This window comes from Nerophis lumbriciformis, linkage group LG26 (assembly GCF_033978685.3).
Source record: "Nerophis lumbriciformis linkage group LG26, RoL_Nlum_v2.1, whole genome shotgun sequence".
NCBI classification, from domain to species: domain Eukaryota; kingdom Metazoa; phylum Chordata; class Actinopteri; order Syngnathiformes; family Syngnathidae; genus Nerophis; species Nerophis lumbriciformis.
Genome location: NC_084573.2, coordinates 39,404,387 through 39,476,475, shown reverse-complemented (window position 1 = coordinate 39,476,475; position 72,089 = coordinate 39,404,387). Strand labels below are relative to the sequence as shown.

Genomic DNA, 72,089 nt, shown 5'->3' with positions numbered 1-72,089 from the left:
TGAGGTATCAATTATCTAAACACAGTTTGTTTGCATATTTTCAGGATGTAGATGTCTATCTATCTATATATATACATATATATATACAGGTAAAAGCCAGTAAATTAGAATATTTTGAAAAACTTGATTTAATTCAGTAATTGCATTCAAAAGGTGTAACTTGTACATTATATTTATTCATTGCACACAGACTGATGCATTCAAATGTTTATTTCATTTAATTTTGATGATTTGAAGTGGCAACAAATGAAAATCCAAAATTCCGTGTGTCACAAAATTAGAATATTACTTAAGGCTAATACAAAAAAGGGATTTTTAGAAATGTTGGCCAGTATGAAAATGAAAAATATGAGCATGTACAATACTCAATACTTGGTTGGAGCTCCTTTTGCCTCAATTACTGCGTTAATGCGGCGTGGCATGGAGTCGATGAGTTTCTGGTACTGCTCAGGTGTTATGAGAGCCCAGGTTGCTCTGATAGTGGCCTTCAACTCTTCTGCGTTTTTGGGTCTGACATTCTGCATCTTCCTTTTCACAATACCCCACAGATTTTCTATGGGGCTAAGGTCAGGGGAGTTGGCGGGCCAATTTAGAACAGAAATACCATGGTCCGTAAACCAGGCACGGGTAGATTTTGCGCTGTGTGCAGGCGCCAAGTCCTGTTGGAACTTGAAATCTCCATCTCCATAGAGCAGGTCAGCAGCAGGAAGCATGAAGTGCTCTAAAACTTGCTGGTAGACGGCTGCGTTGACCCTGGATCTCAGGAAACAGAGTGGACCGACACCAGCAGATGACATGGCACCCCAAACCATCACCCAACCATACAAATTTTGCATTTCCTTTGGAAATCGAGGTCCCAGAGTCTAGAGGAAGACAGGAGAGGCACAGGATCCACGTTGCCTGAAGTCTAGTGTAAAGTTTCCACCATCAGTGATGGTTTGGGGTGCCATGTCATCTGCTGGTGTCGGTCCACAAAATCTACCCGTGCCTGGTTTACGGACCATGGTATTTCTGTTCTAAATTGGCCCGCCAACTCCCCTGACCTTAGCCCCATAGAAAATCTGTGGGGTATTGTGAAAAGGAAGATGCAGAATGCCAGACCCAAAAACGCAGAAGAGTTGAAGGCCACTATCAGAGCAACCTGGGCTCTCATAACACCTGAGCAGTGCCAGAAACTCATGGACTCCATGCCACGCCGCATTAACGCAGTAATTGAGGCAAAAGGAGCTCCAACCAAGTATTGAGTATTGTACATGCTCATATTTTTCATTTTCATACTTTTCAGTTGGCCAACATTTCTAAAAATCCCTTTTTTGTATTAGCCTTAAGTAATATTCTAATTTTGTGACACACGGAATTTTGGATTTTCATTTGTTGCCACTTCAAATCATCAAAATTAAATGAAATAAACATTTGAATGCATCAGTCTGTGTGCAATGAATAAATATAATGTACAAGTTACACCTTTTGAATGCAATTACTGAAATAAATCAAGTTTTTCAAAATATTCTAATTTACTGGCTTTTACCTGTATATATATATATATATATATATATATATATATATATATATATATATATACATCACATGGACAAAGATAAGACCTTCTGGAGGAAAGTTCTGTGGTCAGATGAAACAAAAATGGAGCTGTTTGGCCACAATACCCAGCAATATGTTTGGAGGAGAAAAGGTGAGGCCTTTAATCCCAGGAACACCATGCCTACCGTCAAGCATGGTGGTGGTAGTATTATGCTCTGGGCCTGTTTTGCTGCCAATGGAACTGCTGCTTTAAATGGGACAATGAAAAAGGAGGATGACCTCCAAATTCTTCAGGACAAGCTAAAATCATCAGCCCGGCGCAGTTGGGTGTTCCAACAGGACAATGACCCCAAACACACCTCAAAAGTGGTAAAGGAATGGCTAAATCAGGCTAGAATGAAGGTTTTAGAATGGCCTTCCCAAAGTCCTGACTTAAAGGTGTGGACAATGCTGAAGAAACAAGTCCATGTCAACACATTTAGCTGAACTGCAGCAATTTAGTGGTCAAGTGGTCAAGCAGAAGCTTGTGGATGGCTACCAAAAGCGCCTTATTGCAGGTAAACTTGCCAAGGGACATGTAAGCAAATATTAACATTGCTGTATGTATACTTTTGACCGTCACATTTTCAGTAGAGCCATAATAAATTCATAAAAGAAGCAAACTTCATGAATGTTTTTTGTGAGCAACAAGTATGTGCTCCAATCACTACATCACAAAAAAATAAGAGTTGTAGAAATGATTGACAGCCATGACATGATGTTCTTTACAAGTGTACGTACACTTTTGACCACCACTGTCTGTAGGTGGTTTCTGTCTGGCTCTCAACAAAGGCGGATGCTTCCCCTCCCTATTCCTTTTCCATCCTGCTTTTGCTTCATTTTCTCGTCTTGTCTAAACTTTCTTTTTGCAGCGCCCTCCAAAATCTAAGCAATGGAATTGAGCAACTGGCCTCTCAACAAAAATGGCAAGATCTTCTGGACGAGAGGCTCAAGTTTGGGGGGAACCCGGCTGTCCTGCAGGACGTTTTGTTGCTGGACACACAATGGACTCTCGGGAGGAGCGCAGGGTCCTGTGCCAGGCCATTCTTTCAGTCGAGGACGTTGAAAATATCTTCCTATCGGGAATAATAATAACAGCAGGACATCTGCTGACGAGAGTAAGTAAGTGTTGTCCTGGTGCTTCCACACATTTGGAAAATGCTGTCAACCGTTCATGGTACAACAAAAAGGTGCCACCAAAGTTTGAAGGGTGGGCAGAGCTACACTCGTAGACTTTTGTGGTTTCTGAACTGAATCACAAACTGGACAACATCTTGAAGAAGCTGTCTGCTCTGCAAGGCGATCAATCTAAGGACCAGAAATGGACAATTTGGAGTAAAATGTTTAAATGTGTTTTTACTCGCTAAAACACAAAGATTGTAATCTGGATTTTATTACCCCGCTGGTACGGCTTGGCGGGGTCGTTGTTAAGACACTTGAATTCGAAGTCTAGAGGAATTCAATTTGATAGTAGTACGTGAATCAATCGATGAAGTATCTGCGTCGTGTGCAGATTTTTAAGCATCACAAAATGATTTTCTTTTTGAGGAAGTTAGTTTTTGTGCTCTGTTGTTTGTTTTCATTGCTGCTATTTTAACTGTTTTAAAATACATAAACAAGGTTCATTGTTTGTTTGTTTTAGCACTTTGCCTTTCCTTTTTTTAAAGGGGAACATTATCACAATTTCAGAAGGGTTAAAACCATTAAAAATCAGTTCCCAGTGGCTTATTTTATTTTTCGAAGTTTTTTTTCAAAATTTTACCCATCACGCAATATCCCTAAAAAAAGCTTCAAAGTGCCTGATTTTAACCATCGTTATATACACCCGTCCATTTTCCTGTGATGTCACATAGTGATGCCAACACAAACAAACATGGCGCATAGAACAGCAAGCTATAGCGACATTAGCTCGGATTCAGACTCGGATTTCAGCGGCTTAAGCGATTCAACAGATTACGCATGTATTGAAACGGATGGTTGTAGTGTGGAGGCAGGTAGCGAAAACCAAATTGAAGAAGAAACTGAAGCTATTGAGCCATATCGGTTTGAACCGTATGCAAGCGAAACCGACGAAAACGACACGGGAGAAAGCGAGGACCAATTCGGCGATCGCCTTCTAACCAACGATTGGTATGTGTTTGTTTGGCATTAAAGGAAACTAACAACTATGAACTAGGTTTACAGCATATGAAATACATTTGGCAACAACATGCACTTTGAGAGTGCAGACAGCCCATTTCAGGCACGCTAAGAACATATATTTTTCCAGGATTTCAGCACTCAGGTTAGCCATACCTAAATAGACACAAAATACTGCATTACACAAGACTACCCGAATGTACTCCAATGATTGAAAAAAAGAAATGTTTTTAAGCTAAATTATTGGTAAACACAGTTTATGTATAATAATTTACGTAAAACCGCGAGTAATGAATGACGTTTTCATCAATTTGTCATGTCTGTGTAATCATGTTTTGTTTTAGTCATGTTTTGTTTAGTTATTGGACTCTTTAGTTTCTGGCTTTTCACTCCCTTGTCTTGTTTCCATGGTTACCCCATTAGTTTCACCTGTTCCACGTTTGGACTCATTGTGCACTCTTGTTTGTCACCATAGCAACCCATTAGTTTTCACCTGTCACGTCACGCACCTGTTTCACGTTTTGAGTCACGCACCTGTTTTCGTTAATCATGTCTGTAGTATTTAAGTTCATTGTTTTCAGTTTGTCTGTCTGGTGACATCCCACAATTATGCTCTGCACATTTCTGACACTTGATTTCATGTCCATCGTTCATGCTGCTCCTTTTAGTCCACGCCAAGTAAGTTTTGTTTATTAATGCTATAGTCTTTTGGTTTCATAGTTTGTTCTCCGCCACTGTGCGCGCTTTTCGTGTGTACTTTATTTTGATGTATTAAATAAATCATGTATTTACATTCCCGTCTCGCCCGAGCCAACTTTCCGTTGCATTCCGGAAAAGCAAACACCCAGGACCAAGTCATGACACAATTAATATATTCTGTAGACATACCCTCATCCGCTCTCTTTTCCTGAAAGCTGATCTGTCCAGTTTTGGAGTTGATGTCAGCAGGCCAGGGAAGCTAGGGTCGATAGGGGGTTTAGCTCGCTCGTCTGCGGGAACAAACTGCCGCCATTGCTTGCCGTGCTAGCGAGGTCCTTTGTCCCTGAATTGCTCACACACTCCGGCAGATTCAATGGGGGTCTGGCGGCAGATTTCTTTGACTTTATGGTTGGAAATGCATCTGCTTTGAGTGTCGCAGGATATCCACACATTCTTGCCATCTCTGTCGTAGCATAGCTTTGGTCGGTAAAGTGTGCGGAACAAACGACTGACCATTTTCGTCGGCTTTCCCCACACCCTCGTATTTTGAACAAATTTCGTCCAATTTCTTGCCACTTTGGCATCTTTGGGCCACTGGTGCAACTTGAATCCGTCCCTGTTGGTGTTGTTACACCCTCCGACAACACACCGACGAAAGTGAGAAAATGGCGGATTGCTTCCCGATGTGACGTCATCGCTCCGAGAGCGAATAATAGAAAGGCGTTTAATTCGCCGAAATTCACCCATTTAGAGTTCGGAAATCGGTTAAAGAAATATATGGTCTTTTTTCTGCAACATCAAGGTATATATTGACGCTTAAATAGGTCTGGTGATAATGTTCCCCTTTAATAATCATTTTAATTTCGCAACATCTGAATGAGCAGCACAGTGACAGTATAAATAAACAATCATGAATTAATTAGTCATCTTTGTTGTTATAAGCACGTGGCTAAAATAACTTAAGCTGCATTTAAACAATTAGAGCCATTAAATTTGTGTAGGCGTTATTATCCAACTAAACGTTCAGATAATGACTTAGGGACTATCAACATAATCGTTAGTTGTAGCCCTAGTCCTCAAACGCAATGTTGAAACAACATGCTCTTTGAAGACGTTTAATCAATGTCGGGTTGAAATTTGGTCATTTCCCAACCAACAACATGGATCCAACGTTAGACATCAACGTCGTCTCAATTTCCAAATGCAACTATTTTTACAACGTTGTTTAGAAGTCAGTTGAAAAATGTATAATCCAAGGTTGTATCAATGTCTGGTGCTGCCAGAACTACCCCCCCCAACCGAGACCACAGAGACAGGACACCCCAAAGAACAAACAAAAAAAAATACAAAACTAAAAACAACACACAGGGAAATAGACTCAGACCCTTATCTTATCTTAATGGAACAAAAATTTAAAAAAAAAACGTTAAAGTACCACTGATAGTCACACACACACTAGGTGTAGGGATGATGTTTGTTAAGAAATGATCGATTTCGATGCCAATATCGAATCCTCTTATCGAACCAATTCCTTATCGATTCTCTTATTGAATCCAGATAAGTTGTTGTATATGGAAACAACACACAGTACATGTTTAACAAAAGCTCACTTTTATTTTTTAAGAAAATAAATTGCTCTATGTATACTTTTGTCTGTCTCCGCTCGGGTCGGTCCCCTGCTGGCCCCACTATGGACTGGACTCTCACTATTATGTTGGATCCACTATGGACTGGACTCTCACTATTATGTTAGATCCACTATGGACTGGACTTTCACTATTATGTTAGATCCACTATGGACTGGACTTTCACTATTATGTTAGATCCACTATGGACTGGACTCTCACTATTATGTTAGATCCACTATGGACTGGACTCTCTCACTATTATGTTAGATCCACTATGGACTGGACTTTCAATATTATGTTAGATCCACTATGGACTGGACTCTCACTATTATGTTAGATCCACTATGGACTGGACTTTCACTATTATGTTAGATCCACTATGGACTGGACTCTCACTATTATGTTAGATCCACTATGGACTGGACTCTCACACTATTATGTTAGATCCACCATGGACTGGACTCACACTATTATGTTAGATCCACTATGGACTGGACTTTCACTATTATGTTGGATCCACTATGGACTGGACTTTCACAATTTTATGTTAGATCCACTATAGACTGGACTCTCACACTATTATATTAGATCCACTATGGACTGGACTCTCACTATTATGTTAAATTCACTATGGACTGGACTCTCACTATTATGTTAGATCCACTATGGACTGGACTTTCACTATTATGTTAGATCCACTATGGACTGGACACTCACTATTATGTTAGATCCAGTATGGACTGGACTCTCACTATTATGTTAGATCCACTATGGACTGGACTCTCACACTATTATGTTAGATCCACTATGGACTGGACTCTCACTATTATGTTAGATCCACTATGGACTGGACTCTCACACTATTATGTTAGATCCACTATGGACTAGACTCTCACTATTATGTTAGATCCACTATGGACTGGACTCTCACACTATTATGTTAGATCCACTATGGACTAGACTCTCACTATTATGTTAGATCCACTATGGACTGGACTCTCACTATTATGTTAGATCCACTATGGACTGGACTCTCACTATTATGTTAGATCCACTATGGACTGGACTCTCACTATTATGTTAGATCCACTATGGACTGGACTCTCACTATTATGCTAGATCCACTCAAAGGTCCATTGCACCGGTCGCCCACACACATACAATAAATTCGAGTAAAGAACCAAATATTTTTCTTTACTATAGTGGCTTCGATAACGGGAACCGTTTCTCAGAAAGGGATTTCAATCCACGGAATCGGTTCTTTTCTTATCGAACAATCGGGAGAACCGGTTTGCGAACATCATCCCTAACTAGGTGTGGCAAAATTATTCTCTGCATTTGACCCATCACCCTTGATCACCCCCCTGGGAGGTGAGGGGTGCCCAGGAATCATTTTTGGTGATTTAACCCCCAATTCCAACCCTTGATGCTGAGTACCAAGCAGGGAGGTAATGGTTCCCATTTTTATAGTCTTTGGCATGACTCGGCCGGGGTTTGAACTCACAACCTACCCATCTCAGGGCGGACACTCTAACCACTAGGCCACTGAGCAGGTAAGATGATATTTTGTTTATCCTGAAATCAATGACTTATGTTGTGATTGGACAACATGATAACAACAATGCTAAAGTAGTTGACTATTGTGTTATGTTATCATCATTGTTTGCCTCTATCACCCTGGTCCTAACAGCTGATACATAACGCAGTTCCTTTGGGGAAATAGTCCTCCAACAGGTGGCAGCCTTTATTCACTCAAGTCACTTCCTGCTACTTCCCACAGCCTTTGATTGGAAGACATTATTAGCATGTGGCAACAGTCCCAGTGGGTAATGTTGATGACTTACCATCGCAATAATCTCTTCACTAAATCCACTCATTAAACAATGTGGCTCAGACCCTGGACTGACCTTCATATTCCATGCCAATCGCAAGATGGTACTTCCTGCGTGTCATCAGGGAATGTTGCACAGAGCCAAGGTCTGGTCAACTTAAGTCCGGTACGCCGTGTGCAATAGGCCAAGTACCCCTGAAACCACAGAAGCATTTTTGGTTGGAAACAAAAAAAATGAGGATTTGATTCATTACTTTCAAAAGAGAGCTGTTTGAAACATGTGGAAATAAAAATACAGTACAAATAAAATCATTTGATTTAAATACAAATAAAGCTTAGTGCACGTAAAATAACACCTGCTCAGTGGCCGTCATTGCAACAAAGATGCCTTCTTACAGTTAGCCATACTTGCCAACCCTCCCGGATTTTCCGGGAGACTCCCGAAATTCAGCGCCTCTCCCGAAAACCTCCCGGGACAAATTTTCTCCCGAAAATCTCCCGAAATTCAGGCGGAGCTGGAGGCCACGCCCCCTCCAGCTCCATGCGGACCTGAATGATGGAGGGCGAGTTCTTGGTTTCTTATGTGGGTTTATTGTTAGGCAGTTTCATTAACGTCCTCCCAGCGCGGTAACAACACACAACAACGGCAGTATTATGTTAGAGCCACTATGGACTGGACTCTCACTATTATGTTAGATCCACTATGGACTGGACTTTCACAATATTATGTTAGATCCACTATAGACTGGACTCTTACACTATTATGGTAGATCCACTATGGACTGGACCCTCACTATTATGTTAGATCCACTATGGACTGGACTTTCACTATTATGTTAGATCCACTATGGACTGGACTCTCACACTATTATGTTAGATCCACTATGGACTGGACTCTCACTATTATGTTAGATCCACTATGGACTGGACTTTCACAATATTATGTTAGATCCACTATAGACTGGACTCTTACACTATTATGGTAGATCCACTATGGACTGGACTTTCACAATATTATGTTAGATCCACTATAGACTGGACTCTTACATTATTATGGTAGATCCACTATGGACTGGACCCTCACTATTATGTTAGATCCACTATGGACTGGACTTTCACTATTATGTTAGATCCACTATGGACTGGACTCTCACACTATTATGTTAGATCCACTATGGACTGGACTCTCACACTATTATGTTAGATCCACTATGGACTGGACTCTCACACTATTATGTTAGATCCACTATGGACTGGACTATCACTATTATGTTAGATCCACTATGGACTAGACTCTCACTATTATGTTAGATCCACTATGGACTGGACTCTCACTATTATGTTAGATCCACTATGGACTGGACTCTCACACTATTATGTTAGATCCACTATGGACTGGACTATCACTATTATGTTAGATCCACTATGGACTAGACTCTCACTATTATGTTAGATCCACTATGGACTGGACTCTCACTATTATGTTAGATCCACTATGGACTGGACTCTCACTATTAGATCCACTATGGACTGGACTCTCACTATTATGTTAGATCCACTATGGACTGGACTCACACTTTTATGTTAGATCCACTATGGACTGGACTCTCACTATTATGTTAGATCCACTATGGACTGGACTTTCACAATATTATGTTAGATCCACTATAGACTGGACTCTTACACTATTATGGTAGATCCACTATGGACTGGACTTTCACAATATTATGTTAGATCCAGGATTGGTACTTCCTGCGTGTCATCAGGGAATGTTGCACAGAGCCGAGGTCTGGTCAACTTAAGTCCGGTACGCCGTGTGCAATAGGCCGAGTACCCCTGAAACCACAGAAGCATTTTTGGTTGGAAACAAAAAAAAATGAGGATTTGATTCATTACTTTTAAAAGAGAGCTGTTTGAAACATGTGCAAATAAAAATACAGTACAAATAAAATCATTTGATTTAAATACAAATAAAGCTTATTAGTGCACGTAAAATACCACCTGCTCAGTGGCCGTCATTGCAACAAAGATGCCTTCTTACAGTAGCCAATCTCACAAATGTGTTATTTAGTACATGTTGTCTCTCACAGTGACAATACATCAGTGACGTGCGGTGAGGTTGATGGCTGGTGAGGCACTGACTTCATCACAGTCAGATTTACAAACATATGAACCCTAAAGAGTATCTTATTCACCATTTGATTGGCAGCAGTTAACGGGTTATGTTTAAAAGCTCATACCAGCATTCTTCCCTGCTTGGCACTCAGCATCAAGGCTTGGAATTTGGGGTTAAATCACCAAAAATGATTCCCGGGCGCGGCGCCGCTGCCGCCCACTGCTCCCCTCACCTCCCAGGGGGTGATCAAGGGGATGGGTCAAATGCAGAGGACACATTTCACCACACCTAGTGTGTGTGTGACAATCATTGGTACTTTAACTTAACTTTAACTTTACACATACAAACTGTAGCACACAAAAAAGCACATTTAATAAAAAAACGTTATTATTGTCTTACCTTTACTTAGAAATAAAGTCCATTCGCCGCTGTTGTGCTGGATTAATGGGTGTGTTATATCAACTAAAGCCCTCACTTCAACTTTCCACGTGCAAGATTGAATCTATTTAAAAAAGTGTAACCGAGGGTTTATAAATGTGGCCTATACTGTATGAAACTACAAAATAACAAACACAGAGGCTCCAGTTTACACGAGGACCACTTTATTTACCTTCTTTCAAAAACCTACGCTCCACTACAACATGTCATCACTTCCGCTCTTGGCGCCTTCAAAATAAGAGCTTAAGGCATATACTGTATAACAGCGCATAACAGGAACTTAACATCACAAATAGGAAAGCCCATAAAAATAGGTTACAAAAGTTATTTAATAAGAAGCCAAAAAGTGCAAAAACAATAATGTTCGTGTTGGAGGAGTTGTGAATTAGGTACACCTGCAGTCTGCAGGTGTACCTAATGTTGTGGCCCTGCAGTCATTCACAACTCCTCCAACACGAACATTATTGTTTTTGCACTTTATAAATTATACATTGATTGATTGATTGATTGATTGATACTATAATAAGTATGTATATACATATATTTTATACATAATGCTATAAAATAATACTGTACACAAATATGTTTTAAAACCATTTTTATTGGTAATGGGCTATTTGAAAATGTATAACATTTTATTTAAAAAAAAGAAAAAAGGATTCAATATGTATATAAATAAAAATACTATTTAAAGAAAATAAAGATATACAATAAAATATAGTATAATTCAAGGTTTATATTTTATTTTATATCTTTATTATTGGGCTATTTGAAAAAATATAACATTTTATTAAAAAAAAAGAAAAAAGGATTCAATATGTATATAAATAAAAATACTATTTAAAGAAAATAAAGATATAAAATAAAATATAAACCTTTAATTGTACTATATTTTATTTTATATCTTTATTTTCTTTAAATAGTATTTTTATTTATATACATATTGAATCCTTTTTTCTTTTTTTAATAAAATGTTATATTTTTTCAAATACTGTTCCCCTAGCATTCAAGAAAGCGGTTATTCATCCTCTGCTCAAAAGACCTAACCTTGATCCTGACCTCATGGTAAACTACCGACCGGTCTCCCACCTTCCCTTTATTTCGAAAATCCTCGAAAAAATTGTCGCACAGCAGCTAAATGAACACTTAGTGTCTAACAATCTCTGTGAACCTTTTCAATCCGGTTTCAGGGCAAATCACTCTACGGAGACAGCCCTCGCAAAAATGACTAATGATCTACTGCTAACGATGGATTCTGATGCGTCATCTATGTTGCTGCTTCTTGATCTTAGCGCTGCTTTCGATACCGTCGATCATAATATTTTATTAGAGCGTATCAAAACACGTATTGGTATGTCAGACTTAGCTTTGTCGTGGTTTAACTCTTATCTTACTGACAGGATGCAATGCGTCTCCCATAATAATGTGACCTCGGACTATGTTAAGGTAACGTGCGGAGTTCCTCAGGGTTCGGTTCTTGGCCCTGCACTCTTTAGTATTTACATGCTGCCGCTAGGCGACATCATACGCAAATACGGTGTTAGCTTTCATTGTTATGCTGATGACACCCAACTCTACATGCCCCTAAAGCTGACCAACACGCCGGATTGTAGTCAGCTGGAGGCGTGTCTTAATGAAATTAAACAATGGATGTCCGCTAACTTCTTGCAACTCAACGCCAAGAAAACGGAAATGCTGATTATCGGTCCTGCTAAACACCGACATTTATTTAATAATACCACCTTAACATTTGACAACCAAACAATTACACAAGGCGAATCAGTAAAGAATCTGGGTATTATCTTCGACCCAACTCTCTCGTTTGAGTCACACATTAAGAGTGTTACTAAAACGGCCTTCTTTCATCTCCGTAATATCGCTAAAATTCGTTCTATTTTATCCACTAGCGACGCTGAGATCATTATTCATGCGTTCGTTACGTCTCGTCTCGACTACTGTAACGTATTATTTTCGGGTCTCCCTATGTCTAGCATTAAAAAATTACAGTTGGTACAAAATGCGGCTGCTAGACTTTTGACAAGAACAAGAAAGTTTGATCATATTACGCCTATACTGGCTCACCTGCACTGGCTTCCTGTGCACTTAAGAAGTGACTTTAAGGTTTTACTACTTACGTATAAAATACTACACGGTCTAGCTCCGTCCTATCTTGTCGATTGCATTGTACCATATGTCCCGGCAAGAAATCTGCGTTCAAAGAACTCCGGCTTATTAGTGATTCCCAGAGCCCAAAAAAAGTCTGCGGGCTATAGAGCGTTTTCTATTCGGGCTCCAGTACTATGGAATGCCCTCCCGGTAACAATTAGAGATGCTACCTCAGTAGAAGCATTTAAGTCCCATCTTAAAACTCATTTGTATACTCTAGCCTTTAAATAGCCCCCCTGTTAGACCAGTTGATCTGCCGTTTCTTTTCTTTTCTCCTCTGCTCCCCTTTTCCTTGAGGGGGGGGGGCACAGGTCCGGTGGCCATGGATGAAGTGCTGGCTGTCCAGAGTCGGGACCCGGGGTGGACCGCTCGCCTGTGCATCGGCTGGGAACATCTCTGCGCTGCTGACCCGTCTCCGCTCGGGATGGTGTCCTGCTGGCCCCACTATGGACTGGACTCTTACTACTATTATGTTGGATCCACTATGGACTGGACTCTCACAATATTATGTCAGACCCACTCGACATCCATTGCTTTCGGTCTCCCCTAGAGGGGGGGGGTTACCCACATATGCGGTCCTCTCCAAGGTTTCTCATAGTCATTCACATCGACGTCCCACTGGGGTGAGTTTTTCCTTGCCCGTATGTGGGCTTTGTACCGAGGATGTCGTTGTGGCTTGTGCAGCCCTTTGAGACACTTGTGATTTAGGGCTATATAAATAAAGATTGATTGATTGATTGAAATAGCCCAATAATAAAGATATAAAATAAAATATAAACCTTTAATTATACTATATTTTATTTTACATCTTTATTTTCTTTAAATAGTATTTTTATTTATATACATATTGAATCCTTTTTTCTTTTTTTTTAATAAAATGTTATATTTTTTCAAATAGCCCATTACCAATAAAAATGGTTTTAAAACATATTTGTGTACAGTATTATTTTATAGCATTATGTATAAAATATATGTATATACATACTTATTATAGTATCAATCAATCAATCAATCAATCAATGTTTATTTATATAGCCCTAAATCACAAGTGTAAAAATATATACAAATATATAAATTATATATTTGGTTATACATAATGCTATAAAATATATACTGTACACAAATATGTTTTAAAACCATTTTTATTGGTAATGGGCTATTTGAAAAAATATAACATTTTATTTAAAAAAAAGAAAAAAGGATTCAATATGTATATAAATAAAAATACTATTTAAAGAAAATAAAGATATAAAATAAAATATAGTATAATTAAAGGTTTATATTTTATTTTATATCTTTATTATTGGGCTATTTGAAAAAATATAACATTTTATTAAAAAAAAAGAAAAAAGGATTCAATATGTATATAAATAAAAATACTATTTAAAGAAAAATAAAGATATAAAATAAAATATAGTACAATTAAAGGTTTATATTTTATTTTATAGCTTTATTTTTCTTTAAATAGTATTTTTATTTATATACATATTGAATCCTTTTTTCTTTTTTTTTTAAATAAAATTTTATATTTTTTCAAATAGCCCAATAATAAAGATATAAAATAAAATATAAACCTTTAATTATACTATATTTTATTTTATATCTTTATTTTCTTTAAATATTATTTTTATTTATATACATATTGAATCCTTTTTTCTTTTTTTTTTAATAAAATGTTATATTTTTTCAAATAGCCCATTTTCCAATAAAAATGGTTTTAAAACATATTTGTGTACAGTATTATTTTATAGCATTATGTATAACCAAATATATAATCTATATTAACAATAATGTATTAAATATGTATATAAAGATATGTTATACTATATTAAAAAATACAAACAATATGAAATAATACTGCATGAATATAAGAAAAATAAATTCAAGGCTATTTGGAAAAGAAGTGACTAGATAAGGGGACTGGCTGTGCCAGCAACCTGAGGATTCCTGGTTCGATCCCCACCTACCAACCCCGTCATGTCTGTTGTGTCCTTGAGCAAGACCTGATGGGTGGTGGTTAGCGCCTTGCATGGCAGCTCCCGCCATCAGTGTGTGAATGTGTGTGTGAATGGGTGAATGTGGAAATAGTGTCAAAGCGCTTTGAGTACCTTGAAGGTAGAAAAGCGCTACACAGGAATAACACATTTACCATTTACATTGCTCCATAAAATAGATCAACAAAAACATGTCTGTATGACTTTAGAGAAAACTGGTTTTGTTTAATTAAATTCTACCCAAACATGTAATAAAGTGGCTGGACAGGACAGATTAAAAAAATTATCGATTTTGGATTTTTTTTTACACGATTAAGAAATGTTACAAATAAGAATTGCTATTTATTCGAAAATCTAATTATTTTTGTACTTAATTGACACTTTTTCAGGATTTTGCGGGCCGCATACAATGAAGTGGCGGGCCAGATTTGGCACATCAGTATGTGGAATTAATCCATCCATCCATCCATCTTCTTCCGCTTATCCGAGGTCGGGTCGCGGGGGCAGCAGCCTAAGCAGGAAAGCCCAGACTTCCCTCTCCCCAGCCACTTCGTCCAGCTCTTCCTGTGGGACCCCGAGGCGTTCCCAGGCCAGCCGAGAGACATAGTCTTCCCAACGTGTCCTGGGTCTTCCCCGCGGCCTCCTACCGGTCGGACGTGCCCTAAACACTTCCTTAGGGAGGCGTTCGGGTGGCATCCTAACCAGATGCCCGAACCACCTCATCTGGCTCCTCTCCATGTGGAGGAGCAGAGGCTTTACTTTGAGCTCCTCCCGGATGGCAGAGCTTCTCACCCTATCTCTAAGGGAGAGCCCCGCCACCCGGCGGAGGAAACTCATTTCGGCCGCTTGTACCCGTGATCTTGTCCTTTCGGTCATAACCCAAAGCTCATGACCATAGGTGAGGATGGGAACGCAGATCGACCGGTAAATCGAGAGCTTTGCCTTCCGGCTCAGCTCCTTCTTCACCACAACGGATCGATACAGCGTCCGCATTACTGAAGACGCCGCACCGATCCGCCTGTCGATCTCACCATCCACTCTTCCCTCACTCGTGAACAAGACTCCGAGGTACTTGAACTCCTCCACTTGGGGCAAGATCTCCTCCCCAACCCGGAGATGGCACTCCACCCTTTTCCGGGCGAGAACCATGGACTCGGACTTGGAGGTGCTGATTCTCATCCCAGTCGCTTCACACTCGGCTGCGAACCGATCCAGTGAGAGCTGAAGATCCTGGCCAGATGAAGCCATCAGGACCACATCATCTGCAAAAAGCAGAGACCTAATCCTGCAGCCACCAAACCAGATCCCCTCAACGCCTTGACTGCGCCTAGAAATTCTGTCCATAAAAGTTATGAACAGAATCGGTGACAAAGGGCAGCCTTGGCGGAGTCCAACCCTCACTGGAAACGTGTCCGACTTACTACCGGCAATGCGGACCAGGCTCTGGCACTGATCATACAGGGAGCGGACTGCCACAATCAGACAGTCCGATACCCCATACTCTCTGAGCACTCCCCACAGGACTTCCCGAGGGACACGGTGGAATGCCTTCTCCAAGTCCACAAAGCACATGTAGACTGGTTGGGCAAACTCCCATGCACCCTCAAGGACCCTGCGGAGAGTATAGAGCTGGTCCACAGTTCCACGACCAGGACGAAAACCACACTGTTCCTCCTGAATCCGAGGTTCGACTATCCGGCGTAGCCTCCTCTCCAGTACACCTGAATAGACCTTACCAGGAAGTGGAATTAAATTACCCTAAAAAACATATCGAAAAATGAGATAATATTTTTCATTATGGATCACAACTTAACTATACATAACCACTGTTGGCGCTAACACACTTTTTGTGTCTTTTTACGCACTGAAACCACAAAGGACGCGCATTTCCGCAAGACCCCGGGACGCACATTTTTTTATTTTGCCTTCTCCAGATCAAAACGTATCGCTTTCCGCAGGTGTTTTGTTTTGTTTATATTTTCCGGGTAAAATTTCCGTCCCCGTTTATTGCGTTTTTATTGGTCGTCTTCAAAGTAATGAACTTTCCGGTACAATTTCTTACATTTTGATTGGCCGAAAGTTGTATCAATGACAAATACTGCCTCACTTTGCACTGGGACTACTTTATGGCAAAGGGCTGTCAAAATAAAGACTTGATGGTAAACACTAAAGTGAGTGTTTTTAACTTCATCCTGTGCCATGGCTCCAGTAAATGACTTGTTTTAGTCTTTGTGAGTCCATGGAAACTTCACTTTTATCTCCCGCTGGATTCACATGGTTCCAGGATGGAGACAGGCTAGCTGTTAGCTTCAAGCTCAGCAGCACCCGACCAGACCAAAAACATACTTTTGAAGTGCTAATGTGCGAGGAGTGTTGAAAAGGAGTCTGGCAAGTTAGCAAGTGACGTCATCACCGTCATTGTTTACTCAAGCAGAGATGCTTATGATCAACTTTTTATCTTACCAGATGTCATTTTTTATTATCATTTGCAGCTCATGTTTTAAAGGCGCAATCTAAAAATACTATTCAAATAAACAAAAACATAACTAAAGTGGAATAAAAAAAGCTTACAGGTGAAATGTCATTTAGAAAAAGTTGCAATGTTGACTAATATTTTTTTTTTCTTAAAAACGGTCATTGCTCAAAACATAATATTGAATCAAAATCAATGTTTTTTTTAATGAATTATTGATCTATCAAAGGGTCCCATTATTTCACATCAAATATTACACTTTGAAAAATAGTTTTTGTAGGAGATTTTGCATATTTTGTGTGTTTGCCATAAAAAAAACAAAACAACATAGTTTTCTTTGACAAGAAGGGCAGAAATAAAAACAAACAAAAAAAACAACATAAAAAAAAAAAAATGAAAAGATTTAAGTGTTAAATAAATAATGTATGTATGCCCTGGCACACCATTATCATCATTTCATGACACAAGCAAACCACTTTTTACACTTTTATACTGAAATAAATACACTTACAACTTATTAAATACACACAGAGGTGGGACCAAGTCATTGTTTTGCAAGTCACAAGTAAGTCTCAAGTCTTTGTCCTCAAGTCCGAGTCAAGTCCCGAGTCAAGACAGGCAAGCCCCGAGTCAAGTCCAAAGTCAAGACTGGAAAGTCTCAAGTCAAGTCCTAAGTCCTGCATTTTGAGTTTCGAGTCCTTTCAAGTCCTTTTAACCACAGACTAATATATTAACACAGATTGTGTATGCTTTTCAAACGCTGTATTTATTTATTAAAACAAGTGCATTTTAAATTGCAGGAAAGAAAATTGTGCTGACATTGCACTTTATAATAGCACTATTAACCAGTCATTTTAAACATTAACTCATTCCTTTACAGAACAAACACATTGAAAAATAAAGTGCAAATGTACTTATTTGTACAAAAGTGTTAACATTGAAAAAACATGACATATACGTGAGCATAACAAAAAAGTTGTACTTTTTATATGTCAGGGCCCTATGCTGCATTGCATTTGCAAAAGACCAAATTAGCCAAGAGTCTGTCAGTCATTTGTGCACGATGGGGGCGTAGTATGATGCCACCATGGCTGAAAACTGGCTCCACTGGAGCACTGGAGGCAGGCACTGCCAAGACTCTCATGGCCACTCGGAACAGTGAAGGAAGAGTCTTCATGTTCAATGCCCAGAACAAAAGGGGGGAGAGAGTTGTTTTGGGTTGGTGCACTACTTGTAAGTGTATCTTGTGTTTTTTATGTTGATTTAATTAAAAAAAGACAAAAAAAAAAATTATTTCTTGTGCGGCCCGATACCAATCGATCCACGGACCAGTACCGGGCCGCGGCCCGGTGGTTGGGGACCACTGAGGTAAACAACCAACAGTATGTCAGAAAGCTAGCTAAAACGGTACACATATTCATAATATAGTATACATTTTAACTGACCTTTATTTGACTATTTTTGTCTTTTTTTAGGTGGCTAAAATACGCGGTGCTGCTGACCGCCGTCTAACGTTACGTGTGATATATTGACTAACGTAACCCTGCTTAAAAAAAATCACTGAACAAAAAGTATGAATAAGGTAGTGAACTGCAACAGATTCCCGTGTTTGCAATAACGTTATAACGTTAGCAGTGAGTTTACAGCCTCACTGATTTAACTACACAGCAAATAAAAGTCACGTTACTTAGCCAATAAACGTTATCTTACATTCAAAACTTACCGTTCTTTGTGCAACTTCAAATGCCGGACGAAGTTGGAAGTTGTTGCCTCTCCATCAGTCATTTTGGAACCGCATGTGTTGCATACTGCAAACCGTTTTGTGTTGACCACCTCGTAATTTTTATACCCAAACGAAATTATTTTATGTATCATTTTTTGTTCACTGGCGTGTGGTTTGGACATGTCTTCTTCCTGCAATTTGATTGGATGAATGCTGTGTGATGAAAACAAAGTAGATGTAATTTGATTGGCTGTTGTACTGAGAGCACACCAGCTGACACACGCAACGCTGATAGACAAGTACACAATGAAAAATACGGAGCGCTCCCGAATAACTTTTTCATCTTTGGGTTTTGGGGAAAGTAGCAAGTCATGTCAAGTCATGTCAATTCAAAAGGCTCAAGTCCAAGTGAAGTCACAAGTCATTGATGTTAAAGTCTAAGTCGAGTTGCAAGTCTTTTTACATTTTGTCAAGTCGAGTCTAAAGTCATCAAATTCATGACTCGAGTCTGACTCGAGTCCAAGTCATGTGACTCGAGTCCACACCTCTGAATACACATGTAGAAAAAAACTACCGGCAACGGTAAAGTTTAGAAAGAAGAAAAGTGAATGAATGTTTATAACTGAACACATTCACATATGCATAAACATTTGTTTTCTTTTGTATTATTTTGTTAATGAATGAAGTATTGTCTATGACAACCTTTTTCCAAAACACAATATAGAACGTGAGATATAACAGTTGTCATTTGTTTTCAAAACGCTCACAAAAAAAAGTGGGACCCCATTTTTATGACTCGATGGGGTCCCAGGGACATGCAACAATAGATACTGTATACGTCATGATAACGACTATTACAAAAGAAAACAGAAAAATGGAGGGGAAGAAAGAGAAGCCAGCTATATTAACCCTGTAGATTGTTATAGTAACAATAGATTGAGTTTGAAACAACAACAACAACAATAGAGCAACATTAGCAAATAGGATATGTACAAATATGATAGTAAAAAGTGATAGCAAATAAGCATTTAGTGAAAAAATAAATAAATAATACAGAAAGGACAAACATTATTACACTACAAATGGATCAATACAAATACCAATAGAAATATTACTATTAATAATGAACAATACCAATAATTGACCTCTATTATCAACAATACAGTTGTTCAAATGCAACAATACATATACGTAATAATAACTTGAGATACATAGTGGATCTAACATAATAGTGTGAGAGTCCAGTCCATAGTGGATCTAACATAATATCGTGAGAGTCCAGTCCATATTGGATCTAACATAATAGTGTGAGAGTCCAGTCCATAGCGGATCTAACATAATAGTGTGAGAGTCCAGTCCATAGTGGATCTAACATAATAGTGAGAGTCCAGTCCATAGTGGATCTAACATAATAGTGTGAGAGTCCAGTCCATAGTGGATCTAACATAATAGTAAGAGTCCATGTCCATAGGGGATCTAACATAATATTGTGAGAGTCCAGTCCATAGTGGATCTAACATAATAGTGAGAGTCCAGTCCATAGTGGATCTAACATAACAGTGAGAGTCCAGTCCATAGTGGATCTAACATAATATTGTGAGAGTCCAGTCCATAGTGGATCTAACATAATAGTGTGAGAGTCCAGTCCATAGTGGATCTAACATAATAGTGTGAGAGTCCAGTCCATAGTGGATCTAACATAATAGTGAGAGTCCAGTCCATAGTGGATCTAACATAATAGTGAGAGTCCAGTCCATAGTGGATCTAACATAATAGTGAGAGTCCAGTCCATAGTGGATCTAAATATAATAGTGTGAGAGTCCAGTCCATAGTGGATCTAACTTAATAGTGAGAGTCCAGTCCATAGTGGATCTAACATAATAGTGTGAGAGTCCAGTACATAGTGGATCTAACATAATAGTGTGAGAGTCCAGTCCATAGTGGATCTAACATAATAGTGTGAGAGTCCAGTCCATAGTGGATCTAACATAATAGTGTGAGTCCAGTCCATAGTGGGATTGTAAATAATTCAATGTATATACTCTGATGATGAACTTGTGTGATGACTGTATTACGCTGATAGTATATATTTGTACCATGAATTGATTAAAGTGGACCCCGACTTAAACAAGTTGAACAACGTATTTGGGTGTTACCATTTAGTGGTCAATTGTACTATTTAAAGTTCCAATCAATCAATCAATCAAAACCATAGTGTTTCTCACCTTCTTTATCTAATTGCTGCCGTCTCTCGTTATTTTGCTATTATGTTTATGAGAACAATGTTCAATTACGTTGAAAATTCCAATTACAAGTCAGTGGGAGTCATTCCCCGCCTCAGAACGACGTCGATATCGACATCAATCATCCCGTATCGCCCGCAGGTATCATAATAATGTTCGTGGGCTGGCGGAGTGACGCGTCAGGAGGAGCGTGGCTGCGTGGGACCGAGCGCAATAAAGAGAGGAGGCGAGAAGCGGGGCAACATCACACCGCGGTGCCTGTCCGCTCCCAGGGAGGAGGAACCATGCCGGCGTCCCATTAAAGCTCACCTTTCCCCCGCAGAACCTCGCTCACTCAACCCGAAGACGACTTCGTTTTGGCGGGGTAAGTCTCCACTTTTTACTTCTTTTACACTTTCACTACCCAACACTTTAACCAGTCCGGTTTTTTTTAAATACATTTTGTGTCACAAGTGAAGTCTAATTACTCCTACCTTGACGCAGACGCTCTTCTGAAACGTAAACAACAACAACAAAATAAATAACAACAAATCCACTTCCGCCTTATCAACCAATCACATTCGCGCTGAGGTGCATTCGCGGGATATTGTAAAACACATTTAAAGTAGGAACATGTCACGTGACCAAAGCCGAAGAGTTAATCATTTTTGATAATATAAAAAAATATATGACTTATAAAACATCATTAATATTTGGATTATCGGCTTGGGGACCCAGAAAACATTGTAATTAAAAAATAAAATAGAATTGAATCGTTTTTAATTTGTGTTGAGTATTTTAACATGTTGCTGATAAAATGTAGAGTGTTCAAAGTGGGGGCCATTTAACAATGAAATAAAAAAGCGACAAAAAAAAACAGCAGCAGCAGCAGTGAAAAAAAAAGAAAAAAAGAGCAACATTGTTTTAATGAGATGACGGGAAAAAATATTTAAAAAAGGAAAAAAATGGCCTGCAACACATATCCGGACACATAGGCATTGTTTATTTTGCAAACAAAGTTGAATCAAAATAGTTAATCAACACAAAATAATTCAAATGAAATCATTACAAATAGATCATATAAATAAAGTCTGTGATGAGGTGGCGACTTGTCCAGGGTGTACCCCGCCTTCCGTGTGAATCCAGCTGAGATTGGCTCCAGCGACCCCAAAAAGGGACAAGCGGTAGAAAATGGATGGATGGATGGATAAAATGTAGAGTGTTCAAAGTGGGGGCCATTTAACAATGAAGTAAAAAAGCAACAAAAAAAAACAGCAGCAGCAGCAAAAAAAAAAAAAAAAAAAAGAGCAACATTGTTTTAATGAGATGACGGGAAAAAATATTTAAAAAAGGAAAAAAATGGCCTGCAACACATATCGGGACACATAGGCGTTGTGTGTTTTGCAAACAAAGTTGAATCAAAATAGTTAATCAACACAAAATAATTCAAATGAAATCATTACAAATAGATAATATAAATAAAGTCTGTGATGAGGTGGCGACTTGTCCGGGGTGTACCCCGCCTTCCGTGTGAATGCAGCTGAGATAGGCTCCAGCGACCCCAAAAAGGGACAAGCGGTAGAAAATGGATGGATGGATGGATACAATGTAGAGTGTTCAAAGTGGGAGCCATTTAACAATGAAATAAAAAAGCAACAAAAAAAAACAGCAGCAGCAGCAAAAAAAAAAAAAAAAAGCAACATTGTTTAATGAGATGACGGAAAAAAAAATATTTAAAAAAGGAAAAAAATGGCCTGCAACACATATCCGGACACATAGGCGTTGTGTCTTTTGCAAACAAAGTTGAATCAAAATAGTTAATCAACACAAAATAATTCAAATGAAATCATTACAAATAGATAATTTAAATAAAGTCTGTGATGAGGTGGCGACTTGTCCAGGGTGTACCCCGCCTTCCGTTTGAATGCAGCTGAGATAGGCTCCAGCGACCCCAAAAAGGGACAAGCGGTAGAAACTGGATGGATGGATGGATACACTGTAGAGTGTTCAAAGTGGGGGCCATTTAACAATGAAATAAAAAAGCAACAAAAAAAACAGCAGCAGCCGCAAAAAAAAAAAAAAAAAGCAACATTGTTTAATGAGATGACAGAAAAAAATATTTAAAAAAGGAAAAATGGCCTGCAACACATATCCGGACACATAGGCGTTGTGTATTTTGCAAACAAAGTTGAATCAAAATAGTTAATCAACACAAAATAATTCAAAGGAAATCATTACAAATAGATAATATAAATAAAGTCTGTGATGAGGTGGCGACTTGTCCGGGGTGTACCCCGCCTTCCGTGTGAATGCAGCTGAGATAGGCTCTAGCGACCCCAAAAAGGGACAAGCGGTAGAAAATGGATGGATGGATGGATGGATACAATGTAGAGTGTTCAAAGTGGGGGCCATTTAACAATGAAATAAAAAAGCAACAAAAAAAACAGCAGCAGCAGCAAAAAAAAAAAGAAAAAAAGAGCAACATTGTTTTAATGAGATGACGGGAAAAATATTTCAAAAAGGAAAAAATGGCCTGCAACACATATCCGGACACATAGGCGTTGTGTATTTCGCAAACAAAGTTGAATCAAAAATAGTTAATCAACACAAAATAATTCAAATGAAATCATTACAAATAGATAATATAAATAAAGTCTGTGATGAGGTGGCGACTTGTCCAGGGTGTACCCCGCCTTCCGTGTGAATGCAGCTGAGATAGGCTCCAGCGACCCCAAAAAGGGACAAGCGGTAGAAAATGGATGGATGGATGGATAAAATGTAGAGTTTATGAGTTTGAACATCAAATATGTTGTCTTTGTAGCATATTCAACTGAATATGGCTTGAAAAGGATTTGCAAATCATTGTATTCCGTTTATATTTACATCTAACACAATTTCCCAACTCATATGGAAACGGGGTTTGTTTATACTTTTTTTTTAAACAGCTCGGGGTTCAGAATCCTATCATGAGAAAAAAAAGTTTTTACACTTACAGTAATACACTGATAATAATAATAATAACTGGGATTTATATAGCGCTTTTCTAAGTACCCAAAGTCGCTTTACATGTAGAACCCATCATTCATTCACACCTGGTGGTGGTAAGCTACTTTCATAGCCACAGCTGCCCTGGGGTAGACTGACAGAAGCGTGGCTGCAATTTGCGCCAACGGCCCCTCCGACCACCACCTATCATTCATCATTCAGTTCACCGGTGTGAGTGGCACCGGGGGCAAAGGGTGAAGTGTCCCGCCCAAGGACACAACGGCAGCGATTTTTGGATGGTAAGAGGCGGGGAGCGAACCTGCAACCCTCAGGTTTCTGGCACGGTTGCTCTACCCACTACGCCATGCCGCCCCACTGAGAAAACAGCAACCTTTTTTTTTTAGGCAAAAAAACTAACAAAAAACTGGCAGCTCAATCACCAGATGTTTACAGTAAAATAGAGTGTGACCATTTTACTGTCAATTTTATGGTAAAATTCTGCCATTTTTTTAACCGCAAAATCCACTTATTGTTTTTTTCTTACAGTGTAGGTAAAATATACATGTACTAATAAAATGCATAGGTAATGGTGTGACAATATCATGTGGTTAATCCTTATTCTTTTATTAATGTTACAAGCGGCCCTCTGAGGGCATCCAAAACTGCAATGTGGCCCTCAATGAAATGGTTTAAGGCAGGGGTGCTCAATACGTCGATCGCGATCTACCAGTCGATCGCAAAGGTAGTATTGGTAGATCGCATTACATTATTAAAAAAAAAAAAAAAAAAAAAAAAATTTTTTTTTTTTTTTTTTTTTTTTTTTTTTTTTGTGTGTCCTGTCCAGCTTCTCAGGCAAATCATATAGTTGATGTAGATGCCCATTTTGGCTGTTCACATTTACTTTACAAAAGAGAAGTGTAGGATACTTCTCTTGTTGCCTTATTTGTATTTGACTTTATTAAATGTATTTATATTATCATTTAGTGCAGCCGGGCCGGAGCAGGAGGGGATAGAAAGAGAAAAAAAAAGAAGACAGAGGGGGAAATTGTGGGGACAAGAGGGGGATTAGACAGAGAGACAAAAACAACAACAGCAAATAACAACAACAACAACAATAGAGCAACATCAGCAAATATGACATGTACAAATATGATGGTAAAAGTAATAGCAAATAAGCAGTTAGCGAAAAATAAAAAATAATGCAGAAATGACAATGAGCATTATTACACTACAAATGGATCAATACAAATACCAATAGAAATAGCGCTATTGATAATGAACGATACCAATAATTTACCTTTATTATCAACAATACAGTTGTTTAAATGCAACAATACATATACGTAATGATAACTTGAGATACGAAAGAATGCAGAAAAATGGAGGGGAAGAAAGAGAAGCAACCTACATTAACCTTGTAGATTGTTATAGTCATAATAGGTTAAGCTTTGTCAGTGTGCCGTGTGTTACACCCAGTTTACCCTAGGGCAGGGGTGCTCATTACGTCGATCGCGAGCTACCGGTCGATCTCGGAGGGTGTGTCAGTCGATCACCAGCCAGGCATTAAAAAAATAGTCCTAAAAATGAGCGATCATAAATCTTCACTATGACGTCATTTTCGTCACTTGACTGACATTCACGGCACCCGAGGGTCTTCTGAGATGACGCTGGCTGCTGCCAGCTCATTAAAATGACCGACTGGAAGGCGAGAAACACTTTATTTCAACAGACTCTGGCGCCGTACCTGTCGTCAAAACTCCAAAGACCGACTGCACAGTTGCACAGTTGCGCTAACAAAATAAGAGTCTCAGAAAGCTGGCGTGCACAAGCTAGCAAGCTACAGAGTTTGCCGACAATGTATTTCTTGTAAAGTGTATACAAAGGAGTACGAAAGCTGGACAAATAAGATGCCAAAAACCAACCACTTTCATGTGGTATTGAACAGAAAGGAGGACTTTTTTTCTCCTCCATTCGAAAATGCGGACGTTATCATCACTACTGTCTGATTACAATCAATGCAAGTCATCACAATCAGGTAATACACCAACTTATATTCTTGTCTTCATGAAAGAAAGGAATCTATATGTGTTAAACATGCTTGTATTATCTTTAAACACCTTTAACTTGTTAACAATATTAACTATATGTGTTAAACGTGCTTGTCTTATCTTTAAACACCTTTAACTTATTAACAATATTAACTATATGTGTTAAACATGCTTGTATTATCTTTAAACATCTTTAACTTATTAACAATATTAACTATATGTGTTAAACATGCTTGTATTATCTTTAAACACCTTTAATTTTTTAACAATATTAACTATATGTGTTAAACATGCTTGTATTATCATTAAACACCTTTAACTTGTTAACAAAAACATATATTTCATAAATAAGTAAATGTAAATGATATATATGAATGAGGTAGATCCCCACGACTTGATCAATTGAAAAGTAGCTCGCCTGCAGAAAAAGTGTGAGCACCCCTGGTTTAAGGTTTTATAACTTTTTTTTTTATTTGGAAACAGAGTCATCCATTGGGACTCTTTGAACTATTTGTTGGGTTGAATGCAGGTGGTGACTTTTTTGCTTTGGTGAGAAGAAGATTAATGAGCACATGAGGCGCAATTAGCACATGCTGAATAAACATCACAGAAGAAAGGGGAGAACAAAAAAAAAAAAGGCCTGGAGATGACGTCTACATTCAAAGTAAAACTTCATCCCTGCTGCTTGCAGGCCTGTGCCCTCACCCCATTGTCACTAATTAATGAGGCGCTCTGCTCAATCCAATAAAGTCCATGTGTATTAGATCAGAGGTCGTAAGTGAGTGAGGGGGGAAGGGGGAACGACACCTTTTTAGCAGATAACAGCGCCGTCCTAACCATGATGCTGCATCACAAGCCACATTTTAAAATGTCACGTGGACGAAGACGTTCCTCCGGGGAAGGGGTCGTACAATACGGCAAACGCCGGTATCGATTTGATACCAAATAAACTGTATCGCCATTGCTTATAAGCAGAGGTGTGGACTCGAGTCACATGACTTGGACTCGAGTCAGACTCGAGTCATGAATTTGATGACTTTAGACTCGACTTGACAAAATGTAAAAAGACTTAATTGCAACTCGACTTAGACTTTAACATCAATGACTTGTGACTTCACTTGGACTTGAGCCTTTTGAATTGACATGACTTGACTTGACTTGCTACTTTCCCCAAAACCCAAAGATGAAAAAGTTATTCGGGAGCGCTCCGTATTTTTCATTGTGTACTTGTCTATCAGCGTTGCGTGTGTCAGCTGGTGTGCTCTCAGTACAACAGCCAATCAAATTAGATCTACTTTGTTTTCATCACACAGCATTCATCCAATCAAATTGCAGGACAACCAACGAAGAAGACATGTCCAAACCACACGCCAGTGAACAAAAAATGAAACCTAAAATAATTTTGTTTGGGTATAAAAATTACGAGGTGGTCAACACAAAACGGTTTGCAGTATGCAACACATGCGGTTCCAAAATGACTGATGGAGAGGCAACAACTTCCAACTTCGTCCGACATTTGAAGTTGCACAAAGAAGGGTAAGTTTTGAATGTAAGATAACGTTTATTGGCTAAGTAACGTGACTTTTATTTGCTGTGTAGTTAAATCAGTGAGGCTGTAAACTCACTGCTAACGTTATAACGTTATTGCAAACACGGGAATCTGTTGCAGTTCACTACCTTATTCATACTTTTTGTTCAGTGATTTTTTTTAAGCAGGGTTACGTTAGTCAACATATCACACGTAACGTTAGACGGCGGTCAGCAGCACCGCGTATTTTAGCCACCTAAAAAAAGACAAAAATAGTCAAATAAAGGTCAGTTAAAATGTATACTATATTATGAATATGTGTACCGTTTTAGCTAGCTTTCTGACATACTGTTGGTTGTTTACCTCAGTGGTCCCCAACCACCGGGCCGTGGCCCGGTACTGGTCCGTGGATCGATTGGTATCGGGCCGCACAAGAAATATATATATATTTTTTCTTTTTTTAATTAAATCAACATAAAAAACACAAGATACACTTACAAGTAGTGCACCAACCCAAAACAACTCTCTCCCCCCTTTTGTTCTGGGCATTGAACATGAAGACTCTTCCTTCACTGTTCCGAGTGGCCATGAGCGTCTTGGCAGTGCCTGCCTCCGGTGCTCCAGTGGAGCGAGTTTTCAGCCATGGTGGCATCATACTACGCCCCCATCGTGCACAAATGACGGACAGACTCTTGGCTAATTTGGTCTTTTGCAAATGCAATGCAGCATAGGGCCCTGACATATAAAAAGTACAACTTTTTTTGTTATGTTCACGTATATGTCATGTTTTTTCAATGTTAACACTTTTGTACAAATAAGTACATTTGCACTTTATTTTTCAATGTGTTTGTTCTGTAAAGGAATGAGTTAATGTTTAAAATGACTGGTTAATAGTGCTATTATAAAGTGCAATGTCAGCACAATTTTCTTTCCTGCAATTTCAAATGCACTTGTTTTAATAAATAAATACAGCGTTTGAAAAGCATACACAATCTGTGTTAATATATTAGTCTGTGGTTAAAAGGACTTGAAAGGACTCGAAACTCAAAATGCAGGACTTAGGACTTGACTTGAGACTTTCCAGTCTTGACTTTGGACTTGACTCGGGGCTTGCCTGTCTTGACTCGGGACTTGACTCGGACTTGAGGGCAAAGACTTGAGACTTACTTGTGACTTGCAAAACAATGACTTGGTCCCACCTCTGCTTATAAGTCAACAGTGCAAAGCAAAAAAAAATGCAAAGTCTGCCGTGTGTCCAAGCACTCCTTCCCCGAGCTTGTGGACAATCTAAAGCAAGTGTTTTTCAACCTTTTTTTGAGCCAAGGCACATTTCCTGCGTTGAGGCACACCACCAGCAGAAATCACTAAAAAAAAAAAAACTCAGTTGACAGTAAAATTGGTTGTCGCAATTGTTGGATCTGACTTTAAACCATAACCAAGCATGCATTGTTGATTGTCATGTCATGTTCAGATGTACATTGTCTATGCCGTCTTTGCGCCGCAGTAAGTCTTTGCTGTCGTCCAGCATTCTGTTTTTGTTTACTTTGTCGCCAGTTCAGTTTTAGTTTCGTTCTGCATAGCCTTCCCTAAGCTTCAATGCTTTTTCTTAGGGGCACTCACCTTTTGTTTATTTTTGGTTTCAGCATTAGATACCTTTTTACCTGCACACTGCCTCCCGCTGTTTCCCACATCTACAAAGCAATTATCTACCTGCTGCCACCTACTGACATGGAAGAGTATTACATGGTTACTCTGCCGAGCTCTAGACAGCACCGACACTCTACAACAGGGGTGCTCACACTTTTTCTGCAGGCGAGCTACTTTTCAATTGATCAAGTCGTGGGGATCTACCTCATTCATATATATCATTTATATTTACTTATTTATGAAATATATGTTTTTGTTAACAAGTTAAATGTGTTTAATGATAATACAAGCATGTTTAATACATATAGTTAATATTATTAATAAGTTAAAGGTGTTTAAAGATAATACAAGCATGTTTAACACATATAGTCAATATTGTTAACAAGTTAAAGGTGTTTTATGATAATACAAGCATGTTTAACACATATAGTTAATATTGTTAAAAAAATAAAGGTGTTTAATGATAATACAAGTATGTTTAATACAAATAGTTAATATTGTTAACAAGTTAAAGGTGTTTAAAGATAATGCAAGCATGTTTAACACATACAGTTAATATTGTTAACAAGTTAAAGGTGTTTAATGATAATACAAGCATGTTTAATACATATAGTTAATATTATTAATAAGTTAAAGGTGTTTAAAGATAATACAAGTATGTTTAACACATATAGTTAATATTGTTAACAAGTTAAAGGTGTTTAATGATAATACAAGCATGTTTAATACATATAGTTAATATTAATAAGTTAAAGGTGTTTAAAGATAATACAAGCATGTTTAACACATATAGTTAATATTGTTAATAAGTTAAAGGTGTTTAATGATAATACAAGTATGTTTAATACATATAGTTAATATTGTTAAAAAAATAAAGGTGTTTAATGATAATACAAGTATGTTTGATACAAATAGTTAATATTGTTAACAAGTTAAAGGTGTTTAAAGATAATGCAAGCATGTTTAACACATATAGTTAATATTGTTAACAAGTTAAAGGTGTTTAATGATAATACAAGCATGTTTAACGCATATAGTTAATATTGTTAAAAAAATAAAGGTGTTTAATGATAATACAAGTATGTTTAATACAAATAGTTAATATTGTTAACAAGTTAAAGGTGTTTAAAGATAATGCAAGCATGTTTAACACGTATAGTTAATATTGTTAACAAGTTAAAGGTGTTTAATGATAATACAAGCATGTTTAATACATATAGTTAATATTATTACTAAGTTAAAGGTGTTTAAAGATAATACAAGCATGTTTAACACATATAGTTAATATTGTTAACAAGTTAAAGGTGTTTAATGATAATACAAGCATGTTTAACACAGTTAATATTGTTAAAAAATTAAAGGTGTTTAATGATAATACAAGCATGTTTAACACATATAGTTAATATTGTTAATAAGTTAAAGGTGTTTAAAGATAATACAAGCATGTTTAACACATATAGTTAATATTGTTAACAAGTTAAAGGTGTTTAATGATAATACAAGCATGTTTAACACAGTTAATATTGTTAAAAAATTAAAAGTGTTTAATGATAATACAAGCATGTTTAACACATATAGTTAATATTGTTAATAAGTTAAAGGTGTTTAAAGATAATACAAGCATGTTTAACACATATAGTTAATATTGTTAATAAGTTAAAGGTGTTTAAAGATAATACAAGCATGTTTAACACATATAGTTAATATTGTTAATAAGTTAAAGGTGTTTAAAGATAATACAAGCATGTTTAACACATATGATTCCTTTCTTTCATGAAGACAAGAATATAAGTTGGTGTATTACCTGATTCTGATGACTTGCATTGATTGGAATCAGACAGTGGTGATGATAATGTCCGCATTTTCGAATGGAGGAGAAAAAAAGTCCTCCTTTCTGTCCAATACCACATGAAAGTGGTTGGTGTTTGGCATCTTATTTGTCCAGCTTTCGTACTCCTTTGTATACACTTTACAAGAAATACATTGTCGGCAAACTCCGTAGCTTGCTAGCTTGTGCACGCCGGCTTTCTGAGACTCTTATTTTGTTAGCGCAACTGTGCAACTGTGCGGTCGGTCTTTGGAGTTTTGACGACAGGTACGGCGCCAGAGTCTGTTGAAATAAAGTGTTTCTCGCCTTCCAGTCGGTCATTTTAATGAGCTGGCAGCAGCCAGCGTCATCTCAGAAGACCCTCGGGTGCCGTGAATGTCAATCAAGTGACGAAAGTGACGTCATAGTGAAGATTTATGATCGCTCATTTTTAGGACTATTTTTTTAATGCCTGGCTGGTGATCGACTGACACACCCTCCGAGATCGACCGGTAGATCGCGATCGACGTAATGAGCACCCCTGCTCTACAACAACACATCATTTGCAGACTGTAATTACTGGTTTGCAAATAATATTTTTTAACCCATATACCGTATTTTCCGCACCATAAGCCGCCCTGGGTTATAAGCCGCGCCTTCAATGAACGGCATATTTCAAAACTTTGTCCACCTATAAGCCGCCCCGTGTTATAAGCCGCATCTAACTGCGCTAAAGGAATGTCAAAAAAACAGTCAGATAGGTCAGTCAAACTTTAATAATATATTAAAAACCAGCGTGATGTGGGCGCGCATGGAGTCGTATATCAACATGGACGGAGCTGCGTGAAAAAAGCCACCCGGCCTCTTCGCGTAAACTTACCTTAACCACTCGCTCATCTTTTCTTCATCCATCCATCCCTTCGAGTTAGCTTTTATGATGACGCCGGCTGGAAAGGTCTCTTTTGGCAAGGTCTTCCTTTTGAATATCACCATGGGTGGAAGTTTCTGGCCATTAGCATGGCAAGCTAGAACCACAGTGAAGGATGACTTCTCATTCCCTGTGGTGCGAATATTCACCGTACGTGCTCCCGTTGTATCCACAGTGCGGTTCACAGGAATATCAAAAGTCAGTGGAACCTCGTCCATGTTGATAATGTTCTCTGGCCGGATCTTTTTTTCAGCTATCTTGTTTTTACAATATGCACGGAAAGTAGCCAGCTTTTCTTGAAAGTCTTTAGGCAGTTGCTGTGAAATAGTAGTCCGTGTGCGGATGGAGAGATTGCGTCTTTTCATGAACCGGATCCCTGTCGCTTAGTAGGAGCCATTTTGTGGTCTTTACAGATGTAAACACACAAAGGAAATGAAACGTAATATCCGCGCCCTTCTTCTTCTTCTACGCGGGCGGGTGGTTGCTTACAGTAGAAGAAGAAGCGCTTCCTGTTCTATGGGGGCGGGTGCTTACCTTGGCGGTTGCTTGCGTAGAAGAAGAAGCACTTCCTCTTCTACGGGGAAAAAAGATGGCGGCTGTTTACCGTAGTTGCGAGACCGAAACTTTATGAAAATGAATCTTAATATTAATCCATATATAAAGCGCACCGGGTTATAAGGCGCACTGTCAGCTTTTGAGTAAATTTGTGGTTTTTAGGTGCGCCTTATAGTGCGGAAAATACGGTAGGTGAATTGAGATAATCTCCCAAGGCACACCAGACTGTATCTCACGGCGCACTAGTGTGCTGCGGCACGGTGGTTGAAAAACACTGATCTAACAAACTGTATTAAAAAGGCAGCCAAAAAAGCTAACATTTGAGAAAATAAAAATAGAAGACAAAACGGAAAAAAATATCGATCTCGTCAGTCAACTATCCATCCGATACTGATACTGTTCATAGTGTAGATATTAGGGATTGACACACCTGCCCCGATGTTCCACACGCTGAACAATTTCAAAGCACGGACAAGAAATGTGCACGTTGGCCCCTTTACCAATGCTTTTTCGGACGTATTTTCTAGACCATTTTAGGCGAATATAATATATATATATATATATATATACATATATATATATATATAAGCCGCAGATACTTTTGGCGATATAGTGTATTTGGCCACCCATCCAAATGGTGAGAACCAGGTGTCCTAATCACTTGGCCCGGTGTATCAAATCAAGCACTTAGGCATGGAGACTGTTTCTACAAACATTTGTGAAAGAATGGGCCGCTTTCAGTGATTTCCAGCGTGGAACTGTCATAGGATGCCACCTGTGCAACAAATCCAGTCCTGAAATTTCCTCGCTCCTAAATATTCCAAAGTCAACTTTATTATAAGAAAAGTGAAGAGTTTGGGAACAACAGCAACTCAGCCACCAAGTGGTAGGCCAGGTAAACTGACAGAGAGGTCAGCATAGTGCAAAGACTTTCTGCCAGTTGCTACAGAGCTCCAAACTTCATGTCACCTTCCAATTAGCCCACGTACAGTACGCAGAGAGCTTCATGGAATGGGTTTCCATGGCCGAGCAGCTGCATCTAAGTCATACATCACCAAGTCCAATGCAAAGTGTGGGATGCAGTGGTGTAAAGGACGTCACCACTGGACTCTAGAGCAGTGGAGACGCCTTCTCTGGACTGATGAATCACACTTTTCCATCTGGCAATCTGATGGACCAGTCTGGGTTTGGAGTTTGCCAGGAGAACGCTACATTTCAGACTGCATTGTGCCCAGTGTGACATTTGGTGGAGGAGGAATTATGGTGTGGGGTTGTTTTTCAGGAGTTAGTTCCAGTGAAAGGAACTTTGAATGCTCCAGGATACCAAAACATTTTGGACAATTCCATGGGATGGCACTTCAAGTTCATATGTGAGTCAAGGCAGGTGGCCAAATACTTTTGGCAATACAGTGTATATACGTTGTGAAATTAATTATTTAGACAAATATATTCTGTTAATGTTTTATCAAATACCTTTTAATTGTTTCCAAACGGTGCCTGTAACACGGCAGTAAAACGGCTGATTAAACAAAACAGAAGTAAATGGGTTATACTTGTATAGTGCTTTTCTACCTTCAAGGTACTCAAATCTAGGGCTGCAGCTAACGATTATTTTTCTATCGATTAATCTATAGATTATTTTTTTCGATTAATCGGTTAATCTATAGATTATTTTTTCGATTAATCTATAGATTATTTTTCCTTTTACCGATTATTTTTTTTATTTAAAATGAAGAGGAAAAAATAAATGTAGGCCAGTTTTTTCAAAAGGCATGGCTTTTATATACAAAAAAAAAAGTATGGCCACTCAGTCAACATTGACAACAACATGACAAAATATTCTGTAACAATGTAAACATTTAAAACTTTTAACATTTAACAAAATTAAAAGTAGCTTATTTGCTTTTTAATGTGCAAATATAAAAGTAAACATCCAGTGCAAATCTTAATATTCTGGAATAGTATAAGCATTTAAAAAGTATTGCTTATTTTGCTTTAAAATGTGCAAAAATAAAGATAAACATTCAATACAAAAAAGTGCAAAACGAAAATATTCTGTAACAAGTGTAAACATTTCAACAAAAGTAAAAGTATTGCTTATTTGCTAAAATGTGCAAAAATAAAGCTAAACATCCAATACAAAAAAGTGTACAGTGTAAACATTTCAACAAAAGTAAAAGTATTGCTTATTTTGCTTAATAACACAACAATGATAGTATGATTAAAGTGAAAGTTAATTGTTGGTTTGTACATAGTATATGTAACTGTTAATGTTGTAAAAGGTATTTGCACAACTAATTAACGTTAGCGTTTGTGACACGTCTTGTGCCGTGGGGTTCTTTCAGGACCGACAGACTGAACGCCAGACGGCTTTGCCAGGTTTACAATCTTTTAATTTTACACAAAGTCTTTTCTCTTCCAACTCTTTTCTCTTTCTTTCCTCGCTTTTCAGCTCCTCTTCCTCGCTCGCTCGTCGTCCCCTGTCTCTTGCGGCGTCGCTCCCGGCGCGCCCCACCTCGCCGCTCGCTCGCCGCTCGCTCGCCGGCCCCGCCTCTCCACAGCGTTAAAGAGGAGCGCGTCTTTGTAAACACTGAACAGGCACGCCAAACGCGCCTCTCAGAGCGAAACGGTGCTTTAGTTTATGAATTTACAACGCAGATACAAATGACACATTCATGTTTTTGTGTAATGATGACAACGTATACGCACGCGGACGATTGACTTGTTGATGGTGATGGCAAGAACGCTGTCGGGGGTTTTCTTTTCAAATGTTCGTTCATAGCCGTTGTGCTGCTATGATAGGCCATTTCCGCTCGACACAGTGTGCATACAACAACATTATTAGGCCGTTTATTGAAATACTCCGACACTTTTGACGACTTTTGGCGTGCTTTTTTCTCCTCGCTCGCATCGTCTGCTTTGCGCTCCGCCATGACAGTAGTGTGACGTAAATATGCGACGCGCCGACGCACAAAAACGGCGTCGACGTATTTACGTAACCGATGACGTCGACTACGTCGACGCGTCGTTTCAGCCTTACTCAAATCGTTTTGACACTTTTTCCACATTCACCCACTCACACACACATTCACACACTGATATAGATATAGTTCCCTGGACCCACGAGGACTTTGAGGGCAAAAACCAAAAGGGTTTGAATAATTATTGTTTTTGTTTAGTTATTGTGTACTATTGACATTGCTCAAATAATTGCATGTAATAAAAAATAACAAAGCACTAGTTTATATATTGTTCAAAGAGCATAAATCCCTAATTGAAACCATCTCTTCCTATAGTCCTATAATTCAGTGGGAAATTATGCAAATTCACCTAGTTGGTCCAAAAAATATTTTTTGCAAATCAATTATTATAGTCTGCAAATAATGTGCCGTTGCTTAGTGTCGGTGCTGTGTAAAACTCGGCAGGGTAACCACGTAAGTAGGTGGCAGCAGGTAGTTCATTGCTTTGTAAAAGTCCGAACGTGTCGGGTGAGACGAGGATGGTTTGTTGTGATCCCGATATGCAGAGCACAGCGGGAGGCAGGGTGCAGGTAAAAAGGTATGTAATGCTTAAACCAAAAATTTAACAAAAGGGAAAGAAAAAGGCAAAGGCTATGCAAAAAAAAAGTAAAACTGAACTGGCTTACGAAGTAAACAGAAACAGAATGCTGGACGACAGCAAAAACTTACGGCGTCCATAAAGTGCATCCGTTCATGACATGGCAATCAACAATGTCCACACAAAGAAGGGTAGCAACAACGTAAAAGACATGGAACTGCTACAGGAAAATACCAACAAAACAGGGAGGGCCACCAAAATAAGAGCGCAAGACAAGAACTAAAGCACTACACAGAGGAAAACAGCAACAAAACAGGAAGGGCCACCAAAATAAGAGCGCAAGACAAGAACTAAAGCACTACACACAGGAAAGCAGCAACAAAAAAGGAAGGGCCACCAAAATAAGAGCGCAAGACAAGAACTAAAGCACTACACACAGGATAACAGCAACAAAAAAGGAAGGGCCACCAAAATAAGAGCGCAAGACAAGAACTAAAGCACGACACACAGGAAAACAGCAACAAAACAGGAAGGGCCACCAAAATAAGAACGCAAGACAAGAACTAAAGCACTACACACAGGAAAACAGCAACAAAACAGGAAGGGCCACCAAAATAAGAGCGCAAGACAAGAACTAAAGCACTACACACAGGATAACAGCAACAAAACAGGAAGGGCCACCAAAATAAGAGCGCAAGACAAGAACTAAAGCACTACACACAGGATAACAGCAACAAAACAGGAAGGGCCACCAAAATAAGAGCGCAAGACAAGAACTAAAGCACTACACACAGGAAAACAGCAACAAAAAAGGAAGGGCCACCAAAATAAGAGCGCAAGACAAGAACTAAAGCACTACACACAGGAAAATACCAACAAAACAGGGAGGGCCACCAAAATAAGAGCGCAAGACAAGAACTAAAGCACTACACAGAGGAAAACAGCAACAAAACAGGAAGGGCCACCAAAATAAGAGCGCAAGACAAGAACTAAAGCACTACACACAGGAAAGCAGCAACAAAAAAGGAAGGGCCACCAAAATAAGAGCGCATGACAAGAACTAAAGCACTACACACAGGATAACAGCAACAAAAAAGGAAGGGCCACCAAAATAAGAGCGCAAGACAAGAACTAAAGCACGACACACAGGAAAACAGCAACAAAACAGGAAGGGCCACCAAAATAAGAGCACAAGACAAGAACTGAAGCACTACACAGAGGAAAACAGCAACAAAACAGGAAGGGCCACCAAAATAAGAGCGCAAGACAAGAACTAAAGCACTACACACAGGATAACAGCAACAAAACAGGAAGGGCCACCAAAATAAGAGCGCAAGACAAGAACTAAAGCACTACACACAGGAAAACAGCAACAAAAAAGGAAGGGCCACCAAAATAAGAGCGCAAGACAAGAACTAAAGCACTACACACAGGAAAACAGCAACAAAAAAGGAAGGGCCACCAAAATAAGAGCGCAAGACAAGAACTAATGCACTACACACAGGAAAACAGCAACAAAAAAGGAAGGGCCACCAAAATAAGAGCGCAAGACAAGAACTAAAGCACTACACACAGGAAAACAACAACAACAACAAAAAAGGAAGGGCCACCAAAATAAGAGCGCAAGACAAGAACTAATGCACTACACACAGGAAAACAGCAACAAAACTGGAAGGGCCACCAAAATAAGAGCGCAAGACAAGAACTAAAGCACGACACACAGGAAAACAACAAAGTCAAAGTAAGGCACGACGACCTGGTGGAGTTTCATTTTTGAACCTTTTCTGCTGGTGGTGTGCCTACGGATTATTTTCAAAGGAAAAAAATGTGCCTTGCCTCCAAAAAGGTTGAAAAACTCTGCTATAATTGACACTTGTTCATTCTAGCAACTGAGTCCAGTTGTTCACCAAAAAAGTGCTGATGTAAGATGAATGTTGAAGAAGAAGTGGGCTTGTGAGATTGAGGTGGAGGTGGAGGTGAGAGCCAGCACACCAGGCGCTACATCTCACAGTCCTATCTCAAACAGAAGGCCTAATGAGTGGATGTGGAAGGTATGCAGACATGAAAGGGTTAAAGGTGAGCAGCAGCAATCCTCAATGACCCCCTGAGTGAAAGTCAATTACTTCTGGTGTTGAACAGACCACGGGGGGGTGGGGGGGGGGGATGTGTCAGCCTCATTACAACTACTTCATGCCCAGTAAGTCAGGAGCACTTGCACTTCCGTCAAAAGGCCGGTCGATTAGATTAGAATTAAAGCGTGATCTTTATCAGACTTCAATGTGGCCCCCGTGTGGCCCCAGCATCACTTGCATGTGTCGTTCCATAGAGTGAAATAAAGCCAACAAAGTTGACCGCATTCCGTAGATGAAAAGGAAGTAAAGCCATCACACCTTAAATATTAGCCTTTTTTTTTTTAAAGTAATATAAATAGATGTATATATATATGTAGTGTAATATATTAGGGAGGGTTCTAATCTTTTTATGGCTGTTAAGTAAAGACACGGACTTCTGCTTGGATCTACGTTAGCTTTCATTTTGAACTCACGTAAGTAAACAACTTACACAATGTACGTAATATGTACTGTGAAGTAATATGTACTGTAAACAAATACGCCACAGCATACACCATATGTATACTTATACACATATACGTGTGAGTGTGTGTGTGTGTGTGTATATATATATATATATAGATAGATAGATAGATATACAGTATATATATGTGTGTGTATGTATATGTGTGTATAAATATCTATATCTATACATATATATACACATACATATATACATGTGTGTATGTATGTATATATTACATAGGTATTTTACATATATACAGTTTATATATATATATATATATATATATATATATATATATATATACAGTATATATATAAATATGTGTGTATATATATGTATATATCACATATGTATTATTATACATATATATGTGTGTATAATACATATTATAAATTTATATATATACACATACATATATAGTTATGTGTATGTATATGTGTGTGTATATATATCTATATCTATATATATACACATATATATATACATGTGTGTATGTATGTATATATTACATAGGTATTTTACATATATACAGTTTTTATATATATATATATGTATATATATATATATATATAAATATGTGTGTATATATATGTATATATCACATATGTATTATTATACATATATATGTGTGTATTATACATATTATAAATTTATATATATACACATACATATATAGTTATGTGTATGTATTAGAGATGCGCGGATAGGCAATTATTTCATCCGCAACCGCATCACAAAAGTCGTCAACCATCCGCCATCCACCCGAACTAACATTTAATCAAAACCGCACCCGCCCGTTGTTATATATCTAATATAGACGATGCAAGGCATTAGTGAGGTTATAAAGCTTTTGCCTGTTAAAGAAAGGAGACTGATCCAATGCAGCAGAGACATTCAATGCGTGCCACGCTGTCACGACCCAGACGCACACCAGTGCGCAATCATCTGGGAGCCGCGCTGAGCGCACCTCCAAGCGCGTGGAGGTGCGATGTCCCTCGCACCCGGGCTCGCGCCCGAGGCTTCAGCGTGCACCGCGGCGGCCATCCTACTCGTCGCGGCCTAGCCCTCGCGGCTCTTGCTGCTGGCGACGGCCGGGTATGGGCCCGACGCTCCAGTGTCATCCATTTTCAGGGCTAGTTGATTCGGCAGGTGGGTTGTTACACACTCCTTAGCGGGTTCCAACTTCCATGGCCACCGTCCTGCTGTCTATATCAACCAACACCTTTTCTGGGGTCTGATGAGCGTCGGCATCGGGCGCCTTAACCCGGCGTTCGGTTCATCCCGCAGCGCCAGTTCTGCTTACCAAAAGTGGCCCACTCGGCTCACCAGGGTGATATATATATATATAAATATGTGTGTATATATATGTATATATCACATATGTATTATTATACATATATATGTGTGTCTTATACATATTATAAATGTATATATATACACATACATATATAGTTATGTGTATGTATGTATATATTACATATATATTACATATATATAATCATTCCTTTCTGGGGGAAACATTAGAAGTAGGGATGTCTGATAATGGCTTTTTGCCGATATCCCGATATTGTCCAACTCTTTAATTACCGATACCGATATCAACCGATATATACAGTCGTGGAATTAACACATTATTATGCCTAATTTGGACAACCAGGTATGGTGAAGATAAGGTACTTTTAAAAAATGTTTATAAAATAAAATAAATAAATTAAAAACATTTTCTTGAATAAAAAAGAAAGTAAAACAATATAAAAACAGTTACATAGAAACTAGTAATGAATGAAAATGAGTCAAATGAAGTGTTAAAGGTTAGTACTATTAGTGGAGCAGCAGCACGCACAATCATGTGTGCTTACGGACTGTATCCCTTGCAGACTGTATTGATATATATTGATATATAATGTAGGAACCTACCACAATATTAATAACAGAAAGAAACAACCCTTTTGTGTGAATGAGTGTAAATGAGGGAGGGAGGTTTTTTGGGTTGGTGCACTAATTGTAAGTGTATCTTGTGTTTTTTATGTTGATTTAATAAAAAATAAAATAAATTTAATTTTTTTTTTTTAAAACCGATACCGATAATAAAAAAAAACTTCTTTACTAAAGCGTCCCATGTGTGATGTCTGTAGGAGTGTTTTCATGCATATTGGCATCGTAATGTAATGCCACTAGCGTCGTTAGCATTAGCTTGTATGCTAACGCGTTTACGAGGCTCTGTGTTAGTGTTATTGACTTACAATGGCATTCTTTTTGTATTGTTTCAGTTTTGTAAATTCACCAAAACGTCAGCGTGGAGTCGTTGAGTCTGTTTAGCTGATTGGAGAGCTACTGGTTTTGTTTGATCGGCCCTTTTACTGCCTTTGGAAACAATTAAGGTACATAAATCAACATTTACAAATGTGTAAATAACTCATTACTGCGTCCTTTAGTCCAGTGTGGCTGATATATGGAAAATATTTGTTTTCTTCTCAAATTTAGTGGGTGCGGCTTATACATGGGCGCGCTCTATAGTCTGGAAAACATGGTTATTCAGGCAGATCAAGTTGTGGTCTCTGGTGTGATACGACATTTGTACAAAATGTTGATATATTCCATGCATTAGTAAGTTTAAAATGGCTTGCTGCCTGACGAGTGGAATGTGCGTTGATGCTCAGGGAGCTGCCGTGGTTGCTGTCAATCACAGTCCGACTGGAACAAAGACACGTTATTGTCTTGTGATTCCTGCGCTTATCAAACCTGATTTAAGTGCCGACGGGCATGTGCTGAACGCCGCCGTTCTCTCACAGCGCCTTGAACAGCTCCAGGCATGTTTCTGGGAGCCAGAAACGCTCAGCGGTAGGAGGCAGGTCTTAATAATCCGACACATTTACAGACGCACGCCTTTGTTTCCATTTCTCGCTGGGCTTCAGAACAGAGACCTCACATTGACAACGTGTGTTATTAGCTCTTCTGTTTTCCTTAGATCAGCGTAGTATGTAAGTACGTGTTGGGGGAACACAGCAATAAGAATGAGATAGGATTTTACGGAAGGCCGCATTTCAAATGTCCTTTTCAGTCAGTGCGTCCTTTCACTATGCTAATGCTTCACCTCTTTGAACTGGTCTGTAGTAGGTCAAACTTCCCTAATGGGCAGATCATGACAGCCTGTCCAACAGCTTTATCAGCAGTCTTAGCTGGATGTGTATTAGCCTCACAGAGAGTGTCATCCCACCCCTCTTAAAAACGGGGGATGGGTTTCAGTATTTGAACCCCTGCTGAAAAATGTAACCCCTTACCAAGACATGAACTGTCCAGGACTTTAACGGTAGGTTCATTTGAACCTGATATCCACACAACATCTATCAAAAAAAGAACCTTTAATCCAAGTTGACCTATGAAGGTTCTCATCCACCAGGTGGTTGTCATCTCAGGGCCTTCAATCGTCCGCAACTGGACTGTTAGGTTTGTCTTGGAAGACATTTCAGCTCTCATCTGAGTAGACTTCACACTTCATGGTCATAGAGTTAGATTGTTACATCTAGTCTTAGACTTAGATTGTTACATCTAGTCTTAGACTTAGATCGGTCACATTTAATCTTAGACTTAGATCGGTCACATCTAGTCTTAGACTTAGATTGGTCACATCTAGTTTTAGACTTAGATCGGTCACATCTAGTCTTAGTCTTAGATTGGTCACATTTAATCTTAGACTTAGATTGGTCACATTTAATCTTAGACTTAGATTGTTACATCTAGTCTTAGACGTACATTGTTACATCTAGTCTTAGACTTAGATTGGTCACATCTAGTCTTAGACTTAGATTGTTACATCCAGTCTTAGACTTAGATTGGTCACATCTAGTCTTAGACTTAGATTGGACACATATGTACTACCAGTCTGTGGTTGCTGGGGGGGGGGGCATCTCCAGACTGGAGAAACTGATCCGGTGGGCCGGTTCTACGATCAGAATAAAACTGGACTCACTGGTGACGGTGGCAGAGAAGAGGACTGTGAAAAACTAGTGAGCACCATGGATGATGCCAGTCACCCTCTGCATACCGTTATCAGTAGCCAGAGGAGCCTGTTCAGTGCTAGACTGCTTCATACCAAGTGCAGGACTAATAGACTCAAAAACTCCTTTGTCCCACAACTCCTCTCTGGGGGAGGGGGTGGATAGATGGATAGATCTATCTATCTATCTATTGTTACATCTAGTCTTAGACTTAGATTGGTCACATCTAGGCTTAAACTTAGATTTGTCACATCTAGTCTTAGACTTAGATTGTTACATCTAGTCTTAGACTTAGGTTGTTACATCTAGTCTTAGACTTAGAGTGTTTCCCACTCCAGACTGGGCCCCCTTAGGAACCCAGTCTAGATTGTATTTTTTTACTCATTCTTCCCCAGCGTTTACCTTTTCCCCATCTTTTACAGGGCGCCTTGTGGCGACCCATCAGCGTTCCCGTTCTGTAACCCTGTACACTGTTTGTCTCATCTCTAACGGGTTTGTGCTGAAAACCAAGTTTTGTTGTACTTGTGCAATGACAATAAAGACCTAGACCTATCCTATCCTATCCTAGATGGGTCACATCTAGTCCAATGGTTGGTTCCAAACCTCCAAATATTTATACTCCAAAAACCAGGAGGGTGTGCCTGGGCAAGGATGGTTTTGCCCTATTGTAGTGACGGTGAGGGTGGACGGATGGTACAAAAGAGGAAACTATGTCAAGGTTGAGAAACCATCCCTGAACAGAGGAGGTGGTCCGCAACCCCACCTGTCCCCACATACAACACTGTCCTTTCAACCTTCCTACAAGACTCTGCAATTTAGCCTCTAACAAATAACAGGAGTTAGAAACATTCTGCTCACAGAAGGTGACCAGACTGCCATTTGTGCCGTTTGTTTACAACTGAATGGAATGTTTACGTGGGGGATTCCGACTATTTTGGACTAGTAGTAGTGGATCCACAGCGATGGTTCTGCCACACAATACCTCAATGCGAACGAGGCGAAATTACACTTCAACGACTGTTGTTGGCTTTTATTGTTTTTTTCTCACTACGATCGGGCGAAACCATCCTTGCCCAGGCACACCCTTCTGGTTTTTGGAGTATAAATATGTGGGGTTTTATTTGGCACCAACCGTTGGACTTGATCTGACCACTCTAAGTCTAAGACCAGATCTGACCAATTTAAGTCTATAACTAGGTCTGACCAATCTAAATCTAAGACTTGATCTGACCAATCTAAGTCTAAGACTAGATGTGACCAATCTAAGTCGAAGACTAGATGTGATCAATTTATGTCTAACACTAGATCTGAACAATCTAAATCTAAGACTTGATCTGACCACTCTAAGTCTAAGACCCGATCTGACCAATCTAAGTCTATGACTAAGTCTGAGCAATCTAATCTAAGACTTGATCTGACCAATCTAAGTCTAAGACTAGATCTGAGCAATCTAAGTCTAAGACGAGATGTATGGAAATAGAATTGTCTCACATCAACTTATATATATCAATATGATATTAATACATATGCATATATTAATAAATATACAAATACAAGTACAAATGTGATCTACAAATAAATAATTTGTATAAATAAAAGTGTATTTGTAAATATATTTTTGAGATTTGAAAAAATATACAAATAAAATTTATAAATATAAAAATGTGACATACAAATAAATCAAGAACTTGTATAAATAACGTGTATTTGTAAATATATTTTTGAGATTTGAATATAAATATGCTTGATTTTGTATTTGTATTTGTATTGAATTTGCATATGTGGATCGCTTTTTTTGCTTTTGTGTCGATGAGACATTCCTCCCACAAACCAGATGCACAAATAAATGTGACCTACACACTCCCCTGAACAACCAGCTGAGGGCACTGCAGCCAGAGCGGTCTGGGTCACAGAGCATTATAAGCAAAATGCCCGGAGTTCTCTGCACAAAAACAATTTGTTTTTGCTAAAAAGTTTCAACTTTGGATAGAATCGTTCTAAAATACAGACATCGTCCATGAATCGCAACCAAATATGGAATCAAATCATTGTTCAAACGAATCCCTATTGACAACATTGAGGGCTCTGTGTAAAGGCTTTCCAAAAAGTTACCAAATGTCCCCAAAGCTGACTTTCACAGAGGTAGCGCAGGTTCAATTCCTAGCCAAAGCCCCATTGACCCCTGACCAGGTCCACTGCTGATCTTAGTTGTTGGTTTTGAATTGTATCAAAGCAGAAGAAAACTACAGGACTTGACTTAATCTGTTGTTGTTTTCTGCTTCTTCCAGACCGCGTACTGGCTGTCTTGTCAAGGCCATGGGCAGCAAAACCTTGCCAGCTCCAGTCCCTCTCCACCCATCTCTCCAGCTGTCTGATTACTCCCTTCTGCAGAGCTCCACGGGGCTCCAGCTGCCCGCAGACCACTTCCACAGCATCTACAGCTTTAGCGCCCTGCACGCTATCCAGCTTCACCAATGGACCCCTGGTTACCTTCCCGTGGCGCTGCCTCGTTGCACCATCTCAAAGTTGCCGGCCCACTTCTCCTCCGTGGCCTCCATTCCTATATTCCCCCACCTCCTGCAGCCCAAGCAGGACTCGGCAGGGTTGCTGCAAAGCTCGAAGAAGAAGCCTCGCTTCGACTTTGCCAACCTTGCCACGGCAGCCACCCAGGAAGATCATCTGAAAGCAGAGGACCTGAGCATGGCAGGTGTTGCCGCCGCCGCCGCAGCCGCTGCGTCCCACCACCCCAGTTCACCTGGGTGCCTTCTGGATGTGGCCAAGTTCTCCTCTCCAGAGCGCAAGTCCACTCGAGGCCGGTTGCCCTCTAAGACCAAAAAGGAGTTTGTTTGCAAATTCTGCGGCCGCCATTTTACAAAATCCTACAACCTGTTGATCCACGAGAGGACGCACACGGACGAGAGGCCGTACACCTGTGATATCTGCCACAAAGCCTTCAGAAGGCAGGACCACCTCCGAGACCACAGGTGAGAACTTGGCTTCGCCGCAATATACGAGCTTACTTTTCATGAACAAACTAGTAATGCCGGTTCATAGCTGAAGAGGTATGCAGAGCCTCTACGGAGCCTCAAACTCCAGTCCTCACATCTTTCTCTGCATCCCCTGCTTTTTGCGTAACACAGATATATATATATATATATATATATATATATATATATATATATATGTATGTGTGGGAAAAAAAATCACAAGACTATTTCATCTCTACAGGCCTGTTTCATGAGGGGGGGGTTCCCACAATCATCAGGAGATTTTAATGGGAGCATTCACATACCATGGATTATATAGGGCACAGAGTGGGTGGGTACAGGCTGGTGTAGGGGCGTGGTGATTGGCTCATGTGTTACGTCTCAACTAACATTGGACACAAATTCCTCAATCTGATTGACAAACACTTTCCCAAAGACAACACCCTAAGAAAAGTATTCAACAAGAACAACATTAAATTGAGCTACAGCTGCATGAACAATATACGACAAATCATCTCAAACCACAACAAAACAATTGCAAATGAGCCGTCGGCCCCCGGACAGAGCGACTCCAAAACCAACAAAGGTTGCAACTGTCGAAAGAAACCTGATTGCCCTCTCAACGGGGGGTGCTTACAAACATCAGTTGTCTACCAATCTAAGGTAACACGCAAGGACATTAACACATCCGACACATATGTAGGATTAACTGAGGGAGAGTTCAAAACCAGATGGAACAATCACAAGGCTTCTTTCAGGAACCAAAACCTGCGAAATACCACAGAACTCAGCAAACACATTTGGGACCTCAAAGACAATAATGTTGAATATTCAATAACATGGCAAATTCTTGCATCCAGCACACCTTACAATAGTGGTAATAAAAGATGCAACCTATGCTTGAAAGAAAAACTGTTTATTATTTACCGTCCAGACCTGTCATCCCTCAACAAGCGCAGCGAAATTGTAACAGCATGCCGCCACAGACGGAAACACCTCCTAGGTAACACATGAGCCAATCACCACGCCCCTACACCAGCCTGTACCCACCCACTCTGTGCCCTATATAATCCATGGTATGTGAATGCTCCCATTAAAATCTCCTGATGATTGAGGGAACCCCCCCTCATGAAACAGGCCTGTAGAGATGAAATAGTCTTGTGATTTTTTTTCCCACACATACATATATTGCGCTCTACTACGGTATCGAGCACTATTTTTTGGATAACCTTATTAAGACATATATATATATATATATATATGTATATATATATATATATATATCGATAAAACAGAAGACGGAGCCTCCGCCAACATTCATAGAAGCGCTGACATAGATCCTTGCGATTGGTATAGAATATCAATTTTCTTGCGACATTATCTTGCAAAGCTAAACTTTTATTTGTCATAGCACGGTGGCACAGGGGTTAGTGCGTGTGCCTCACCATACGAGGGTCCTGGGTTCGTTCCTGGGCTCGGGGATCTTTCTGTGTGGAGTTTGCATGTTCTCCCCGTGACTGCGTGGGTTCCCTCCGGGTACTCCGGCTTCCTCCCACCTCCAAAGACATGCACCTGGGGATAGGCCCCTCCCACCTCCAAAGACATGCACCTGGGGATAGGCCCCTCCCACCTCCAAAGACATGCACCTGGGGATAGGTTGATTGGCAACACTAAATGTTCCCTAGTGTGTGAATGTTGTCTGTCTATCTGTGTTGGCCCTGTGATGAGGTGGCGACTTGTCCAGGGTGTACCCCGCCTACTAGAGATGCGCGGATAGGCAATTATTTCATCCGCAACCGCATCAGAAAGTCGTCAACCATCCGCCATCCACCCGTTCTAACATTTAATCTAAACCGCATCCGCCCGCACCCGCCCGTTGTTATATATCTAATATAGACGATGCAAGGCAACCACCTACTCAGTGGCCTAGTGGTTAGAGTGTCCGTCCTGAGATCGGTAGGTTGGGAGTTCAAATCCCGGCCGAGTCATACCAAAGACTATAAAAATGGGACCCATTACCTCCCTGCTTGGCACTCAGCATCAAGGGTTGGAATTGGGGGTTAAATCACCAAAATGATTCCCGGGCGCAGCCACCGCTGCTGCCCACTGCTCCCCTCACCTCCCAGGGGGTGATCAAGGGTGATGGGTCAAATGCAGAGAATAATCTCGCCACACCTAGTGTGTGTGTGACAATCATTGGTACTTTAACTTTAACTTTTTAACTTAGTGAGGTTATAAAGCTTTTGCCTGTTAAAGAAAGGAGACTGATCCAATGCAGCACAGACATTCAATGCGTGCCACGCTGTCACGGCCCAGACGCACACCAGTGCGCAATCATATGGGAGCTGCGCTGAGCGCACCTCCAAGCGCGTGGAGGTGCGATGTCCCTCGCACCCGCGGCGGCTCCACCCGGGCTCGCGCCCGAGGCTTCAGCGCGCACCGCGGCGGCCATCCTACTCGTCGCGGCCTAGCCCTCGCGGCTCTCGCTGCCGGCGACGGCCGGGTATGGGCCCGACACTCCAGCGCCATCCATTTTCAGGGCTAGTTGATTCGGCAGGTGGGTTGTTACACACTCCTTAGCGGGTTCCGACTTCCACGGCCACCGTCCTGCTGTCTATATCAACCAGGGTGAGCCCCACCCCTTTCGTGAGCGTACTGCGCGCGGAGTGACCCCTGTTACGCGCCCCCGGCAACGGGGGTGGCGGGCAGGTAAGCTGCGCGGGCAGGTAAGCTGCGCGGGCGGAGCGCGCGGAGTGACCCCTGTTACGAGCCCCCGGCCACAGGGGTGGCGGGCAGGTAAGCTGCTTACCTGCTGCGCGTGACGCCGGCCGCGGCGAAGGCGGACGAGGCGGGGTGTCGGTGCGGTGGGCGCGGTGGTGACCCTGGACGTGCGTCGGGCCCTTCTCGCGGATCACCTCAGCTACAGCTCCCGGTGGGGCCCTCTCGGGGTGAAGGGGCCTCGGTCCCGGACCCCGGCGAGGCGTCCCTTCTCCGCTCCGTAAAAGTGTCGATTTTTTTTTTCCTTCTTCTTCTGTTGTGGCATATGCTGCAGGTGCCTGCTCGTTTTTCGTATGTGGGTAACAACATTTAACTATGTATATATATTTCCCAATTGGTTTAACTGCCACCCGCCTGAATCTATTTAAAATCTAATTTTTTTTTATTTCAACCGCCCGACCCGACCCGCGGATAAAATCTAATTTTTTTTTATTTCAACCGCCCGATCCGCGGATTATCCGCGGATCGGGCGGTTGTGTCCGCAAACCGCGCATCTCTACCGCCTACTTCCCGAATGCAGCTGAGATAGGCTCCAGCACCCCCCGCGACCCCGAAAGGGACAAGCGGTAGAAGATGGATGGATGGATTTTGTGGGATAGTGTTTCACACCATTTTGCACCATGACTAGGGAAGGTTGTTTGGATACAAGGACAGAGGCAGAGTTGGCAAAGGAACAACTCAATTGTCCACAGGCAATGCGCCGGAAAACAGCCACAAATGATGCTCGGGGAAAGAACTAACCAAAAGCTAGGAGTTGAGAATGTCTCTGCAAATAGAAGGTGCAGTAAGTGGAGGACAAGAACGGTAGAGGCGAAGATGAAAGCTAACGTTTTGTTGCCCGAGTCACTGTGCTTTTAGACGGCCTTTGTTGGGAACTGGGTGTGTCTTGTTGCTTTGTTAAGGGATCTTAAAGGGAAAACAAAAAGGGCTCCACCGTTAATCAACATCGAGGTTGTAATTAGTTGCAATAAATAACCACAGTCACCGCCATTTGAGCGACAGACATGTTCGCCAATCAGAATTTGTTACGCCTCTCCGTTTCTTTAAACGACGTCTCACTCCCAGCATCACTCTCACTCTCAGCACTTGCGCAAGTTCAACCGAATTGACTGAACGCAGTGAGCACTCTTTTCGGTCATTCACAATCTTTGTCCCAGTGGGCGGAGAGAGAGGCGCCAGCTTTATACACACACACACACACACACACACACACACACACACACACACACACACACACATACACACGCAGGAAGGAAACACGAACAAGAGGGCCTCCTTACTGGTGAGTCACCAGTGAGAAGTGTCGCATAGTAACAAAAATATGATGACAAAACCAAATGTCTCGTGGGAATATTTCAGCTTCATCTTGGACGGGCAATATACGCCCATCAACACGGGCGATCGAGCAAGAATGCCGTGATGACGTGATAGCAACAAACTAAAAGACGACGTCTGACATAGTTTTATTTTTTTTTAAATTTAAGTTACATTTTTGCTTACATAAATTTGTATAATTTTTTCTATGTTTGTTTAGTTATCAGTATAAAAAAGTTATTTATACAAAGTTATTTATATCGTTTTAAATTGTTACTTGCGTTATCATTACATGACAATATAAACACTAACTATGTGTGTATATATATATATATATACATTATATATATATATATATATATGTATATATATATATATATAAATATATGTATATATATATATATATATGTGTCTATATATGTATGTATGTATTCATATGTATGTATATGTATATACAGTATATATACATACACTCATATATATATATATATATACACACTAGAGATGTGCGGTTTGCGGACACAACCGAGGAGTCCGCGGATTATCCGCGGGTCGGGCGGTTGAAATAAAATTAAAAAAAGATTTTATCCGCGGGTCGGGTCGGGCGGTTGAAATAAAAAAAAATTAGATTTTATCCGCGGGTCGGGTCGGGCGGTTGAAATAAAAAAAAATTAAATTTTATCCGCGGGTCGGGTCGGGCGGTTGAAATAAAAAAAAAATTAGATTTTATCCGCGGGTCGGGTCGGGCGGTTGAAATAAAAAAAAATTAGATTTTATCCGCGGGTCGGGTCGGGCGTTTGAAATAAAAAAAAATTAGATTTTAGATAGATTCAGGCGGGTGGCAGTTAAACCAATTGGTAAATATATATACATAGTTAAATGTTGTTACCCACATACGAAAAACGAGCAGGCACCTGCAGCATATGCCACAATAGAAGAAGAAAAAAAAAAGAGATGGCAACGCCGGCAGCAAACGTGGTACGCGACAAACTAAAAAAGGGAATACTAAAGACCAGGGGAAAAAAAGGCCACAAAAGTTCAGCGTGGACTCGTTTTTATGAGGTTGTAAATCAGGATGATAGTAATGCTGGCTACATGATTTGCAAGAGCTGCGACGCTGTTTATGTCTCCGACAGTCACAAAACCGGGACATCTAACATGGTGCATCACATTTGTGCAAAACCCCGAATCTCCACAAACACCCTGAGCATGAGCAGTTTCGTCCGCCGTGATCCCAGAAGAGTGCCATAGGATGTTAAAACAAGATAGAACGCAGCTGCCTGCAGCAGTTTGAGTGGCGCGAGCGCGCTTGGAGGTGCGCTCAGCGCGGCTCCCAGATGATTGCGCACTGGTGTGCGTCTGGGCCGTGACAGCGTGGCACGCATTGAATGTCTCTGCTACATTGGATCAGTCTCCTTTCTTTAACAGGCAAAAGCTTTATAACCTCACTAATGCCTTGCATCGTCTATATTAGATATATAACAACGGGCGGGTGGCGGATGGCGGGCGGGTGCGGTTTTGATTAAATGTTAGTTCGGGTGGATGGCGGATGGTTGACGACTTTTGTGATGCGGTTGCGGATGAAATAATTGCCTATCCGTGCATCTCTAATACACATATATATATATATATATATATATATATATATATATATATATATATATATATACACATATATACATCTATATATATATATATATATATATATATATATATATATATATATATATATATATATATATATATATATGTGTGTGTGTGTATATATATGTGTATGTATATATATATATATATATATATATATATATATATATATATATACACACACACACATATATATACACACACACATATATATATATATATATACATATACATATATATATGTGTGTATATATATATATATATACACATATATGTGTGTGTGTGTATATATATATATATATATATATATATATATATATATATATATATATATATATATATATATATATATATATATATATATGCACATATATGGCACACAAGCACTATTTTGTAATCTTTTAATCCAGGACATGTTTATTTGGTCTTTTCAAGCACGTAAAAAAACAACAACATTTGAGTACAAACGGGAAAATCGGGCCTAATAAAACTAATAGTGAAAAGTAGGGGTGGGCAATACTGGGATTTTTGGTATCGATCCTTTTTATTTTATTTTTCCCGCCCAAATGCAGCTGGGTTAGGCTACAGCACCCCCCGCGACCCCGAGAGGGACACGTGGTAGAAAATGGATGGATATAATTAATAATAATTATAATTGGTTGTAAAGAGTATGAAAATTGGACTCCTACATTTTTTACTTCTGTGACGACCTCCTTAAAGTTGTGTAATCAATCAGAAATATCAAGCAGCTAAAATGCGCCAAACATGAATAAGTGTGGAGAGTGTTTTGCATTTTTCCCATCATGCTTTGTAATGGATTTAAATGGGTGTAGTTATTTTTTTTAATAATATCCACAAAGTTCAAAAAGCAGGATGTGTTACGTGTGACCATGTTTGTTGATTTTTTGTGCTGGTTGAATTATGTTTTTCCCCGCACCATGACTAGGGAAGGTTGTTTGGATTGGATCGTATAAGTAAATGCTGTGCACATCCGTATAATTAACGGCCTCTGACTTGAGTTACTTCTGTTGGTTACCACATAGTGACAAAATGGCAGCTATCTGACTGCTTGTATATTAAACGTAAACACCACACCCGACCAAATTGCTTATTGGACTCATACCGTCTTGTGGGCCGTAGTTTGACGTCGACAAAAGCCCTGATTCAGTCTGGATTAGGTCAAATATTATTGCATATTGTTCTAATGTGTGGAAGAATATGTTGATTCACTCGTCATTTTCAGTTTTCTGCATTTTTATGTGTAAATGCAAATGATCTCAAAACCATGCAGCCATAGGAGGGTGAAACAATACAAACTAAAGATCAGAGTGTCACAATGTCTCTGATTAATTATTGTATCAGAAGTATTTAACACCAACAATAATATCTGTGCTGCATGAAAGTGTTTATCTAACTCAACCTGCAAGGTTCAGTAGTTTTTTAACAACAGTTTGTGGAACGCTCTCCCTGACCACCTGAGGGCACCACAGACTGTGGGTGCTTTTAAAAAAGGCTTAAAAACCTTTCTTATTTAAAAAAAAAAGCCTTTTTTTTTTTTTTAGATATATGCGTATTAGTTCTAGCTATTAGGCTGTTCTAGTTTTAATTTTTATTTATTTTTATTATCTTTTTATTTATTTTTTATTTTTATTTTTAATTAATACACTGTAGCACTTTGAGGTTGTTTGCTCAATATAAAGTGCTTTTTACAAATAAAATCTATTATTATTGTTTTTAAATCGGGAGTGCTACTGAGACATATACTATGTGGCAAAAACTAAACGGTACTGTTCAGTTGTAAAGATCAATAGAAAGATCCGGTTCATGTTCACCATCAAACGTTGCAGTGGACACTTTTGCACTTGTAATTGAACAGTGTCAGTACAGATGGCGTAGGGTAGTATGTCAGTTCTCCTTTAACTTCATGTAGTGTGGGTCTTTCATGGGTGGATGGCGGACGTAGCTACTGTAAATTGCAGACTATAAGCCACTACTTTATTTTCCTACACTTTGAACCCTGTGGCCTTTAAAACGATGCGGCTAACTCATGGATTTTTGTTTTTCTGACCGCCGTAATGCAAGTAGTTTTAAAAATAAACCTTTTGGACGAGTTCGCTCACTGCAGGTTCTTCCATCTAGCGCTTTCCACCGAGAGTAGAAGTGCTGTTCCTCTAGCCGTCCGTAGAGTTTTTACCTGTATGGATTCGTAATTCATCGCTCCAAGCGAGGTCTGTAAGTTTTACAATATAACTAAAACTGTTTGTACTTACTAAAGATGTCTGTCGGAGTGTTTTCATGCATATTTGTAATGTAATCAAGTGAGCATCGTTAGCATTAGCTAATATGCTAACACATTGCATTATTTTTGTATTTTTCTCATTTCACAAATTCCTCAGTAAATTCACCAAGACGTCACTGTGGAGTTATTGAGTCTGTGTGGCTGATTGGAGAGCTAGCTTGCGCAGCTAATGGGTCTATGACGATGACTTCTGTTTTGTTTGATCAGCCGTTTTACAGACTCCATTTTTCTTTCATCTGACCACAGAACTTTCCTCCAGAAGGTCTTATCTTTGTTCATGTGATGTCAGATGAAACAGAAACGGAGCTGTTTGGCCACAATACCCAGCAATATGTTTGGAGGAGAAAAGGTGAGGCCTTTAATCCCAGGAACAGCATTCCTACCGTAAAGCATGGTGGTGGTAGTATTATGCTCTGGGCCTGTTTTGCTGCCAATGGAACTGCTGCTTTAAATGGGACAATGAAAAAGTAGGATTAGCTTCAAATTGTTCAGGACAAGCTAAAATCACCAGTTGGGTCTTGGGCGCAGTTGGGTGTTCCAACAGGACAATGACCCCAAACACACCTCAAAAGTGGTAAAGGAATCAGGCTAGAATGAAGGCCTTCCCAAAGTCCTGACTTAAAGGTGTGCACAATGCTGAAGAAACAAGTCCATGTCAACACATTTAGCTGAAGTGCAGCAATTTTGTAGTCAAGTGGTCAAGCAGAAGCTTGTGGATGGCTACCAAAAGCGCCTTATTGCAGGTAAACTTGCCAAGGGACATGTAAGCAAATGTTAACATTGCTGTATGTATACTTTTTGTCATGACTCGGTCCTGGGTGTGTGCTTTTCCGGGATGCAACGGAAAGTTGGCTCGGGCGAGACGGGAATGGAGGTACATGATTTATTTATATTTATCCAAAAAAAAAGGAATAAACGAAAGCGCGCACAGTGGCGGAGAATAAACTATGAAACCAAAAGACTATAGCAAAAAATACAAATGAAAAGCACGCACAGTGGCGGAGAACAAACTATGAAAAACAAAAAGACTATAAACATGGAACAAAAACGTACTTTGACAAGGGACATGAAGCAGGATCTTAGAGGAATGGACATGGAAGGAATGGACAGAGCATAAATGTGATGAGGTCGTCAGAAAGACAAACTGAAAAACACTGAACTTAAATACTACAGACATGATTAACGAAAACAGGTGCGTGACGTGACAGGTGAAAACTAACGGGTTGCTATGGTGACAATCAAGAGTGCACGATGAGTCCAAACGTGGAACAGGTGAAACTAATGGGGTAATCATGGAAACAAGACAAGGGAGTGAAAAGACAGAAACTAAAGAGTCCTATAACTAAACAAAACATGACTTAAAACAAAACATGATTACACAGACATGACACTTTTGACCCTCACATTTTCAGTAGAGCCATAATAAATTCATAAAAGAAGCAAACTTCATGGATGTTTTTTGTGACCAACAAGTATGTGCTCCAATCACTACATCACAAAAAAATAAGAGTTGTAGAAATGATTGACAGCCATGACATGATGTTCTTTACAAGTGTATGTACACTTTTGACCACGACTGTACGTCCATATATTCACCCCTGATATACAGGTAAAAGCCAGTAAATTAGAATATTTTGAAAAACTTGATTTATTTCAGTAATTGCATTCAAAAGGTGTAACTTGTACATTATATTTATTCATTGCACACAGACTGATGCATTCAAATGTTTATTTCATTTAATTTTGATGATTTGAAGTGGCAACAAATGAAAATCCAAAATTCCGTGTGTCACAAAATTAGAATATTACTTAAGGCTAATACAAAAAAGGGATTTTTAGAAATGTTGGCCAACTGAAAAGTATGAAAATGAAAAATATGAGCATGTACAATACTCAATACTTGGTTGGAGCTCCTTTTGCCTCAATGACTGCGTTAATGCGGCGTGGCATGGAGTCGATGAGTTTCTGGCACTGCTCAGGTGTTATGAGAGCCCAGGTTGCTCTGATAGTGGCCTTCAACTCTTCTGCGTTTTTGGGTCTGGCATTCTGCATCTTCCTTTTCACAATACCCCACAGATTTTCTATGGGGCTAAGGTCAGGGGAGTTGGCGGGCCAATTTAGAACAGAAATACCATGGTCCGTAAACCAGGCACGGGTAGATTTTGCGCTGTGTGCAGGCGCCAAGTCCTGTTGGAACTTGAAATCTCCATCTCCATAGAGCAGGTCAGCAGCAGGAAGCATGAAGTGCTCTAAAACTTGCTGGTAGACGGCTGCGTTGACCCTGGATCTCAGGAAACAGAGTGGACCGACACCAGCAGATGACATGGCACCCCAAACCATCACCCAACCATGCAAATTTTGCATTTCCTTTGGAAATCGAGGTCCCAGAGTCTGGAGGAAGACAGGAGAGGCACAGGATCCACGTTGCCTGAAGTCTAGTGTAAAGTTTCCACCATCAGTGATGGTTTGGGGTGCCATGTCATCTGCTGGTGTCGGTCCACTCTGTTTCCTGAGATCCAGGGTCAACGCAGCCGTCTACCAGCAAGTTTTAGAGCACTTCATGCTTCCTGCTGCTGACCTGCTCTATGGAGATGGAGATTTCAAGTTCCAACAGGACTTGGCGCCTGCACACAGCGCAAAATCTACCCGTGCCTGGTTTACGGACCATGGTATTTCTGTTCTAAATTGGCCCGCCAACTCCCCTGACCTTAGCCCCATAGAAAATCTGTGGGGTATTGTGAAAAGGAAGATGCAGAATGCCGGACCCAAAAACGCAGAAGAGTTGAAGGCCACTATCAGAGCAACCTGGGCTCTCATAACACCTGAGCAGTGCCAGAAACTCATCGACTCCATGCCACGCCGCATTAACGCAGTAATTGAGGCAAAAGGAGCTCCAACCAAGTATTGAGTATTGTACATGCTCATATTTTTCATTTTCATACTTTTCAGTTGGCCAACATTTCTAAAAATCCCTTTTTTGTATTAGCCTTAAGTAATATTCTAATTTTGTGACACACGGAATTTTGGATTTTCATTTGTTGCCACTTCAAATCATCAAAATTAAATGAAATAAACATTTGAATGCATCAGTCTGTGTGCAATGAATAAATATAATGTACAAGTTACACCTTTTGAATGCAATTACTGAAATAAATCAAGTTTTTCAAAATATTCTAATTTACTGGCTTTTACCTGTACTGTGTGTGCTTTTTTAATACATTTGTTAGATTCTAAAGAGACTTTAATTTGTAATCCAGAGAATGAGATGTTCAGGTTATGAGTCGTGACGAGTGCCATAGCTAACATCTGTGTCAATGTGTTCCACGGTCTAGGTACATCCATTCCAAAGAAAAGCCCTTCAAGTGCCAGGAGTGTGGGAAAGGCTTCTGTCAGTCCAGAACTCTGGCAGTTCACAAAACCTTACATGTGCAGGTGAAGGAAATGAAGCCAGCCAAGGTGAAGTGATTCCTTCCCTCCCAGGGGAGGAGACTCGGACACTGGATATTTACCAAAGACGAACAATCACCCAAAAAGCAACCGTGCCGACTGTTGGTGGAGGACCTTTAGACCTCGTCCACCTTTGATGGAATGCTGCTCAAGGATGAACCAGTTCTTAAATAGGAGATAGTGAGTATGTCAGTAGGAATGTGAAATGGACTTGAACAGCAACAGAACCAAAGAACCAGGTGGCTCGGTCCAAATCCTGCATTGCACATACTCTGGACTTCTGACTTTTTAACCGTTGCAACCAAATGGTATGCAAGCCATCGTATCAAAGACACCTTTTCCTCCATTTTCAAGCCTTGCTCACATTCCAATGTTACTTTTTGTACAAATGCATTATAACATAAATTGTATTTTTGCACTTTAATCTGATTTTTGATTATAACATGTATCACTGGATATTCCAAAACCTATTTTCAAAATGAATAATCATTTCTAAATAAACTATTTTACTGTAACTGCTTGAATCTGTCTTGAACCTCTCGAACAGAATGTTTGTCACGACTGGGACCGTGGCGTGGTTTGTTCTCCCGAGGTGCAAAAGATTTGGACCATACGTGGCGTGAAGGGGAGTACATGATTTATTTAAACAAACAAAAGGCGCGCACAGAGGCGGAAGTACAAAAGTTGACTATAAACACAAAACTTGCACAAAGGCAGAAACTATGAACAATTAAACAAAACTTGCAAACTATGGCATGAATAAAGAAAACTTACTTGGACGAGAAACCGGCATGAAAAAAAAGAGCAGCAAGGGTCTTAAGGGTGTGTGGAGAGTGTGCAGAAGCATACCGTATTTTCCGCACCATAAGCCGCCCTGGGTTATAAGCCGCGCCTTCAATGAACGGCATATTTCAAAACTTTGTCCACCTATAAGCCGCCCCGTGTTATAAGCCGCATCTAACTGCGCTAAAGGAATGTCAAAAAAACAGTCAGATAGGTCAGTCAAACTTTAATAATATATTAAAAACCAGCGTGATGTGGGCGCGCATGGAGTCGTATATCAACATGGACGGAGCTGCGTGAAAAAAGCCACCCGGCCTCTTCGCGTAAACTTACCTTAACCACTCGCTCATCTTTTCTTCATCCATCCCTTCGAGTTAGCTTTTATGATGACGCCGGCTGGAAAGGTCTCTTTTGGCAAGGTCTTCCTTTTGAATATCACTATGGGTGGAAGTTTCTGGCCATTAGCATGGCAAGCTAGAACCACAGTGAAGGATGACTTCTCATTCCCTGTGGTGCGAATATTCACCGTACGTGCTCCCGTTGTATCCACAGTGCGGTTCACAGGAATATCAAAAGTCAGTGGAACCTCGTCCATGTTGATAATGTTCTCTGGCCGGATCTTTTTTTCAGCTATCTTGTTTTTACAATATGCACGGAAAGTAGCCAGCTTTTCTTGAAAGTCTTTAGGCAGTTGCTGTGAAATAGTAGTCCGTGTGCGGATGGAGAGATTGCGTCTTTTCATGAACCGGAAACCTGTCGCTTAGTAGGAGCCATTTTGTGGTCTTTACAGATGTAAACACACAAAGGAAATGAAACGTAATATCAGTGCGCTTCTTCTTCTTCTTCTACGCGGGCGGGTGGTTGCTTACAGTAGAAGAAGAAGCGCTTCCTGTTCTATGGGGGCGGGTGCTTACCTTGGCGGTTGCTTGCGTAGAAGAAGAAGCACTTCCTCTTCTACGGGGAAAAAAGATGGCGGCTGTTTACCGTAGTTGCGAGACCGAAACTTTATGAAAATGAATCTTAATATTAATCCATATATAAAGCGCACCGGGTTATAAGCCGCACTGTCAGCTTTTGAGTAAATTTGTGGTTTTTAGGTGCGGCTAATAGTGCGGAAAATACGGTAAATGTGGAGATGTCACCCGAAAGACAAACTGAAAACAATGAACTTAAATACTACAGACATGATTAACTAAAACAGGTGCGTGATGTGACAGGTGAAAACTAATGGGTTGCTATGGTGACAAACAAGAGTGCACAATGAGTCCAAAGGTGGAACAGGTGAAACTAATGGGTAACCATGGAAACAAGACAAGGGAGTGAAAAGCCATAAACTAAAGAGTCCAATAACTAAACAAAACAAAACATGACTAAAACAAAACATGATTACACGAGAAACCGGCATGAAAAAAGAGCAGCGAGGGTCTTAAGGGTGTGTGGAGAGTGTGCAGAAGCATAAATGCGGGGTGTCGCCAGCCAGACAAACTGAAAACAATGAACTTAAATACTACAGACATGATTAACTAAAACAGGTGCGTGACGTGACAGGTGAAAACTAATGGGTTGCTATGGTGACAAACAAGAGTGCACAATGAGTCCAAACGTGGAACAGGTGAAACTAATGGGTAACCATGGAAACAAGACAAGGGAGTGAAAAGCCAGAAACTAAAGAGTCCAATAACTAAACAAAACAAAACATGACTAAAACAAAACATGATTACACAGACATGACAATGTTGCCCAGGAACCTTTTAACGGGGTGCATGTCATTCATTTGCACAAAACTTGGGAACGGTTTTATCGAAAGTTCTTCCAGGCTGGATTTTGGAGTGGCGTTTTCCAGCGATCACACCTCACTCATTTTTCTACTGATCTACGCATTGATCTGATCACTGATGCCATTTTGCAGGTTAGCTTATAGCAGTCATAAATTAAGAATGTCAGTTTTTGGATAAACAATCATAAATGAATCTTTCAGGACATACACAATGTTGACATCTATAGTTATATTTTGATAAACAATCATAAATGAATCCCCCCTCCCCCTCCCGAAATCGGAGGTCTCAAGGTTGGCAAGTATGCTTCATGGCTTCACAATAGTTATGGAGTACAAAACTAGACGTTGACATCGCGGACAATAACTAATAACAGTCTGCTTTGCCAGTCCAGGATGCCTTCGCTATTTTTCGTAGTCTGTCGTTGTGTCTCCTTCGACAAATGGACAAAGTTTTTCACTAAGTAGAATCACAGCTGACCCGGACATTGGAAAGTTCTCTTGCCGTTCAGCTGGCACAGCACACCCGGTGACAAACATATCCCACCAGGCTGCCGTTCTTCCAGGCCTTATCCAAAACCGTCGCTCAACCACCTACGTTGCCGTCTGAGATGTGTTGTATCCCAAATAGCTGCAATCGCGCGTTTGCTTCTCTTAAGGTACTCGTGCGATTTTCACACGGGCATGTCTGGACGACTCGCCTTCCATCTTTCTGACGTCACTTCCTGTGCAGGCACATGAACAATAACAAGATCTGATAGCTCAGTTACAGCTCACGTTATTCTATTCTGTTATTTGTGTTTTATGTTGCACCATTGCGCCAAGTAAAGTTCCTGGTTTGTGAAGCCGTTCTCAAACAATGGCAATTAAAACTCTTCTGATTCTGATCTTTCTGGCGTCACTTCCTCTCCCAACTCAGTTTGTAAACAATCAAAGAGTCCATACAAAGCTAAGAGCGGGAGATTCAAGAAATAGACGGTGCGCTTACCCGTGTAAAAAATTGTCCGAGGAAGGGGACCTTAAACGCTGGTTTAGTGTGACTGAAATAGGACTTAGGCTAAATAACTGTTCGTTTAAGGGGTTATCTGGCTTAGTGTAGACCAGGGGTCGGTAACCTTTACCAGTCAAAGAGCCATTTTGACCAGTTTCACAAATTAAAGATAACAATGGGAGCCACAAAAAACATGGTTTTATATGAATGGCGCTTGTCAGCGTCATGCGTGCCGTGATGGTACAGCATATAGCACCCACTACAACCAGCGTGCCTGATCAGCCACACGTTTTATGGGGCTTTCGCTTGCTTAATGTTCATGTAGGTGACAGCAAGGCATACTTGCTCAACAACCACTAGAGATGCGCGGATAGGCAATTTATTTCATCCGCAACCGCGGCAGAAAGTCGTCAACCATCCGCCATCCACCCGATGTAACGTTTGATCAGAGCTGCACCCGCCCGCCATCCGCTCGTTGTTATATATCTAATATTAATTAAAAAAAAAAAAAAAGGGTGAAAACTACGCGAATTGCACCTTGTGCAGACAAGATTTTTCGATCGGACACGGAGGAATTAGCGATGTAAAAGACCACGTTGGGACAAAAAAACACAAGTCTAATGCCGTTGCTAGCGATACAAGTGGAAAACTTTCAAAGTTTTTCGTCGCCCAAACAGATTCTTTGGATGTGATAAATGCCGAAGTTTTATTTACGGAGGCAATAATTGAGCATGGACTTCCAATCGCACTGGCTGATCACATGGGACAGTTAATAATGTAATGCAACCTTTAAAAATCATTACGCGGTGATCGCGATCCCAAAAATAAACTTTTCTTGCATGATAATGTCCAGAAAAATTCGCTTTATATTACTATAGAGTCCTTTTAACGAATGAGTTTGATGGTTTATCACAAACCTTAAATGAAAGAAGTCCTTTGTTCTCTTGCACCATGCATGCGCTTTGGCCTTGCTTCGTGTTTGGTGCGCAATCCTGTCGGCTGTATTTCACAGCACGACATACTGTTAAAAGTGTTTATACTATTTATACTTTCAATTAACAAATTGAAGTCTTGTGAAAGGTTGACAGGATAACTGGCATTAACTGTCAAAATAATTTCAAACTATTGAAGTTAGCTTACAGAATAAACATGTCAATCAACCCATATGATTTTTGCTGTAATATTTTTGTTTTGAAAAGTCACTGTGACTGATAGAAAAGTGATGGTTTTAGCAACATTTTAACCTGTCTGAATGCTAATAATCATTTTGCGTCTGGGGGCGAAGCCCTGAACCCTCCACCAGGACTTTGTCCTGGACCTACTGGGGCCTGCGGCCCTTGAACCCTGGCTACTAGGTTTTTCTGATTTAAAAGTTGGCAGGTATGGTGAGGTTATAAAGCTTTTGCCTGTTAAAGAAAGGAGACTGATCCAACGCAGCACAGACTTGCGCGTGCCACGCTGTCACGACCCAGACGCACACCAGTGCGCAATCATATGGGAGCCGCGCTGAGCGCACCTCCAAGCGCGTCTCGCTGCCGGCGACGGCCAGGTATGGGCCCACGCTCCAGCGCCATCCATTTTCAGGGCTAGTTGATTCGGCAGGTGGGTTGTTACACACTCCTTAGCGGGTTCCGACTTCCATGGCCACCGTCCTGCTCTCTATATCAACCAGGGTGAGCCCCACCCCTTTCGTGAGCGCACTGCGCGCGGAGTGACCCCTGTTACGCGCCCCCGGCAACAGGGGTGGCAAGCAGGTAAGCTGCGCGGGCGGAGCGCGCGGAGTGACCCATGTTACGAGCCCCCGGCCACGGGGGTGGCGGGCAGGTAAGCTGCTTACCTGCTGCGCGTGACGCCGGCCGCGGCGAAAGCGGACGAGGCGGGGTGTCGGTGCGGTGGGCGCGGTAGTGACCCTGGACGTGCGTCGGGCCCTTCTCGCGGATCGGGGGAAGGGGCCTCGGTCCCGGACCCCGGCGAGGCGTCCCTTCTCCGCTCCGTAAAAGTGTCCATCTCTTTTCTTTTTTTTTCTTCTGTTGTGGCATATGCTGCAGGTGCCTGCTCGTTTTTCGTATGTGGGTAACAACATTTAACTATGTATATATATTTCCCAATTGGTTTAACTGCCACCCGCAAAAAAAAAAAAAAAAAAAAAATCTAATTAATCCGCCCGACCCGACCCGCGAGCGGATAAAATCTTATTTTTTTAAATTTCATCCGCCCGATCCGCGGATAATCCGCGGACTCCGCGGTTGTGTCCGCAAACCGCGCATCTCTAACAACCACACAAGTTACACTGACGGTGGCGGTATAAAAAAAAAACTTTAACACTCTTACTAATAATGCGCCACACTGTGAACCCACACCAAACAAGAATGACAAACACATTTCGGGAGAACATCTGCACCGTAACACAACATAAACACAACAGGACAAATACCCAGAATCCCATGCAGCCCTAACTCTTCCGGGCTGCATTATACACCCCTGCTACCAAACCCCGCCCACCTCAACCGACGCACAGAGGGGGCGGGGTGTGTGTGTGTGTGTGTGTGTGTGTGTGTGTGTGTGTGTGTGTGAACATCAAATGGACCCGGACATCTTATATGTAATATAAATGTGCAGGGGGGGGTGTATGGTGTGTGGTCATTAAATATGTATTCTGATATATGTTCTTCGCAGAAAATGAGCCAAAGTCAGTGAGTCTCAGTTTGAAAAATTAATTAATTGTATCACCCATCCATCCATTTCCTCCCGCTTATCATTTTACTTTTAATAAAAAATTCAAAACGGGTCCCACAGACCCGAACACCACACACACCTTTTATTTTATGAAACGGGTCAGAAGTATTTTGGTTTAAATGAAATATTCCCATGGTATATTCAGTACAAATGTCACTAAATATTGTTTTTCAAAGTGGCATGAGGATTTCAGGAGTTTCCTTTAAAAAAAAAGTAAGTTGTCAGTCAGGTTGGGCATCGATGGGAACCATGTCTTCATCAATGTTTACTTATATAGCCCTAAATCAGGAGTGTCTCAAAGGCTGCACAAGCTACAACAACATCCTTGGCTTAGATCCCACGTCAGGGGAAGGAAAAACTCAACCAAATGGGATGACAAAGAGAAACCTTGGAGGGGCCCGCGGCATACTTGCCAACCTTGAGACCTCCGAATTCGGGAGATGGGGCGGCAGGGTTGAGGTGGGTGGGGGCGGGATTGAGGTGGGCGGTGTTTGGTGGTAGCAGGGGTGTATAATGTAGCCCGGAAGAGTCAGGGCTGCATGGGATTCTGGGTATTTGTTCTGTCGTGTTTATGTTAAGGTGCAGATGTTCTCCCGAAATGTGTTTGTCATTCTTGTTTGGTTTTGGTTCAAAGTGTGGCGCATTATTAGTAAGAGTGTTTAAGTTATTTTATATGGTCACCGTCAGTGTAACCTGTGTGGCTGTTGACAAAGTATGCCTTGCTGTCACGTACGTGTGCAAGCAGAAGATGCATACTGCATAACAAGGGGTTGGGCTGGCTTGCTGTTAATACAGATTGTAGAGGGCACCAAATGCTATACCATCATGGCACGCCCTTATTATAACTGTAAGGGTGAATATCGGAGAGTTTTCTGCGAGAGGCATTGAAATCCGGGAGTCTCCCGGGAAAATCGGGGGGGGGGGGGGGGGGGGGGGGGTCGGCAAGTAAGCTGCTGAGCCGCATCAGAGTGATCAAAGAGCCGCATGCGGCTCCGGAGCCGCGGGTTGCCGACCCCTGGTGTAGACATAGCCTTAGACCTCAGGTCGTTCCGCATCGATCCGCAGAATGCAACCTTACCCGGGCAAAAACAATGCACAATTTATCCGGGAGAGTCTTGATACCAATGTCCTTGACCCAACCACACACTAAAAAGTTGTAGACCTCCATGCTGTTCCAAGTTTTCATCTGTATTGTGGTGTAGAATGATGTCTGGAGCACCAGTTAGTTCGACATGTCTGGGAACACGGACGACAGATAATCCTTGACATCACTCAACAAATCTTTTTTTAAAAACGTATAAGAATCCATTCTATTGCTTAGCTACATTTTGTGCTCGTGTCTGCTTTTAGCGGTAAGATCACATTCTTACCGTAAGTAAACAGGTAAGAACAAGTCACCTGACTGAATAGGAATAATTGACTCAGCCTTATCTGCAGTAAAATCATGATATTGTCATTGCATCAAAGGCCAAAGTTCATAATCAAAGTGACAAGTGACTCAATCAGAAGCACAAAACCCACTTCAAGTCAAGTCCAAGTCTGCAGCGCGTAAACAAAATGTTTCATGTGTGTTTGTTGGCACGTGTCGGACAAGAGGAAGGCTTACGGGTCCGGGGCGGATACCGAGTCTTCCACTGGCCGTTTTTCTTACAACCAGAAAGTCATCAGTCTGTCGGCAACATCCAGAGGAGCCAGGAAAAGACACACACACAGCTGGACGGTGTACGTGACACAACGGCGGTCCAGACCGTGGCACGTGGGACAGTCCATGCAGAGGACAGCCTGCTGACAGACCTCATCTCAGACCCTCGGAAGTCAGGATTGCTGGGTGGGACAGTCCAGGATTGCTGGGTGGGACAGTCCATGCAGAGGACAGCCTGCTGACAGACCTCATCTCAGACCCTCGGAAGTCAGGATTGCTTCGGCAAACGTACAAAGTGGACAGTGTACCACTTGCATGGTTCATCAGATTTTTATTTGCAAACATTCCCTTATAAAGGGCTCTTATTATGTAAAACACTTCCTTCTGGTCTACATAACATTTATTGCTGCTAAGATTCTAATTTTGCATCGTTTTTGTTTTGTTTTACAGACCATCTTCAAGCTGTCTTACGACTGACTCTTCCAAAAATGTCGTTTTGTGGGCGGTACAAAACGTGTTGTTTGCTGTAGTGGATCTAACATAATAGTGTGAGAGTCCAGTCCATAGTGGATCTAACATAATAGTGTGAGAGTCCAGTCCATAGTGGATCTAACATAATAGTGTGAGAGTCCAGTCCATAGTGGATCTAACATAATAGTGTGAGAGTCCAGTCCATAGTGGATCTAACATAATAGTGTGAGAGTCCAGTCCATAGTGGATCTAACATAATAGTGTGAGAGTCCAGTCCATAGTGGATCTAACATAATAGCGTGAGAGTCCAGTCCATAGTGGATCTAACATAATAGTGAGAGTCCAGTCCATAGTGGATCTAACATAATAGTGAGAGTCCAGTCCATAGTGGATTTAACATAATAGTGAGAGTCCAGTCCATAGTGGATCTAACATAATAGTGAGAGTCCAGTCCATAGTGGATCTAACATAATAGTGTGAGAGTCCAGTCTATAGTGGATCTAACATAATAGTGAGAGTCCAGTCCATAGTGGATCTAACATAATAGTGAGAGTCCAGTCCATAGTGGATCTAATATAATAGTGAGAGTCCAGTCCATAGTGGATCTAACATAATAGTGAGAGTCCAGTCCATAGTGGATCTAACATAATAGTGTGAGAGTCCAGTCCATATTGGATCTAACATAATAGTGAGAGTCCAGTCCATAGTGGATCTAACATAATAGTGAGAGTCCAGTCCATAGTGGGGCAAGCAGGAGATCTTGAGTGGAGACAAGTCAGCAGTGCAGAGACGTCCCCAACTGATGCACAGATGAGTGGTCCACCCTGGGTCTCGACTTTGGACAGCTGGCGCATCATCTGTGGTCACCGAATCTGTCCTGTTTAAGAGTGTCACAACATTGCTGTTTACGGCAGACGAACTGCTTTACGGTAGACGAAAACGTGACTGCTGTTGTTGTGTGTTGTTGCCGCGCTGGGAGGACGTTAATGAAACTGCCTAACAATAAACCCACATAAGAAACCAAGAACTCGCCCTCCGTCATTCTACAGTTATAACGTGATTGGGCAGGCACGCTGTTTATATTGTGGGAAAGCGGACTCAGGTCCGCATGGAGCTGGAGGGGGCGTGGTCTCCAGCTCCGCCTGAATTTCGGGAGATTTTCGGGAGAAAATTTGTCCCGGGAGAGGCGCTGAATTTCGGGAGTCTCTCCGGGAGGGTTGGCAAGTATGTTGAGACCCCTGTGCTCGCTAGTCAACCGGTGGGACTTGGGAAAATACAATATTAGCCAGAAGGGATCGGCATTTGTGATCGGCATTAAAAAGGCATCGTTTGGCAATGACGACCACGTACATTTAAATGAAAGTCGTCCGATACTGATCAGAGGCTGATTGATGGGCACACCCCTTATTAATAGTAGCGGTAATACGTTTAGACCGACTATGTCATGTCTGTGTAATCATGTTTTGTCTTAGTCATGTTTTGTTTAGTTATTGGACTCTTTAGTTTTCACTCCCTTGTCTTGTTTCCCATGATTACCCCATTAGTTTCACCTGTTCCACGTTTGGACTCCTTGTGCACTCTTGTTTATCACCATAGCAACCCATTAGTTTTCACCTGTCACGTCACGCACCTGTTTCACGTTTTGAGTCACGCACCTGTTTTCGTTAATCATGTCTGTAGTATTTAAGTTCATTGTTTTCAGTTTGTCTTTCTGGTGACATCCCCCACATTTATGCTTCTGCACATTTCTGACTCTTTTTTTCATGTCCGTCGTTCACGCTGCTCCTTTTTGTCCATGCCAAGTAAGTTTGGTTTATTATTGCCACAGTTAGTGTTTTTTTTGTTGTTCATAGTTTTTTGCCTTTGTGCAAGTGTTTGTTCTCCGCCTTTTGTTTACTTCCTTGTTTTGTATTTATAGTGTTTAAATAAAAATGTACCCGCATTCCCGTCTCGCCTGAGCCAACTTTCCGTTGCCTCCGAGAAAAACTAAACCTCAGGATCCTAGTCATGACAGTATGTCACCAGCAAGACAAACTGAAAACACTGAACTTAAATACTACAGACATGATTAACGAAAACAGGTGCGTGACTCAAAACGTGAAACAGGTGCGTGACGTGACAGGTGAAAACTAATGGGTTGCTATGGTGATAAACAAGAGTACACAGTTCCCTCGTTACGTGCTGCTTAACACATCGGATGTTTTTTTTGCAGGGTACAGCATGGCGCGGTTTGGGAAAGTGGCCGTGCCAGTAATCTGAGGGTTCAAAATCAGAATCAGAATCGGAAATACTTTCTTAACCCCTGAGGGGAAATTTAAATGTTCCTGGGTCGATCCCCACTTTCTACCAACTGCGAGACGTCCGTTGTGTCCTTGAACAAAGACACTTCACCCTTGCTCCTGATGGGTGGTGGTTAGGATCTTGCATGGCCATCAGTGTGTGAATGGGTGAATGTGGAAATAGTGTCAAAGTACCTTAAAGGTAGAAAAGCGCGATACAAGTATAACCCATTTACCATTATCTGCTTTTTTCTACCACTGAACGGGACCACTGCTGCGCTGACCTCGGCTTTACCTCCGTGTCCTTTGGGCCGAAGGGAAATGTCAGTCACTGCTACTGTCCTAACTGAATGATTTATGGGTGGTGGGGGGTAGAAAACAGGTAAGGCCATGTTCAAACAGTAGACGTCGCTCCGTGCAGCTGACACTTTTATGGCTTCCCACCGGCAGGGTGAGACAGAGGGTGGCAGGATGAGCGTCCAGTCGGCTGACAGACCGACGGCCCACTGGGAACTGGTGGGTGACTGCAGGCTTCCTCTCACCACCAGTGAAGGGAAGGAACTGCACACACACACACACACACACACACACACACACACACACACACACACACACACACACACACACACACACCGACAAGAGCACTACAGCGGGAGCTGCTTCCTCCAATGGTTTTGTTGGATAAAATGTGAGTTTTTCAACAGTCGCTAGGACACATTTCCCAATACTCAGGTCACTTTTTCCAAAACTCTTCACACAGTGAGCACAAGAGAAGTAGAAATGGGCTAAACTTAAAACTGAGGATGAATTACCATTGCTGTGGCACAAAATGCGTTCAATGACTTCATCTTTCAAATGACGTTCATTCTTTTCTCACTTCCCACACAACAACCGGCAAAACTCTGCGTACTTACGGGGCCAATTTGCACATAAATAGTAAATGGGTTATACTTGTTGTGGAGAGGCGGGGCCGGCGGTCCGACACCGGGGCCCGCTCCAAGGTGGCGGCGAGGTGGCGTGGCCTGCGGACCCGCGTCCAAATGGACTACAGGTGCGTTGGTCGGGCAGCTGGGCACAATCAGATAATCTGTCGGTGTATAAAAGGGTGACAGCCGAGAGAGACGGGAGGAGAGGTGGAGAGCCAGAGGCAAGACGCGGAGCACAGTACACCGCGAGAGCGAGACGGAGAAAAGGCAGCTGCTGAAAAGCACGCCAAAGGCGACGTGCTGCTGAAAAGCAGACGGCGGACGGGAGGAAACCATCCTCTGCTACCACGCGAACGACGGCGACGTGCTGCTGAAAAGTAGACGGCGAACGACGGCGACGTGCTGCTGAAAAGTAGACGGCGAACGACGGCGACGTGCTGCTGAAAAGTAGACGGCGAACGACAACGACGTGCTGCTGAAAAGTAGACGGCGGACGACAACGACGTGCTGCTGAAAAGCAGACGGCGGACGGGAGGAAACCATCCTCTGCTACCACGCGAACGACGGCGACGTGCTGCTGAAAAGTAGACGGCGAACGACGGCGAACGACGGCGAACGACGGCGAACGACGGCGACGTGCTGCTGAAAAGCAGACGGCGGACGGGAGGAAACCATCCTCTGCTACCACGCGAACGACGGCGACGTGCTGCTGAAAAGTAGACGGCGAACGACAGCGACGTGCTGCTGAAAAGCAGACGGCGGACGGGAGGAAACCATCCTCTGCTACCACGCGAACGACGGCGACGTGCTGCTGAAAAGCAGACGGCGAACGACGGCAACGGGCTGCTGAAAAGCAGACGGCGGACGGGAGGAAACCATCCTCTGCTACCACGCGAACGACGGCGACGTGCTGCTGAAAAGTAGACGGCGAACGACGGCGACGTGCTGCTGAAAAGTAGACGGCGAACGACGGCGACGTGCTGGTGAAAAGCAGACGGCGAACGACGGCGACGGGCTGCTGAAAAGCAGACGGCGGACGGGAGGAAACCATCCTCTGCTACCACGCGAACGACGGCGACGTGCTGCTGAAAAGTAGACGGCGAACGACGGCGACGTGCTGCTGAAAAGCAGACGGCGGACGGGAGGAAACCATCCTCTGCTACCACGCGAACGACGGCAACGTGCTGCTGAAAAGTAGACGGCGAACGACGGCGACGTGCTGCTGAAAAGTAGACGGTGAACGACGGCGACGTGCTGGTGAAAAGCAGACGGCGAACGACGGCGACGTGCTGCTGAAAAGTAGACGGCGGACGGGAGGAAACCATCCTCTGCTACCACGCGAACGACGGCGACGTGCTGCTGAAAAGTAGACAGCGAACGACGGCGACGTGCTGGTGAAAAGCAGACGGCGAACGACGGCGACGTGCTGCTGAAAAGTAGACGGCGGACGGGAGGAAACCATCCTCTGCTACCACGCGAACGACGGCGACGTGCTGCTGAAAAGTAGACGGCGAACGACGGCGACGTGCTGCTGAAAAGTAGACGGCGAACGACGGCGACGTGCTGCTGAAAAGCAGACGGCGGACGGGAGGAAACCATCCTCTGCTACCACGCGAACGACAGCGACGTGCTGCTGAAAAGTAGACGGCGAACGACGGCGACGTGCTGCTGAAAAGCAGACGGCGGACGGGAGGAAACCATCCTCTGCTACCACGCGAACGACGGCGACGTGCTGCTGAAAAGTAGACGGCGAACGACGGCGAACGACGGCGAACGACGGCGAACGACGGCGAACGACGGCGAACGACGGCGAACGACGGCGAACGACGGCGACGTGCTGCTGAAAAGCAGACGGCGGACGGGAGGAAACCATCCTCTGCTACCACGCGAACGACGGCGACGTGCTGCTGAAAAGTAGACGGCGAACGACAGCGACGTGCTGCTGAAAAGCAGACGGCGGACGGGAGGAAACCATCCTCTGCTACCACGCGAACGACGGCGACGTGCTGCTGAAAAGCAGACGGCGAACGACGGCAACGGGCTGCTGAAAAGCAGACGGCGGACGGGAGGAAACCATCCTCTGCTACCACGCGAACGACGGCGACGTGCTGCTGAAAAGTAGACGGCGAACGATGGCGACGTGCTGCTGAAAAGTAGACGGCGAACGACGGCGACGTGCTGCTGAAAAGTAGACGGCGAACGACGGCGACGTGCTGCTGAAAAGCAGACGGCGGACGGGAGGAAACCATCCTCTGCTACCACGCGAACGACAGCGACGTGCTGCTGAAAAGTAGACGGCGAACGATGGCGACGTGCTGCTGAAAAGCAGACGGCGGACGGGAGGAAACCATCCTCTGCTACCACGCGAACGACGGCGACGTGCTGCTGAAAAGTAGACGGCGAACGACGGCGAACGACGGCGAACGACGGCGAACGACGGCGAACGACGGCGAACGACGGCGAACGACGGCGAACGACGGCGACGTGCTGCTGAAAAGCAGACGGCGGACGGGAGGAAACCATCCTCTGCTACCACGCGAACGACGGCGACGTGCTGCTGAAAAGTAGACGGCGAACGACAGCGACGTGCTGCTGAAAAGCAGACGGCGGACGGGAGGAAACCATCCTCTGCTACCACGCGAACGACGGCGACGTGCTGCTGAAAAGCAGACGGCGAACGACGGCAACGGGCTGCTGAAAAGCAGACGGCGGACGGGAGGAAACCATCCTCTGCTACCACGCGAACGACGGCGACGTGCTGCTGAAAAGTAGACGGCGAACGATGGCGACGTGCTGCTGAAAAGTAGACGGCGAACGACGGCGACGTGCTGGTGAAAAGCAGACGGCGAACGACGGCGACGGGCTGCTGAAAAGCAGACGGCGGACGGGAGGAAACCATCCTCTGCTACCACGCGAACGACGGCGACGTGCTGCTGAAAAGTAGACGGCGAACGACGGCGACGTGCTGCTGAAAAGCAGACGGCGGACGGGAGGAAACCATCCTCTGCTACCACGCGAACGACGGCAACGTGCTGCTGAAAAGTAGACGGCGAACGACGGCGACGTGCTGCTGAAAAGTAGACGGCGAACGACGGCGACGGGCTGCTGAAAAGCAGACGGCGGACGACGGCGACGTGCTGCTGAAAAGCAGACGGCGGACGGGAGGAAACCATCCTCTGCTACCACGCGAACGACGGCGACGTGCTGCTGAAAAGTAGACGCCGAACGACGGCGACGTGCTGCTGAAAAGTAGACGGCGAACGACGGCGACGTGCTGCTGAAAAGCAGACGGTGGACGGGAGGAAACCATCCTCTGCTACCACGCGAACGACGGCGACGTGCTGCTGAAAAGTAGACGGCGAACGACGGCGACGTGCTGC

At 41.6% G+C, this 72,089-nt stretch overlaps 1 protein-coding gene across 1 annotated transcript; it reads left to right on the top strand.

The window, feature by feature from the left end:
• Positions 1 to 21,218: 21,218 nt before the first annotated feature.
• On the top strand, positions 21,219 to 57,611 carry osr1 (odd-skipped related transcription factor 1). Its single transcript, XM_061986890.2, has 3 exons — positions 21,219 to 21,392; positions 44,927 to 45,622; positions 56,993 to 57,611. The coding sequence occupies exons 2-3, from the start codon at positions 44,955 to 44,957 to the stop codon at positions 57,123 to 57,125; spliced, it is 801 nt and encodes a 266-aa protein (XP_061842874.1). The 5' UTR covers positions 21,219 to 21,392; positions 44,927 to 44,954; the 3' UTR covers positions 57,126 to 57,611.
• The last annotated feature ends 14,478 nt before the right edge of the window (positions 57,612 to 72,089 follow it).

Coding starts and splice junctions, on each gene's coding strand:
- osr1 (XM_061986890.2), top strand. CDS start 44,955: ATGGGCAGCAAAACCTTGCCAGCTCCAGTCCCTCTCCACCCATCTCTC. Junction 45,623..56,992: donor GACCACCTCCGAGACCACAG/GTGAGAACTTGG, acceptor TCCACGGTCTAG/GTACATCCATTCCAAAGAAA.